General features: G+C 40.1%; 1 protein-coding gene across 2 annotated transcripts; it reads right to left on the bottom strand.

The window, feature by feature from the left end:
* Window positions 1-18,416: 18,416 nt before the first annotated feature.
* On the bottom strand, window positions 18,417-69,091 carry LOC139474476 (alpha-mannosidase 2C1-like). 2 transcript variants are annotated; one of them, XM_071257512.1, is made up of 30 exons: window positions 68,994-69,091; window positions 67,663-67,788; window positions 67,368-67,491; window positions 64,998-65,065; window positions 62,416-62,593; window positions 61,174-61,271; window positions 60,475-60,566; window positions 58,528-58,634; window positions 57,041-57,151; window positions 56,365-56,457; window positions 55,319-55,435; window positions 41,305-41,400; window positions 39,547-39,638; window positions 38,739-38,792; window positions 37,479-37,608; window positions 36,488-36,676; window positions 35,475-35,505; window positions 35,118-35,179; window positions 33,667-33,817; window positions 31,721-31,800; window positions 31,288-31,379; window positions 29,420-29,524; window positions 27,825-27,894; window positions 26,968-27,054; window positions 25,695-25,838; window positions 24,357-24,466; window positions 23,548-23,627; window positions 21,819-21,970; window positions 20,560-20,663; window positions 18,417-19,561 (listed from the first exon to the last, which is right to left on the bottom strand). In XM_071257512.1, exons 1-30 carry the CDS (start codon window positions 69,089-69,091, stop codon window positions 19,438-19,440), a joined length of 3,165 nt encoding a protein of 1,054 aa, XP_071113613.1. In that variant the 3' UTR covers window positions 18,417-19,437. The 2 variants fall into 2 exon arrangements, with proteins under 2 accessions (XP_071113613.1, XP_071113614.1); XM_071257513.1 differs by lacking the exon at window positions 41,305-41,400 and adding an exon at window positions 41,147-41,242.
* Window positions 69,092-70,232: the final 1,141 nt, after the last annotated feature.

Genomic DNA, 70,232 nt, shown 5'->3' with positions numbered 1-70,232 from the left:
AGAGCGACATCACCGTGAGAGACAATATGTCTGTAACACTTATTTGTTAATGATCATTTCAAATCTTCCATGTCAAGGGGCCATATCATGCAAGTCACTGTGTTGTAGCCATGGACAAGGTTATTGACTCCGCCTTTGGAAGGATGGACATGGATGCCATCTTTGCTGAAGATATGACCTAAGTAGGCGAATTGTTATGTCGCGAATTTACATTTGCTTGGTTTAAGAATGAGTCCAGCTTCTTTGATCCTTGCTTTGAAATGTGGCATAAAAAATCTGAGCTCTCTTTTGAAAGGAAAAACATCTCAGCCCTCCAAAATGAAGGAAAAAAACTTGACTGTACCAAAAATAAACACTGGTGCCATAGACTGTACATAATATCTGCAGTTTGCATATACTGAAGCCATAGACTGTACATAATATCTGCAGTTCGCATACACTGATGCCATAGACTGTACATAATATCTGCAGTTCGCATACACTGATGCCATAGACTGTAAATAATATCTGCAGTTCGCATTCACTGATGACATAGACTGAACATAATATCTGCAGTTTCCATACACTGATGCCATAGACTGTACATAATATCTGCAGTTCGCATACACTGAGGCCATAGACTGTACATGACATCTGCAGTTCGCATACACTGATGCCATAGACTGTACATGACATCTGCAGTTCGCATACACTGATGCTATAGACTGTACATAATATCTGCAGTTCGCATACACTGATGCAATAGACTGTACATGATATCTGCAGTTTGCATACACTGATGCCATAGACTGTACATAATATCTGCAGTTCGCATACACTGATGCCATAGACTGTAAATAATATCTGCAGTTCGCATTCACTGATGCCATAGACTGAACATAATATCTGCAGTTTCCATACACTGATGCCATAGACTGTACATAATATCTGCAGTTCGCATACACTGATGCTATAGACTGTACATGACATCTGCAGTTCGCATACACTGATGCCATAGACTGTACATGACATCTGCAGTTTGCATACACTGATCCTATAGACTGTACATAATATCTTCAGTTCGCATACACTGATGCCATAGACTGTACATGACATCTGCAGTTCGCATACACTGATGCTATAGACTGTACATAATATCTACAGTTCGCATACACTGATGCCATAGACTGAACATAATATCTTCAGTTCGCATTCACTGATGCCATAGACTATACATGACATCTGCAGTTCGCATACACTGATGCTACAGACTGTACATAATATCTGCAGTTCGCATACGATGTGCACCAAAACCTTGGGGTTGGAAACATCAAGCGCCACTTTATTGATTTCGTTTCTGTTTTCCTTTTGCCAGGCATTAAATTTTGCAAAACCCCTTCCTTCCGGTTTGGCGTGGTACACCCTATTTATTAACCCCTGTACAAAACAGACCGAAAGTTGCCGGTTGCAACACCTGTTTGCTCAAAGTATAGTTTTTCACAACTCGTTTATCGCCAGATTCAGGTAAAATAATACTATTTCAGGATTACCAACATATTCATAAATGTAAATTGTAACATTTGGGTTTCCAATAACACACTTATATGTGACTAATAACATAAACGTATCATGACATCTCTGTATTTTATAGAAATCGTGTGATTAAAAGTCACCTGTCGGATCGCTTTAGAATATGCATATTTGTAACAGTTCAGTTATCCTTAATAATGAAGTTGAATGTTTTCGTGCACAGAAGTAAATTGTATGTATATTCCACGAATTAAAAAGAAACGGACTGTACTAGACTGACATCTAGTCTCTGAAATGAACATATCGTACAGAAAAAAACAGTTGTTCAGTTATCTTAATAAAAATATAATAAAAGGGAGCCCAGTGACTCTCTTCATTTTCAGATACTGCAGTAATCTAGACTTGCCAAACATTATAGACTTGCATGGGCTGTATTTGATATATATTTGTATCAGGGTCTGTAAGACAGACTAAGACTGTACGTTTAATAAGAATTAAATGATGTGTCAAAAGCTTTAATATTCGCAACTCTCATTTCAGACTCACACAACTCCCATTCACCGGCACAGTCTCATTTATGTCACAACCCGTGAAGATCCGGGGTAGAATAGGTCTTCAGCAACCCATGCTTCCCGTAAAAGGCGACTATGCTTGTAGTAAGAGGCGACTAATCATAATGGGATCGGGTAGCCAGGTTCGCTGACCTGGTTGATGCGTGATCATTGTGTCACAACTGCGTAGATCGATGCTAAATGATATCAATCACTGGATTGTCTGGTCCAGACTATTCACAGACCTCCGTCATATAGCTGGAATATTGCTGAGTGCGGCGTTAATCACCAAACAAACAAACATTTCTGTCGTAACCCATTCATTTTGTAATGAAATGAAAGGTGACTATTCGACGGATTTGTTTTCATCTTGTTCTTAACTGTTTGGTAATATAATCACAACATTCACTTACATGCGCAGATATGTCCTAAAGACGCAGACATTTAATGATACAATGGTACCACTAAAATGTTGTGACACAGTCGTTTCCGTGTTCAATGAGCAGCAAATGAGTTTAAAGAAATGTTATTTGCTGAATTTAAAATACAGTAAATTGTATTAATTACTTAAGACATACATGTATACTCAACAACAAAAGTTCCTGTGACACCAATATTTTGGTGTATTTTTCAAACAAGTAAAGTTTGGTTTTCAATATTGTAGTACATGTATGAAATCAAGTCACAAAAACGCAACTGCTACAGAAAAGCATGCATTCCATGCAAAAGTTTACTTATATGCAAGCCCCATGCATTTCACAACCCAAGAATGTGTATAGAAACATGTGCGTTAACGGGATTCCATATTCATTGTTTAGCATCGTGCTGACAACAACCACTCAGAAAAACAACAAAACTACGCAATTATGCAACATTCAACCATGACATTGATGAATGCTGATTCTGATTGGTTAAAAAGAGGTTTCCTTTTTGCCACAGAAACCCCTTTCAAATACATCAGGCCTTTTCACTAAAAACTTGCGTATGAATACATAGATAGCCTACATATCGATTCATAGAAAATGGCTGCCGAACGATCACCCAATATGAACTGTAAAACGTATCTATATGTCCTCTAATACACGCTGGGTCTCTAATACCAGCCAGGTCTCTTATACACGCCGAGGCAAGGGCTCTCGCGAAATTTACAGACGGCATAGCGTCAAATAGAGGAAATACGGTAGTTTGATATCGGATGTTTTGGGCGTTGGCTAGGCCGCAACCCTGACTGCTTCGATGATGGCATTAAAAGATTTAATGAAGGCATATCTTTTGCATACAGATGAAATGTTTATGAAACTGTTAGGGAAATGTTCATTGTTGACCAGAATCGGAACAATTTAAGCTATTTCCACATTGAAACAACCAACAATGAAAGTAGAATATAACATTTAAAACTTGTTTGAAAAAAATTTATTCATCAAAACCTGTTCTTTACAAACCTTTTTGTGATCGATATTCGTCGCTATCTCCGTCAACCACCATCATAAGGATTTGACATAAGAGGATTTGAAATTCCCTCACTCAGAAAACACTCGTCCATTCGAAAATCCACGAAAACAATGTCCCTACATCATTGAAGTCAAACTTGATGAAATTCATTTCAGAAAACGCACAATTAAGAAAATCAAACACGACCCCCTATGTCTGGACCACGAATGTCTCATTTCATTCACACGCTGGCTTTGGAATCCATGAAATCTTGAAATGGATAGGTAACACCATGCGGATACTGAGATAGGCCCAACTTCGTGTAACAAATGTCTGACTTGTCGGCAGGCTAAAAGCAGCTGTTCAGTCATACTCACTTCCATTGGTAATCATATTGTACCAGCAGGCTTGATCATTCCCAATAAATCTACAGGTTAATGTTGAACCACATCATAGTTCGGGGTGGTCATCTTGCTAACACAATATATGTAAACACAAGATTGTCAGTCATTGACAGCTGCGAGGTGTGAGTAACCGTGATGTAGGTCAAATTCTGCCACATCCAAGTCCGGTGTAGAGAGGCATTTATGTGGATGTTATTATTGTTTACTGGGGGTAATTGCTAACTACCTAATAACGCTTACACATGTTAAATGTGTGATAGAATGTTAGTTCAAAAAGTTTGTTGTAGAAATATATTCGTTTAGCATTTTAAAACCTTTTTCTACAACCTGTCACCCCTAATAGAAATCATGGCATGTTTGATTTCCAAGAAATGACCTCTCTCGTAACTTCCAAGAATTGACAGTCAGTCCACAGTGTACAACAGTGCACAACAAGTTGGTAGAAATTAAAACATCTTTCTTTGGACTAAGTTTAGAGTGTTTTTTTGTCAACTTCCTTTGAAAAACAATGTGTTTTGAACACTTATTTTGAACTACTCACGACTACAGTGTTTTTAATCTTGAACTTTAGTAATAATTGTTACGTATATACCACCTGTGACCACTTTTCGCAATGTTCTAAGATTGTGTGTGCCTGTGTTATTACGCGTTGCAAGAGAGCGCCGTTTTCAAAGCTTTAGCGCGAGGTTCCAAATTATAATATAGAGGTATCTATTGTACATAGCGACTACATCAAATTTCAAAACACAGAAGGTTTATCTCCTAATTACGAAATGCAACGTTTGTCCAAAAATGAACGTCTGCGAGCTATTGGTATGCTTGAAGCAGGATCGAGTCAAACGTGATGTTGCAAGACAATTTAATGTCCACAGAAACATCATGTGGTGCTTTGGCAACGTTGGCAACAGACGAATGCAGTCAGAGACCATCCTCGGAGTGGCAGGCCACGTGTAACCAATAATCGACAGGACAACTGGATTCGAACAACACATCTACGAAATCGATTCCAGCCAGCATTCTCTAAATTATCAAATACTTCCATCAATGTCATGTGATTTAAATTCGTATTTAGTAATATTTAATTTATTTTGCAATCTTAATAAGAATAAAATTTGTATTAAAACAAATATATCATGGGATTTTTTCTCAATCTTAAATTATATAAAAGGACGACCAAAAGAACCTTTACCACTTTAAAAATGAAATTACAAAAAATTATAAAACACAGGTACAAACTGAACATAACAATGCTCTATGCAGAAAGTGAAACACAGCACGTTTCTTTTTTTTAGAAAATGCGAAAAAATGAAAACCACTTGCCGCTTGGGCAGCCGAAACTACACGTGCAATATGGGTATATAAATGATAAGGACGGCATGTCAAAAACTCACACCAATAAAAACACGACAGAAATGCAACCTGTGACACCCGAACAACGCGGACCCTCTGTATGATACAGATGGAAGTCAACAATGTCCACATTGCTAGAACGTTTGGTTGTACATGTGTTGCTGTAACTTACCTGATGCAACGTCACAGAAAGAGCGGGCAGACACCAGACACGTCAAGAACAGTCAGATCCAGGGTAACTACGCCCAATGAAGACCTGTTTCACTGACTGACAGAGGGTCGTTTCACTGATGAAAACCGGTTCTGTCTGTTCAGTGCTGATGGAAGACAACGGTTTTACCGCCAAAGGGGGGAACGAACGGCGGCATGTTGCGTTCAGGAGGTCGTGCCGTATGGTGGATGCGGTGTTATGGCGTGGGAAGGAACTTGTGGGCGGGAGAGAACACCGCTGTTCATTGTTAACGGAAATGTGACAGCTCAGCGTTACATGAATGACATTTTTCGTCCAATTGTCCTTCCATTTCAACAACAGCTGCCACGTTATGTCAATCAGCATGACAACGCCAGACCCATTACTGCCCGAATCGTACAGTAGTTCATTGCAGCCAGCATTAGTTACATTTATCTACGAACATTATCTGTTACATTTTCAAACATTACTTCACATAACCTATCACGTACGTCTTTTAATGTACATGTATATACCAAGGTGTAAAATGTTAATAGTACAATTTTAAATTCGAATATATAAAAAAAAGTGAAAGAACAAGTTGTATTTCATGGACTAGTACTAGCCAAAACAAATATATTTGGAGAAAAGGAGTAAGTTATGCAGCTTATAGCGAAATAGGTGAGGTGAAATGGGGTTTAACGTCGCGTCCAAGATTATTGCACTTATATAGCGACGTGCATGTACGTGTGTGTGTTTGTGTGGCTGCTTGTACTAGTCCGGACTGGTGCCGATTTATAGTGCTAGCTCACTGAGATACCATGCCGCAGTTTAACATGAATACCCCACTCAGACGCAGTATACTGACTCCGAGCCGACCAGTCCTTGTTTTAGCCCCCTTAATGCCGAGCGCCAGACAGGGTAACAACAAGTACCACCTTTTAACGTCTTTTGGTATGACGCGGGTCGGGGATCGAACCCCGGACCTTCCGCTTTCCGGGCGGACGCTCTACCACTAGACCACGAAGGCGGTCTTATAGCGAAATACAAGGTGATACGAGGATGTATGTTTTCTGGTGGTTATAAGAGGTGGGCGGTAATACCGATATACCGCGTAAACTATGATTTGAAATATTAATGAATACGCATCTCATGCATGCCTTGTGTCAGTATAAAAAAAAAGTTATAAATGGAGGACGACTATGTATGTTCAGGGAAAGTCCAAAATCGAGTCGTTTCCAAAGTCATGGTAGATTACTCATTAACACCCGAAATTTAAATACACATACTTTCTCCTACTTATAGACCAAATGGGTGGATTGATACTCATCTCATCAATCACTGGTTTGTCTGCCCCAGGCTTGATTGTTTACAGGTTAATGTGATGTTGCTTGAATAGTGGTGACTGAATCGCAAAATCTAAGTCACTTGAGTCCTAGTGCTCGAGTGCTACTGGGCCATCTGTTGTAACACATAGGATACCACATACCTGTTAAGCTATACAAATTCAATATTCCTGTAAGCGACTAACGGGATCGGGTAGTCAGGCTCGCTGACTTGGTTGATGCATGTCATCGTATCCCAATTGTGTGGATCGATCCTAATGATATCAATCCCTGGATAGTCTGGTCCAGACTCGATTATTTACAGACCGCCGTCATATAGCTGGAATATTGCTGAGTGCTGCGTAAAACAACAAATCAACCAACCAAACCAAACCAGTTCAGACTCACGACAACTCCCATACACCTGCACAGTCTCATTTATATCGTAATTCATTCGTTTTGTACTGAAATGAAAGGTGACTACACGCGGATTTGTTTTTCATTCATATTCTTAACTGTTTGGTAACATTATCACAACATTCACTTACATGCGCAGAAATGTCCTAAACACGCAGACATTTAACGCATTGGTCACCACTCGCCTCTTTCCGTAACCTGCTCGACTCGTCCCCCTATCGATGAATGTTATGTGCGAAAACACGACAAACCAATCAGAATGAGCGTATGATTTCAAGTTCTTCGTCAAAGAATCCGTCAGAAATAATATTTGATTTTACATATGTCTTGCATCTAAAAATATACCCAAGACACAGTTAAATGTGTTCAATCATACTGTATAATTCTGCATGTGCAAATATGCTTTAAACTGCATCTGAAATATGTATAATATATGGGGAAATATATGTGAACCATAATGCGACGAGTTGACACTTATTTTAGGTATGTCCGTTTGCGCTAAAACGGAACCCGGTCGCAAAAATGGCCATGAGAGGGGCACGAGTCGCTTTTCGGCTTGTTCCGGAATAACACGAGTTGGTAACGAATGGAGTTGGTCACGAATGATATTTAACGATTAAGTTAACACTAAAATGTTGTCCTTTCCGTGTTCAATTAGCAGCAAGTAGCTAAAAAGAATATGTGATTGTTGCGGTACAATTAGTCCAAAGATGTAGCATGCCGAATTTGAAATACATGAATTTGTATAGTCCACACAAGAAATATATAAGACTTACCTGTAGCTATGGCAACACGATGCAATCTGAACTGAACTCGGAGGAGCAAGAGTTGTGATCGGCAGCTTCCGGTTTCTTGATCGTGCAAGGGTTCTTACGGCGATACAACTGAGCATAGCCCGAGTAATTACAGCTTTAATATGCTTTGTCACGCGTTCGTATTCATAGCAGATTAATGCAATGAATAAATAGCACCAGCTGTTCATAGCAGCTGCCACATGCTGTGACGGTAGATTCTTTCATCTCAGGCATAGGGTAAAAACATTATATTACCTGCTTGTCATGCTCACAGCAGGAACAATACAATGAATGACTTGAACAGCACGCCATTTTGGAATATTACATGAAAAAAATAACATTTCGTTACATTCATGATTTTGGGTTAATAAGTCAGTGAGTGTGTCATATTATTCGCCTGGTTTTTTTGCAATCTTGTATCAATATTGTAGCAGGTATTTATTTGTATTTAAGCTTTTTGTAAGTATTTTCTTTTTCAGCTTTTGTTTCTGTTGAATTATATTCAACAGAGGCTTGTTGGCATTTCAGGGTGGCAATATATGTTGTTGTCCAACAAGTAGCTTTTATCCCTACATTTTACGTCCAGCCCTCTAGTGACCAATCTCATCCTAAGCTATCATAATATTTATGTCCAGGCAAATCACATCCCAAGGTATCCGGTGATTGGCCAAATTCAAACACTACCGTATTGCTCTGGCTAACTCCATATTGCCACTTTTACTATGCGCTACATCAGGAGCATTTGGGGATCATCACCAGAGATTTGTTTATAAGATTATTTTTTTCTCTCGATAGGATTAGATAGTTAACAAAAGTTAGGCATTATAAATAAGCATCTCAGCAGTAATTATCATATTTACATTAAATCATATATTTGTATGAATGTTGACGTTTTGAATGAATGTATTTTAGAAGTTGAACTTTAAATTAAGCAAGTAAAGTTCAATGGTGTATTTTAATATTATCTTGCATATATGCTGAGGTATATCTGGAATTATGGAAGTGCACAAACTGTGCATTTTGATATTTATTTTATTGCCTTTGGTTTGCATAGTAATCTGTCAGTGCACTTGGTAATGCTATTTTCTTATATTCTATTAGACCGCCTCCGTGGTCTAGTGGTTGAGCGTCCGCCCGGAGTGCGGAAGGTCCGGGGTTCGATCCCCGGCCGCGTCATACCAAAAGACGTTAAAAGATGGTACTTGTTGTAACCCTCTATGGCGCTCGGCATTAAGGTGCTAAAACAAGGACTGGTCGGCTCGGAGTCAGTATACTGTGTCTGAGTGGGGTGTTCATGTTAAACTGCGGCATGGTATCTCAGTGAGCTAGCACTATGCATCGGCATCAGTCCTGACTAGAACAAGCAGCCACACAAACACACACACGTACATGCACGTCGCTATATAAGTGCAATAATCATGGACGCGACGTTAAACCCCATTTCACCTCACCTTATAGTCTATTATACGTATTTATTCCTGCTCGTTCTTGTGCAGGACCTATATAATAAGCAGTGACGGCTGAAGCGTGTCACGTTTCACACCTTGTGCCACTAATAGGGTAGTGTGCATTGTATATAATTTTATTATCTATGATACATTCAGAAGTATGTAACTATTTTATCCTATACAGGGTGTCTATCCTGCTCATTAACGAATAAATAAAAGCCTCACACCCGTAGCTGATGGTGTCATCTGAGTATATGTTGTAGTGATTGGTGCTTCCATACTCGCACATTCGGTAATATCGGATTGGCCACCCGCATTCGTCACCAGTCGCCTCTTTCCGTAACCTGCAAGAATCGCTACATTCGTGACCAACTCGTGCTATTCTGGGACAAGCCTTTCTTCTTTCAGGTTACGGAAAGGGGCGAGTGGTGACGAATGGAATCGCTATTCGGCTTGTCCCGGAATAACACGAGTTGGTCACGAATGTGGCCACCCGATGTACTCGTATGTTTCCGGTTGTGATCGAGGCACGTGATTCACTTACCCGCCTAATCTGACAGGTGACAAGTGACAGATTGAGACTGGACACTGAACAGAACAGAATACAACCACCGAAATTACTCCACCTCGATCTCCCGATCATCTAGCTTACGCTGTAAAGTAAGCACCTTCCTTATCACTAGGCTTTCACAACAATGTTATGGATAATGCCACAGAAAACCCGGTTACAATACCACGGTGAGGGACACCAGAAACTGGCTTCACGCGTTGTGTGGACGTGGGAATCGAACCCGGGCCTTCGGCGTAAGAAGCGAACGCCATAGCAACTAGGCTTCCTTCCCGCCCTAATACATGAGTAGCTTGGATAACGTTACAGTTGGAAACTTCATGTGGGAGGAAAGCCCGAAGTAATGAGTGAGTGAGTCGTGTTTAACGCCGCTTTTTACCGTATTCCAGTTATATCGATATCACGGCGTGTCAGCTTAATGAGGGAGGAAAGCACGAAGTGATGCAGGTCTCAGACGTTTACGACTTCGGTGAAACCCACGAGCACGGGCATGGTGCTGACAAACCTAGAAACATAATCGGGGTGAACAGGGATTCGAACCCACGATCATAGAACACATCTCTGCACGGCGAATTGCGGACTCTCATACAACTTGGCCACCCGTGCTCTCTCTTAACCGTACCATGAATGCAGTGCATCTATGTGTTTACTCACTTTTCACTTACCTGGGGCTTAATTGACTATGAAAGTCCAGTTTACATCCTTGCTGAACTTGGCTGCAACTTCGGAGTTATGTTTAGGCTTGGGTAACGAGTCTACGCTTAGTCCAATCAAAATCGCGTTACGAAGTAGACATACTGTTCGTAAACAACATAGGTTTCTGGCGTGTCCAGGGGACGCAACTCTGCACAGAGTATCGCGGCGCCTTAGACGACAGGGCCACCCGTGCCCCCCGAAGTAATGAAGGTATTAGACGTTTACCACTTTGCTGAGTTCCACGATGACGGATTTTAGTGCTGACAAACCTAAAAACAATCTCAGGTTTCGGGCACGATCGTCTTATAACTGAGATCCATTTGTGGAACAGCGCCAAGATAAAACAAATTCTGAACTAATCTTAGAATTACAGTACGATCGTCTTATAGATGAGATCCATTTGTGGAACAGCGCCAAGATAAAACAAATTCTGAACTAATCTTAGAATTACAGTACGATGGTCTTATAGCTGAGATCCATTTGTGGAACAGCGCCCAGATAAAACAAATTCTGCACTAATCTTATAATTACAGTATGGTGACATCTTATAATTACAGTATGGTGACGTCTAATTTCCCCACAAGATACTCATGCACTGTTCACTACAGTACGATAGCTGAGATCCATTTGTGGAACAGCGCCCAGATAAAACAAATTCTGCACTTATCTTAGAATTACAGTACGATCGTCTTATAGCTGAGATCCATTTGTGGAACAGCGCCCAGATAAAACAAATTCTGCACTTATCTTAGAATTACAGTACGATCGTCTTATAGCTGAGGTCCATTTGTGGAACAGCGCCCAGATAAAACAAATTCTGCACTAATCTTAGAATTACAGTACGATCGTCTTATAGCTGAGATCCATTTGTGGACTAGCGACCGATGGATGACCGCGAAAGGCAAGTAAACACAATTATTGTTTTGCGTATATGTTGCTTTGCTTATTGGCTACTGTCACTGTCCGACTGACACATCACTTACCCTGTGACGTAAAAAGTATTAATGCGCGCATTCCAGGAAAACTCACAATGTTTCGGTAATATTTTTGAGAGAGGGAAAGCGATTTCCAAGCACAGTACTAAAGAATGACATTATATGATAAAGAGGGTATCACGCTTGTGTGTTTGGGGATGGTAAATATCCTGTGTTAGGAATAAACAATATCTATTCCTAATGCAGGATACTTACCATTCCCAAACACTCGCGTGATAACCTCTATTGAAACACCTAGACATTTTTGATAACAGACAAATTATATGTTAAAATGATAACCAAATGATAATATAACCAAAACCGACCCCTGGCAAATATATTTTGACCATCTTATATTATTTATCGGAACAAATATGGCAGAAAAAGGGGGAAATGATGTCTTCCTGGAGGCCTTATTCAGGATGTCTTTAAACACACAATGGGGATTATTTGCCATATTTGGTGAAAAAAATACAGATTAGGATGATAGAAAATGGAATTGGGATTAATTTTTAAGAAAATTAACAATTAGCAAGGTGATATGTGGCAAGGCCATACTTGAGTTGTCTCCCTTTAAACATACTTGCATCAACTGTCAAAATGTTGGTCTTCATTTCTACTAGAATGTTTGCAGCAACTTTATGAATGAAGTAAATATTTAGAAGCATCAAAACGTCCATTCAAAATTAAGTCAGGGTGACATATCCATATTAGTCAGGTAGACATACTCCCATAATCGATTTTTGGGTAATGACATGAGAACATGAGAATACCTTTGGCACATATATTCATAGCTCCAGATAAGCTTTTGATGTTGTGGGCATTTACCATAGCTCTAGATAAGCTTTTGGTGTTGTGGGTATTTTACCCATGCATTTTAAAATCATTGGGTATCAGTAATTCTATCTGGGTATTCAAATTTCTGTTACCCACTAGTTTTTACACATGTGGATATTTAAGTTAAATATTTAAAACACTATTCATCAAGTCCCTGCAAACTGGTGTCGTTTGGGTTCGAGAGCTTTATAGGACTCAAAAATACCACGATACTTCCACAAGAAAGTGTGATGGCAAATGATCATGATGTAACTGTCATCGTGGAGTTTGGCAAGTTTGACGGAATGCCCGTTTATAATTTCAAAATAAGTTGCTGATTTGCTAATCGAATATGCAGGGTTACTTCACAATATTTTGATGATACGCACAAGTATTATTTTTGTAGCGTATCTGTAATGTTCGTTGCGTATTTGATACGCTTGGATTTTATTTTACTGCGTATTTCTGCATTTCTGATGCGTATTTCACGCAGATACGCAGCTTATCTGGAGCTCTGTTATATTGTCTGTTATCGAAAATGTTTAGGTGTAATTAAATAAGGAGACTGTCCTACTGGCTGAAATGTTGGTGTCGGCAGTCGAAATCAGCGCATTTGTCGTAAAAGGAGCTCAACATGATTAACACATAATGGGTAATACAGAAATAATTACATTCGCATATGTGTCAAACTGTACTTCGGTCTCGCTCGGAAAATACTAGAATTGTAACACCCGTTGACACTAGAGCTGGGACGGGTAAGTCGGGTACTCGGGTCGGGTGGTTCCTGAGTTGGAGTCGGATACCCACAGGACTACCCGGACCCGTGGTTAGTTACGTGGTATATTGTTTAATGGCAAAAATTATCTAGAACTTCCACGGTAACACAATAAGTGCCTAATGTTCACATATCTTTCTGACTATGCACGCATTCCTTCTGACTTTATAAGTTTAAATAGAGATAAAACTTCAGTCAACTTCAGTGATGCATGACCAGTATATATGAGAGTATTTATACGAGTATTTAAATATATTTTGCCACGGCTAAGGTCAGACTATTCCCAGTCGGATTTTTGGAATATTCTCTCGAGACCTTCAGCGGGTGCCCACCCGGGTAGTGTCGGGAGAGGTGAAATTGGATTTAACGTCGCGTACAAGATTATTGTACTCATATAACGACATGCATGCACGTGTGTGTGTGCGGCTTGCTTGTACTAGTCCGGACTGATGCCGATTTATAGTGCTAGCTCACTGAGATACCATGCCGCAGTTTAACATGAATACCCCACTCAGACACGGTATATTGACTCTGAGCCGACCAGTCCTTGTTTTAGCCCCTTAATGCCGAGCGCCAGACAGGGTAACAACAAGTACCATCTTTAACGTCTTTTGGTATGACGCAGCCCCTTCTGCTCTCCGGGCGGACGCTCTACCACAAGACCACGGAGGCGGTCCTTGAATCAAGATTCCGTGAAGAACAATCTCATTAAAATCAGACCTTAGTCACGTCAGAACGACCTTTCATCCGACTAATCAGAGCTTCGCTTACCAGATTATGAAAAAGATAGTCGGAATGTGATTTCTAATCATGCAACCTCGAAAACTTTAACTCGGGGTATTCTGAACGATAGTTACGGGTTAAACGACATAATCCATACAGTCTAGTACAACTATTAGCCATTCCAGAACGTTCTTTTGTTCAGGCTTCAAATTTGTATTCGAGAATTTGTCAAAATACAAATGTATGTTTCGAAGCGAAGTCGCCAATTTGAAATTAGTGCCGTAAAGCTCGAGAAAGCTGCCTTCTGATTGGTCAATCCATTGGCCGGTCAAAGTTCGCGCAAGGTCGGTCTGACGTGACCAGTAATGGGATGTCCACAGATTTTGTTTAGCTGAAGCGAGAACTAAGATTTGACTTTAATGAAATTGCCGTGAAGAGACGCTTTGAGACCCCGTGTTCCAGCTGAAAGCTTCCAACACAACCGAGTGAACCGAGTGAACACCATTATTTTTTAGATTGCTGATTGTGTAGTGCTGAGGCCATGCCCATGAGTTCGGCCGTGAATATGGATTGGTTGTTTGGGAGTCGGTAAGATTGGGTGTGTTTGGTTGGTTGTGCGATGTGGACTCCGAAACCTGTGTGTTTTGTATATGTGACACCAATTTGGCCAATTTTCGTGTATGTATGCTAGTGTGGTGGTTTTAGCGATGTTAGGATCGGTCTGTTTATTTAGTGTATCGGCTAGTGTTGTGTCTATTTTTGGTATTTTAAGTTTTGGAGTGAAGATATTGGATGATTTATTGTTTTGTTTAAGATTATTTATTTTGTGTTCATTTAGGTAATTGGTTATTCTTTAGGAAATTGGAGTAAGTAGTGGATTTTCCGGGCTAGGGCTAATGTTGTTTTTTATTAAGTTTTCGATTAGAGAGTTTGATTGGAACGCGGTCCAGAAGTTTAAGGTAAGTTGTTCCCTACGTAGTTTAATAGTTTAAGTGGCATTTCTCCTGTTAAGGCCTGGAGTGAAGTGGAGGATTGGCCATGTTGAGTTCGTGTGATTAGTTTTAGGGCCTGATACGAGAGAGAGAGAGAGAGAGAGAGAGAGAGAGAGAGAGAGAGAGAGAGAGAGAGAGAGAGAGAGAGAGAGAGAGAGAGAGAGAGAGAGAGAGAGAGAGAGAGAGAGAGAGAGTAATGTTTATTATAGTGTCACATGTTATATACACTTCATACTAAAACATGTACACGAACAGTAAAATATAACATCCGACCAGGTATGGCCTACGAGACACTTAGACATAAAAGCAAATTATAACGTCATCGCACGCACACGCACTCACTCACGCACATTGAGTCTAGTGTTTTAATGAGAGAGTTGTTAAGGGTGTCGTAAATGGCACTGCCATGGTCTAGTATGGATCTAATTAGTGATGTATAGAGTGAGAGGAGGGTGTTTTTAGAGGCTCCCCAGTTGGAGCCGGTTGGGCATCTCAACGTGTTTAGGTCTTTGCTGCATCTGGTAACTAGGTTTTTAATGTGAGCATCCCAGGTGAGATGTTTAGGGAGAAGCCCCATTTGTCAGCCCATTTTTGTATTTTATTTAGAGATTTTTGTAGTAAGTTTTGGGCCACTTTAATGCTTTTAGTGCGGATCCAGAGGGCTCCATCATCTGCGAATTTTGATGTGTTTACTTTGGGGGATATTCCCTCGAATAGATCGTTAATCATAATATTGAGGAGTGTGGTGCCGAGGATATTGCCCTGGGGAGTGCCATTTTCTAGGGGACATTGGTCCGATAGCGTTTGGTCTATGCTCACGGTGATTTTGCGGTTTGTTAGGAAACTTTGGATGTAGTTAATTATTTGACCTTTAAGACCTATTTTTCGTAGTTTTTCTATTAGCCCGTTATGCAAAAGCATGTCGAATGCATTGGAGAAGTCTAGAAAGATGCCTGTAGTATATTGTTTGTTAAGTTGGCCTGTTTTAATGTCCTGCTCTAGTCGAGCGAGGTGTTCTAAGGTTGAGCGTCCAGGAGTGAAACCGCTTTGGTCTGGATTTATTATGTTGTTTTGTTCTAAGTAGTGTTATAGCCTGTTTCTTGCCGTTGATTCCATTACTTTGCATGAATTAGAAGTTAGAACTTTTAATTTCTGATTTTGACTTCTGACACTCGCACCAACAAGGATTTTTATTACATGATGTTGAGCGTTAATCACAATGTTCAATACAAACCTTGAACAATATCCATTCAGACATAATCCTTAGTGAAGGAGTTGAACTGAAGAGCTGACGTTTGAACGATAAAGACGACTTCAAGATACAACTTCAAACTATGTTTACATTCTAAGGCGTTATAATGAGGCAATTTCAGTCTCGTTATTAGACTACCATCTTTGTTTACATTTGTTTACATTGAATACGTTGGTGGGTGAGGTTCAGAAAACTAAAATAGAAAGAAAATACAATCCTTACTATAGGCTGAACCAAATAAATAGTCAAAATTACCAATCTTAAAGAATAACAAACAACTTTCTGACAAAATACTCAAAATTGCTTACAACTGTCAAATGATTACTGAATTAAAGTTATAAATGCATTGAACACTTGAGAGATAAAATAATATTAACTTTGACAAATATGAGTTTACTTACATTTGTGTTGCTTTATACTTTGGAAAATATAACTGTGGTCCCAACAAGATGGAGATTTGACTGATTGTGTGGGGAACATGTGCTTTTTAGATCATGTGACTTGAAATGAAATTGAGGCTGTAAACAAGTTATTAATTTATCTACAAAAGTTTATTGAGAAATAGGGATTTGAACTCAAAATTTCTAGGTTTCAAAGGTCATGTGACATACACTTTCTCCACTAAGCCAGAGTGAGGAGGTTCAAATGAAGAAGATTTTAAGTGGACCAAATATTTAACAAAGAAAAACTTTGTTTTTTAAAAATAAATGAAACTTAAACCTTTACCAAAATATAGAAAATGAACTTTAAACAAAACTCTAGAAACAGATGAAAAACACCATTACTGCATTTACAGACGCTGCCATCATTGGAAGGCTTCCATATTGGCGTATGAACACGAGAACTACTTAAAACGAGAAGGATAACTCTTATTCTACCCGCGTCTTGGTAAAATTCATGTAACTTTAATTGTTCACAGTACTTTTACACTCAAGACAATGGTTTTTACTGCTGACTAAGGCTTAAAAAAATAAAAGAATTGGTTCTCAGGCAATGTTTTTTGAAAATATTGTGCGGGTGGGTGGTGTCCTTTTATTTTAAATTTTGGTTGCCCACACTAGTATGTATAAACCAATAAACAGTCGTATAATCAATAAACAAAGCTGCAATTGTGTACAATCAACACGGGAAAGGGCCTCACTACATAAATGTATTCCTTGATAGTAAAATACTGGAATACAGTATTTGACCACCATTGGACTTGAAGTATTTGAGGATTTTTAATAAAAAAAAAATGGAAATAAAAACGAAATGTGATAAAAACTTTATGATGATGCGGGCGGTGCCTGAGAACCTAGACTATGTTTTTTCTAGCCTAATGCAGAACAGGAAGCATCCTTGTTCAAACATACAATTTAGAAAAATAATTGAATAACACAAGTTCAAGCCAGCTAAGTGATTTTATTATATAATGCATGTACATGTAGTATATAACATAGATTATATTGACAATACAAGTGTAGATCTTTCTCCCAATAAAGGCTTCAGGTGATTATGTATCTTGATATAAAATATGGGGGGCACCGGTGGGCCCAGTGATCTAAGGCCCCGCGATTTGCTGTGCAGAGTTGCCTCCCTTGGACGCGCCAGAAACCTATGATTGTGGGTTCGAATCCCCATTCGCCCCGATTATGTTTCTAGGTTTGTCAGCACTATACCAGTGCTCATGGGTTTCACCGAAGTGGTAAATGTCTGAGACCTGCATCACTTCGGGCTTTCCTCCCACATTAAGCTGACACACCGTGATATAACTGGAATACTGTTAAAAGCGGCGTTAACCCCAACTCACTCACTTACTCACTGATATAAAATATAAACAACATTGCACTGTCAACAGCAAATACTCAAAAAGATAAGTATATGAGAAGAACTTCAAAATAATTTCCCATTTCAGTTTGTTTTTGTATTCAATGTGTATAGACCACAAGCCTTTGTGAGCAGAATATAATAATACAGTCAGGCTGTTAAATATGGAAAATGTTTCTTTCAACATAAGCATTATAAAGGTAACTAGCTAAATTAACTTCAAAATAAAAAGCACTATATGGTCTGTTTTTTGCAATCTAGTCTGTCAGTTCTCAAATGTCACAAGACAATTAAAATTTTTTGGCGGGGTTGAACAGAGATTAATAAAAAAATGCTCAGGAAAATTCTTCAACAAAAAACAAACTTAAAGACATTTTAACAAAAACCTCAAAAACATTTCAAAATATTATTGTTTATTGTTTTACTTATAACTAGAATGTGTTTTTACTCATAAAAACATACGTCTACAGCATCCTTTTTTGGATACATTAGTTCAAGTTGTTCTGACAAATGTGTTTGCAAACCAGAAAAACAAAAATAGCAAAAAATACTGGTACAGATTCCGATTAAAGCATTTATGCCAACATAATAAAAAGTCTGGCAGCAATATCTATTGACAAGTATTTGAGAATGGACACAATTCCAAAGATGCATAGTTATCACATATAGTGATAGGGTAGTATCTAATACTTGTCTTCTGAATCCAATCACACTACAAATCCGAAAAACCTAGAGTTGTTTGAGACTTGTCCAAATTGTTTCCATGAAAATGTAACAAAATAAAATTTAGAAAATTTCAAAATAGCAAAAGGCACGAGTTAAGCTGATGAGCAATACATATACCAAGTTTTATTGAAACATGTTGAAAGGTTTTCAAGTTATGATCCCGAAGCACTAGATTGAGTCGAAATTGTGCTCCTGAAAACGTAAAAAAAAAATTTAGAAAAAAATCACAATGGCAAAAGGCAGCTAATGAGCAATTCATATGAATAATTTCCTTGGAAAAACATTGAACAGTTTTCAAGTTATGGCTTGGAATAGGATGGGAACGCCAACGCCAACACCAACGCCATCAGGAACCGAGCCAAAAACGATACGTTTTTTGAGGGATGTGTTGGGGGGGACATAATGAAGTCATAATAAACTCTCCATAAAACAAGAAACCAATTGAAATGTCCTAACTACAATGAAAATACATAATGAAAACTTAACGTACTGTTTAAATATGAGGCAACATTCCTATTTCCTCCACAGCATACAAACGCTATACATCAATAACCTCTGCGGAATGCATGATTAACAGTAGCATCTGGTTGTACATGGGCCTCATTCCCGTGGCATCACTCCCCGTGTTGCCAGGCAACGTAGAGCCACAGAGTGGAGCCGACAACACTTCCTGAGACCAGAAGGTCCATTCCTGTTATTTTCATGAAGCCACTAAAACTTCACAATCAGACTGACAATCTGGAAGGCTGTGAATGAGACGGTGACTGTTGAGACATCTCCCTTAGTAAACTCAACATCATCCCCATCCTCTTCAACTTCCTCCAGGCCATTGCATCTGAAAGGACATGAATGGGATGCTTGAATTTGTAAGCTGTCCCTTAGATAACCCCTAAATTCAAAACAATAATTTATTGAAACAAGTTGATACTTTTAATGTATCGAATCACATACACTATTTTCTAGAATGAACAATGTTTCTCCACTAATTGTGGATAAGTTCACTTTTTATATGTGAACTCAGTTCTTATGTTGTTTAATAACAACGTTTCTATCCTAAATTCCCGTCTTGGGACTAAACTTTTGCACAACTGAACTCAAAACCAGTTGCGTAACATGTTAAGTGCCTCTTGCACGTGAAACACAACATTTTCATGTCCATTGAATGTTCATTTGGTAGCGTTTTGGCACACTGTTTTTACTGCTGCATTTTCGTGCACAGTCCTTCTGTCCAGTCACTCTTGTTTATAAGAATGTTGACATAAATGTTCCTCAGTGTCAAAGGTTGGTGATTGTATTTTTGGAATTTACTGTCTGTTGAGGCCTGAAAGTAGCTCTTTTCCCTATCTTGTATATAGTGTGTAGTAACATTGTTAGGATCCACCAGGACCCTATGACAAAAAACGTTGAATGCCAAGAGCAAGTTTTGCTCTCAAATCACCATTTAAAAAAACAAGCATAGTGGTATTACTGTCCAAAAAGAATTTAGCACTGAGATCACCATTCCAAAAAGCAACCTGGGCACTTACATCACCATTCCCAAAGAAAACTTGAATTATTCCCAGAGTGAATGAGTTGGGTTTAATGCTGCTGTGGACAGTATTACAGTTGTATCGCGGCATGTCAACTTAATGTCTGACGAAAGCCCGAAGTGATGCAGGTGTCAGACGTTTGCCACTCTGGTGAAACCCACGAACACGGGTATGGTGCTGACAAACTGGGATTCGAACCCATGATCTTATGATTCTGGCGCGCACAAGGGATGCAACTCTGCACAGAAAATTGTGGTGCCAAAAAATTATTCCCAGAACTTCTCTGTAAGAGGTTTCCCCCTACCTGTTGACGGTCTTGATGGGCAGAGATGTCGACAAGGTAGCACTGGTCTTGCCACCAAATGCTTCATACAGCCTCAGAATCATAGCTCCATCATCGTCTTCAGACTGGTGGAAGAAACAAAACAATCCATTCAAATTGTAGACTCCGGATTTCAATATTTGTCCTAATTGTGGGACAACTTGAACCAAAGTCAGACAGGTTAGTAATTGCTTTGTTTTATTTGTTTATTTGTTTTGCTTTGTTTACTATTTGTAATAATTAAATTAATTCCGGACACTCCATTTCATGTTTGAAAACTTTAAAAAATGGTTAATATAGGATTCAAAACACACAATAAGCACATCCTGGCACAACAAAGGGACAGAACTCTGTACAGTGAAACATATGTCTCAAACGAGTGTGCCACCCCTGCTATCAGATTACTGGGATGTATTCTAGATGAGGATTTTTTTCAGTTATTTGACAATGTGTAATCTTATGAAAGCAAGTCATGCAAGTCTAACATGTTCACCAAATGTTGTGAGAGGTGTGTGTGTGATAGTCTTGACCGATGTCGGTTCTATAGTACCGTCCCACTGACATACCGTGCCACAGGACCTGTGAATTCATCAGCCTATGCTTGCCGCAAGAGGTGACTAACAGGATCGGGTTGTCAGGTTTACTGACTTGGTTGATGCATGTCATCGTATCCCAATTGCGTAATGTACATCTATGTTCATGATGTCAATCACAGGAATTTTTTATCCAGACTCAATTATTTACAGACCACCGTCATATAGCTGGAATATTGCTGAGTACGGCATTAAACAATAAACAAACAAACAAACCATGCCGCAGTTTAACATGAAATACCCCACTTAGTCGACCAGTCCTTATTTTATCCTTGTAACGCCAAGTTTGTATGGTTTGGTTTGTTTGTTGTTTTAAGCCGCACTCAGCAATATTCCAGCCATATGACGGCAGTCTGTAAATGATTTAGTCTGAACCAGACAATCAAGCGATTGATATCCTGAGCATAGATCTATCCAATTTGGATCGATGACATGCATCAACCAAGTCAGCGAGACAGCCCACCGATCCTGTTAGTTGCCTCTTACGACAAGCCTAGTCCTAGGCAGGGTGACAACCAGGGATTCAAACCAACGTTGAGTGAAAACTGGGACAACCAAGGGACACAACTCTGAACAACACAATAAAGGGTCAGCTGAGACATTGGCGCCACAGTACGACTAATGACAGGGACAAACTGAGTTACTGACCAGCTTGACCGCCTCCAGTATCACTTGTGGTGTGTTGAGGGTGAAGTAGGAGGCGCCCCCTAGTGGTAGGGCGGAGACCGGGGCGTTGTACACCTGTAGAGGGCTGTTCAGGTTGTAGGCCTCCTGGATGACACCTGCTGTCTGGAAGCTGCCTGCATCAACAACCACACACACCTGGTGCCATCACCTCATCATCAAAACACCTCCATCACACAGTACTTCAGCTTAGGCCACACCTTTTAATTTTATGTTTCACAGATTCATTCCAGCTTTTCCACACAAGGTTGGTTGAAATAAAAATAAATAGCTATGTCAATCATTTATTTATTACCATGATTACTATGAAAGTCATTCAGTTAAAACTGGAGCTGGCTTTTTGAATCACTGATAGTGATGTAGACATGGAATTTATGTATGACAGTTTTTATTTACTAGTGGGAGACACAACAAAAATAAATATTTATCTTTTTTCCAGATGCTTTTCAGCACGGAAAATAAAACATGTATGGCCTTAAGGATGTCCACTGGATTGTATTGATACTTTATAGTTAGATATCAAATCCTTTTGTTTGATGCATCAAAAAAATGTTGCATTTGTTGTAAATATAGATATGACCATGCTTTAAATATGATGGAGGACTTAATTAAGATGGAGATTTATTGAATTGTACTCCAAAAAAACATATATATCTCTAAAGTCTCAAGTGGTTCACTCATGAATCAAGGTTCAACCTTCTCACACCAACGGCTACATCAGAGTTCGGAGATGACGCAATGAGCGTTACGGTAGCTGCGGTGTCCTACAGGCCGACTTGTGGGGAAGAGGAATCATCATGGTGTAGAGAGGGTTCAGTTACCACTACAGGACCCCTCTACACATGTTCGGGCAGTCGGGTAGCCTAGCGCTCGTCACGCCAAAGACCCGGGTTCAATTCCCGACATGAGTACAATGTGTGAAGCCCATTTCTGGTGTCCCCCGCCTTGATATTGCTGGAATATTGCTAAAGGCAGTGTAAAATCAAAATCAATCACTCACTCACTCTAACCCATGTCCCACGAGCATGTGACTGCTGTCGTGCACAGGGACGATGTTCTTCGTAATCACATCAGACCTCTCTTGCTGGGTCTACCTCAACTCCAGGTCTTTCAGCAGGACAAGGTCGTCCCCATACAGCACGGGTCTATATGGACCTTCTCAGGATGAATAACATTCCTGTAATGCCCTTGCCGTCTTGGTCACCAGACATGGCGCCAATTGAGCATGTCTGGGACAAGATGGGGAGACGTCTTCAGGCTGCAAGGCAGTGACATATACTTCAGGAACTGGAAGCCTTTTTGGTGCGGGAATGGAACAGGATTCCTCAAGCCATCTTCAAAAGATTTGTTGTTGCAATGAGGTGGCGACTTGTGGCCTGTATCACACCAACGGAGGAGGCCACACACGCTATTGTTGGACATGACTGACGCTTGTCATTTTTCTGTTTGGGGGTTACGGTACACGGTTTTCGAGGGAATTTGTCAATAAACATGGATGGTTGTCATCAAACAATCTAGGCTTATTGTTATCGGAAGTTTTCTCTGCTATCGTTTCTTAATATTATCCACATATCTTTTATGGTCTTGACCTTATTCGCATTTTGCGTTTCTTTTTCGGTTGAGTATATGTTTGAGTACAAAACAAAGATGAACTGTCGTGGGACCAATCACAAAAAACAGATTGTCGACACACCTGTGTGTGGCATGAGGGCGTAGGTGAAGGTGTGGTCGCCCATGTCAGCATTGGCATCAGGCGCCTTGGTGGATCGCAGCCTGGAGAGATAATGGTATGTGATCAGTGAAGAGTATTTCAGTATGTCTGCTTGATGCAGGTCTTATAGATGTTTACTAATTTGCCAACCCCCACAGGAACATTTCCCAGTGAAGTATGGCAGCTGTAATAACGGTTGAAAAATTAAAATATTTGTCATATTCATTTGCCAGTTGTAAGAAAAAGAGCTTCAAAACTCCATATTAGGTTGGTTGGTTGGTTTGTTGTTTTTCGCCGCACTCAGCAATATTCCAGCTATATGACGGCAGTCTGTAAATAATCAAGTCTGGACCAGACAATCCAGTGACTGACATCATGAGCATCGATCCATGCAATTGGGATCTATGACATGTATCAACCAAGCCAGCGAGCCTGACCACCTGATCCCGTTAGTCGCCTTTTACGACATGCATAATCGCCTTTTACGGCAAGCATGGATTACTGAAGACCTATTCTACCTCGGATCTTCACGTGTCCTACCATATTAGGACAAAGCAACTCAGAATCCTTGGCAGACATGGGCTCTGCCTTTACTCATACTGAAAAGAATGGACCTACAAAATCTACCAATCGACTCTCGTGTCACAATTTTCTGCAAGAAGCCATCGTGTTGCCATGGCATCAATACAGATATGAACACCTACATTACGGCATGTCTGTCCCAAATCTAAATTATAATTTGTTGTGAAAACTATTATACAATAAATTTCCAAGAATATTTTCATCCTCACAGCGAAAGTCTCATGATGTTGTCCACTGTGGAAAATCCATATTTGCAGTCGTTGATGACCGCCACACCGTAGCCATACTCGGAGATGTCAGCCCACTTGTGGCTGCAGACCTAGAAGTATAAGTGTCATCAGTTCATTGGTATATCACTGCTGTTATTACGCTACTGCCAGTCAGATGCATCAAAATACATCATTTTCCCATTAAAACACTATTATGTCATTTAATTGTACCATTGAACTGTGTTTTTGATGAAATTAATGGTTGAGACAAGTGGGGTTTGGAAATGGGGTTTAACATCACATCCAAGATTATTGCACTTATATAGGGACATGCATGGGGCGGGGTGCGGCTTGTACTAGTCCGGACTGATGCTGATTTATGGTACTAGCTCACTGAGATACCATGGCACAGTTTAACTTGTATACCCCACTCAGACACAGTACTGACTCCGAGCCGACCAGTCCTTGTTTTAGCCCCTTAATGCCGAGCGCCAGACAGGGTAACAAAAAGTACCATCTTTAACGTCTTTTGGTATGACGCGGCCCCTTCTGCTCTCCGGGCGGACTCTCTACCACAAGACCGTGGAGGCGGTCCTTGAATCAAGATTCCGTGAAGAGCAATCTCATTAAAATCAGACCTTAGTCACGTCAGAACGTCTTCAGAATCTTTTAACGTCTTTTGGTATGACACGGTCGGGGATCGAACCCCGGACCTTCCGCTCTACGGGCTGACACTCTACCACTAGACTACGGAGGGGGTCCTCTATGTGAATGGAATAAGGGACATTTAATAACAACTTACTAAACCTCAGATTATTTGAATACGCACGCATGCACGGACGCACGCATGTTGCTATATAAATGCAATAATCTTGGACACAACGTTAAACCCCGTTTCACCTCACCTCATTACAAGTTCCTGTTTTTCTGGTTATTTTTGTTATACTTATTCAATTTTAAAATTCAATCTAATTTATATGAGGCACCTAATGAGATGAGGAGGTCATGCTTGCTGACTTGTATCGTATCCCTGTATGTTAATATTAATGGTCAAAATATCATCTGGTCAAGACTCAATAATTTACAGACAGCCATCATATAGCTGGAATATTGCTGAGTGAAGCGTTAAACAACAAATGAACAAGGTAAGTTAGTTGATCATCTTTCGCTACAATCACAAGTTCACACATGGCACTCTACACAATGTCTAGCTTATGCTGGAAATGGCCTCGTAGCCATGGAGTATATTATCTGTGCTCAAAATATCCAATAACCAATCAGAACTTGTAACCAAGAACTCCAACCAACAATAACAATGAACTGAGCATCTCTGCTTACCTCGAACCTAGCGGAGTCCCAGGAAGTGTTGTAGTGTGTGGGTCTCTGTAGATGGCCAAACTGGATCTCATACGTGGCCTGGGATGATGTCATGCTGGTGGGGAACTCGACCTTCAGGAACTTGTGGCTCTCGTGCCAGCTCACCTTGGATAGGGGTAAGAATAGTTGTAACATGTATACAGATATTGGTACATTGATGTACACCTCTAGGGGGACTTGTGGCTCTCGTGCCAGCTCACCTTGGATAGGGGTAAGAATAGTTATAACATGTATACAGATATTGGTACATTGATGTACACCTCTAGAGGGACTTGTGGCTCTCGTGCCAGCTCACGTTGGACAGGGGTAAGAATAGTTATAACATGTTTACAGATAGTTGCACAGTGCTGTGCACCTCTAGGGGGACTTGTGGCTCTCGTGCCAGCTCACCTTGGATAGGGGTAAGAATAGTTATAACATGTATACAGATAGTGGTACATTGATGTACACCTCTATAAGAACTTGTGGCTCTCGTGCCAGCTCACCTTGGATAGGGGTAAGAATAGTTATAACATGTATACAGATAGTGGTACATTGATGTACACCTCTATAAGAACTTGTGGCTCTCGTGCCAGCTCACCTTGGATAGGGGTAAGAATAGTTATAACATGTATACAGATAGTGGTACATTGATGTACACCTCTATAAGAACTTGTGGCTCTCGGGTCAGCTCACCTTGGATAGGGGTAAGAATAGTTATAACATGTATACAGATAGTGGTACATTGATGTACACCTCTATAAGAACTTGTGGCTCTCGGGCCAGCTCACCTTGGATAGGGGTAAGAATAGTTATAACATGTATACAGATAGTGGTACATTGATGTACACCTCTAGGGGGACTTGTGGCTCTCGGGTCAGCTCACCTTGGATAGAGGTAAGAATACTTATAACATGTATATAGATAGCGGTGCAATGATGTTGCCATCTTCAGGAACTTGTGGTGTCACTGAGTCTGGGGTAAAGGTAGGGTCTTGGCCTAAGAGTCTAGGACCATTTGCAGCTTGTCTAGAGGCTGGCAAAACGTATTTCAGTTAAATAAGCACAGCTGATAGTCCATTTGTTCAGGTAAAAAATACTGAACAAGGGCTACATCACTTGCATAGTCAAATGCAGTCTTCAACTTCAGGGCCCTGGAACCTGAATGATTAGTTTTCAGTATATGTCCTGAACTACAAATGGTTCAGCAGACCTGGTGGTACCAGAGAACCAAGATTGTTTCATAGATTTCTTACCTCCGTTTCAAACCTGACATAGGGGCAGCCAGCATCCAGGATGATCCTCTGCTTCAGTGAACTGGATGTGCCCACACTGAAGGAAACCTACACCGAGAAACACTGAATCTTTACCACTTACAAGACAACTTGTGGGGTATATAGTCATCAGTCTATATAAGATCTACGTTGTTCAGCACTATCCATCACTTCATGGTTTATTTCACCATAAAACATTGTTCTATCATGACGTCATTTCTGGAGATTCGAACATGCACTCGCAAATTGATGACGCAATGGTCAAATGATCAGATCCCAAACTGGGAGAGATATGACAATCGGTATACTATTGTTATAGTTAACACTGTTTAACTTTGATGGTTGTAACATTTTTATGGCCATTGTCATCCCTTCGATTTCAGCTTTCAGCAAATTACACTGTTTGAACTATAATGTGAAAATTGAATATTTTAATATCTTTAACAGAACAAATAACAATAAAGCTTCAACAACACTGTCACCATGCTTTTCATTCGGTATATTCAGAGGGGAAAAGGTTTATAAAGTAAAATTGCATTTTGAGACAATCTGTAATCTCATTAAAATCAGATCTTAGTTCTCGCTACGAACTACGAACAGAAGTGATTGGCCCCTTTGAGTTTGTTATATCCGTAGTTTACTGTATTTGATCTCTTATTGCTGGAAGGTATTGCAACACAAAGCCTTCCAACTGTGAGTGTTCTTTAACTTGTTTTGAGTAGTATATTTCCCCCCTCAAACTGTTTACCCTCAAAACTGTGTGTTGAACAAATTACTAAAGTGTATATATATAATCCATGAGAAAATATTGTCAGAAACCAAAGAAAGCCTGACATTACCTCAATGGTTGCCCGCAGAGGTCCTTGATCAACAAGCCTAGCTTCCTGGGTGACACTTGTGATCGGTTTTCTAAATAACAGAAATATTTATTTGTTAGTTTCTGAATAATAGGGCATCAGTTTGTCAATGCAGTCTAGTATGTCTCATTAAGAAGGGACTGTCAAGAGTAACTCTGTAAATGTACAAGGAGACATCGTCATACAACAACCGGCTTACCTTGTTTCTAGGTGGTACTCCGTGACGCCCCAGGCGCCCCAGTACAGGGAGACATCATCATACAACAACTGGCTTACCTTGTTTCTAGGTGATAGTCCATCACACCCCAGTACAAGGGGACATCATCATACAACAACTGGCTTACCTTGTTTCTAGGTGATAGTCCATCACGCCCCAGTACAACGGGACATCGTCATACAACGACTGGCTTACCTTGTTTCTAGATGGTACTCCATCACGCCCCAGTACAAGGGGACATCATCATACAACAACTGGCTTACCTTGTTTCTAGGTGATAGTCCATCACGCCCCAGTACAACGGGACATCGTCATACAACGACTGGCTTACCTTGTTTCTAGGTGGTACTCCATCACGCCCCAGTACAAGGAGACATCCTCATACAATGACTGGCTTACCTTGTTTCTAGATGGTACTCCATCACGCCCAAGCACAAGGAGACATCGTCATACAACAACTGGCTTACCTTGTTTCTAGGTGATAGTCCATCACACCCCAGTACAAGGGGACATGGTCATACAACAACTGGTTTACCTTGTTTCTAGGTGGTACTCCATCACACCCCAGTACAAGGAGACATCCTCATACAACAACTGGCTTACCTTGTTTCTAGGTGGTAGTCCATCACGCCCCAGTACAAGGGGACATCAACATACAACAACTGGCTTACCTTGTTTCTAGGTGGTAGTCTATCACATCTCAGTACAAGGAGACATATTCATACAACGACTGGCTTACCTTGTTTCTAGGTGGTAGTCTATCACATCTCAGTACAAGGAGACATCGTCATACAACAACTGGCTTACCTTGTTTCTAGGTGATAGTCCATCACGCCCCAGTACAAGGAGACATCGTCATACAACAACTGGCTTACCTTGTTTCTAGGTGATAGTCCATCACGCCCCAGTACAAGGGGACATCGTCATACAACAACTGGCTTACCTTGTTTCTAGGTGGTACTCCATCACGCCCCAGTACAAGGGGACATCGTCATACAACAACTGGCTTACCTTGTTTCTAGGTGGTACTCCATCACGCCAAAGCACAAGGAGACATCGTCATACAACAACTGGCTTACCTTGTTTCTAGGTGATAGTCCATCACGCCCCAGTACAAGGGGACATCGTCATACAACGACTGACTTACCTTGTTTCTAGGGGGTACTCCATAACACCCCAGTACAAGGAGACATCCTCATACAATGACTGGCTTACCTTGTTTCTAGATGGTACTCCATCACGCCCAAGCATAAGGAGACATCGTCATACATCAACTGGCTTACCTTGTTTCTAGGTGGTACTCCATGATGCCCCAGGGGCCCCAGTACAAGGGGACATCGTCATACAACAACTGGCTTACCTTGTTTCTAGGTGGTAGTCCATGACGTCCCAGGCGTCCCAGTACAGGGGGACATCGTCATACAACAACAACTGGTTGGCAGGATGGTCCTCACTCAGGACATTCCTAAATTCAAGGAAGCTATTGTCAAACACAGTCAAAGCAGTTAAGTTACACATCATCACAATAAAATGACAATTATCATACCAGTATATGTTTATCAGAGAAACCCCTACATGATTCTGAGCCAGTGGACCCTTGGAGATTCCGGGGTAGAATAGATCTTCAGCAACCAATGCTTGCCGTAAAAGGTGACTATGCTTGTAATAAAAGGCGAGTAACGGGATCAGGTGGTCAGGCTCGCTGACTTGGTTGATGCATGTCATCGATTCCAATTGCGTGGTTAATAATCACTAGACTGTCTGGTCCAGACTCAATTATTTACAGGCCACCGTCATATAGCTGGAATTTTGCTGAGTGTGGCGTTAAACAACAAACCAACCAATCTGAGCCAGTGTAGGTCCTGGTACCTCATGCTTGTCGAAAGAGTCAACCTGGCTGGCAAGTGTATGGTCAGCCTCTGTGGATTATTGCTCATGTCCAGAATCAATGATAATTCACTGTTATCCATACCATAACTGGAGTGAGTGAGTGAGTCATTATGATTTTACGTAGTTTTTAGCAAGATTCCAGTGATATCACAGTGAGGGACACAGAAAATCGGCATCACACATTGTACTGGGGGCTGGGACGGCTATCCTGCGTACTCGGATCGGCCGGGTACTGAGTAGGACGTGGGTACCCACAGGACTACACGGATACGTGGTTAGTCACATGAAATATAGTTCAATGACAAAAATTATCTAGAACTCTGTTTAAACTACAAGTCACTAATGTTTGCAGTTATTTCTGAATATGCACCATTCCTTCTGACTTTTATATGTTTGAATATAGATAAAACTATAGCGGGTACCTAGGTAAGGTTAGGTAATGGGGGGGGGTGCCCAGGTAGTAAATTTGGACTCGTCCAAGCCCTACATTGTACACATGTAGGGAAACAAAACCCAGGTCTGCAGCAGGACTAGCAAACACTTTAACCACTAGGCTACCCTATTTCCCAACTTTAACTGGAATATTGCTGCCTGGTTTTTGACAATGAGTGAACAAGTGAATGTTGTCTAAGCACATCTTGTCAAGCAAGAAGTCACAATTTGATTATGTGGAGAACAGACCCATGAAGTCCGGGGTAGAACAGGTCTTCAGCAACCCATGCTTGCCCTAAAAGGTGACTATGCTTGTCGCAAAAGGCGACTAACGGGATCGGGTGGTCAGGCTCGCTGACTTGGTTGATTCATGTCATCTATCCCAATTGCATGGATCGATGCTCATGATATTAATCACTTGATTGCCTGGTCCAGACTCGATTATTTACAGACCGCCGTCATATTGCTGGAACATTGCTGAGTGCGGCGTTAAACAACAAGCCAACCAACCAACATGTTCATGCAAAGCTGTGGTACGGCCTTATGAAAAAAAGGCATGCTTCGCCTCTCATTTTGCGTCTGGTGGCAGTGCCTTTGAATACCAATAACATACTAACACTCATCCTCTAGTACTTCAAGAGTGACTGTGTATGGTTTAAAGCCACTTTGAACAGTATTTCAGGCATATCGTGGAGCAAAGCCCGGAGTGATACAGGTCTCAGATGTTTACCACTTTGGTAAACCCACGAGCACAGGTATGGTACTGACAAACCTAGAAACATAATCAGTGTGAATCTGGCTTCTGGCATGTCTAAAGGATGCAACTAAGGGATGCAAATTGCGGCACTTCAGACAAGAGGCCACCTGTGTGCATATCACTTGAGGATAACAGATGCATAAAATTACCTCTGTGAATCTTGTACCATCAAAGATGTAACTCGTCCATGGCTATCCACAGTAGCGGTCAGGAGCCCGTTAGAAATATTAATCACCTTACCCTGTGGAGCATTACAAAACTTAGTATTTCTTAGTAAAACAAGATCATAAAACAGTAAAACCAGACTGTTTCGTACTTTGGTTTATTAATTATTTTGTGAAACAGTTTTTGTTATTGTTATTCAAAATATTATCTGAATGAGTCGTCATCGGAACAGTTTAAGTTAATAAAGTCTTGTCGGACTTGCTTTTCACGATATTTTTTTTTCAACTTTGTTTCAAAGGAATCAATTAATCAATTTTGTTTTTAAAAGTCTCATCAATGTGATGAACAGTGTTTGGAGAAAAGATTTTAGATATGTTTGATACATCTGAAGATGGCACAGCGCGAAAACTTGTTTACCTTCTTCGATGCAGTAACAGGTTTGTAGTCAGGGACACGCTCTAAACGAGACACACCACAGCTCACGGCCTTCACAAGAGCTGAGAAAGAACAACAATTTTTATATCTTTGGTTTGTTTTACACCAGTCAACGATAATTACAAATTCTAAGCTTCATGACAGTGGCCTATAAGCAATGTCGTCAGTCAAACCAGTGGTCGATATCATGAGCAAAGTACCATCTTGGTACAATGACATGCAAGTTACTGAGTCATGTTAGTCAACTCTTACAAGAAGCATATTTTGTGGGGATCAAATCCATCTTAGATTCACCATGGTGCTCATCTTCCTGAGGCAAGGGCATTAACTGACTATAAAAGTCTAGTTTCCACCTTTGCCATAAATAGGCTGGAATTTCCAGGCTTTATCATAGCGTCACAAGTGGCTGTTACGAGTTATGTTCCTTCGGTGTCAAAATCAGATTCCAACTAACATATCACTTGCATTTGCTTCAAACAAAATGGCGGTGCCCAGTCAAGACGATCTGATCGATAATCAAGATCAAGATTGTTATAAACAGGTCTTACCTCTTGCTGAGTTTAAGCCCGTGTAGCACCGTAATTTCCGGACACCTTTTTCTTGTTTACCTCAGCAGCGAAGCTCAGAGCTGAGGTTTAATGGTTGTTTTAAAATAAGTATGAAGTAAGGCGACCACCGATGAACACTATTGTGTAGCCTATGGTTTGTTTAGCAAGTGCCAATAGGTTGAATTCCAATTAAGTTACATTCATATTTCATGCGATATCGAGCTGTAATTCAAACCGAGTGCGAAATCTTGAATAAGGACCAAGATGGGTGTCACTCCTTGTCTATATGTATGAGGGTGTGATTTTTTTTCGATACGAATATTTTATACTTTACACGCTATCATTGAGTTGCTGTGGTTGGCGGTACACATGCTTTGCAAATCCTTTAGCCTACCGAAATCTGCATGTTGAAATCCATTTTGTTTTCAAACTGGATGACTATTTCGTACGTGATTTTGATAGGACTATGCATAGACTCGTTAGTCCAGCCAAAATGTAATTCCGGAATTCCAGCCTAATTTGGCAAGGGTGGAAGCTGGACTTTTATAGTCAGTCTACACCCTTGCTTTGAGAAGATGTGGGTTGTTTGAATAAGGAAGCTTAATACTCATAATGTTTTAGGTGTATCGGATAAATACACCAATACATATACGGCTAATGTCAGAGGAAACCTGTAGTGACACAGATTGTAGACGTCTCCCACTTTTATGGAACCCACAAGCGGGGACGGTGATAACAAGAGGTCATCACAGGGCAAATTTTGGACATCACCGTTGACCAGTGGATTTCACCAGCTCGTTATGCAACCTAGCATAAATAACAACACATTGATAAAAACCCATGCAAGAGGACTGCTGTTGGATGTATTGACCAGACAACTGGGCCTACCATCACCAGCCCTGCACCTAGTCTACTTGGCTTTCCATAATGTCAAGAGCAGTTATCCAAACAGGTTCTTTATACAGAGCTCCAGATAAGCTTTGGATGTTGTGGGTATTTTACCCATTGCTGATTTGCTAATCGAATACGCGGGGTTACTTCACAATATTTTGATGATACACACAAGTTTTATTTTTGTAGCGTATCTGTAATGTTCGTTGCATATTTTGATACGCTTGGATTTTATTTTACTGCGTATTTCTGCATTTCTGATGCATATTTTACGCAGATACGCAGCTTATCTGGAGCTATATTTATAAACGCATTATTATTATATCTGTGCTAACAGAGCAAGGTTCATCATCAAGGTCATTTTGGATTTCGAATCATCAATCAGTTGATCCTACACAATGAGAGTCTATCACTCAGATCATTACGCCACCTGTGACTCCTATTTTCCAAAGGTATTCCTCTACATTTGTAACCTAAACATGCTTCTACCTAATGTGTTGCCCTCCTTGTCGACCTGCTGTGTGTCTGTGCCAGTGGACTTCTTCTTCTTGGCAGGGCTTGCGGTGGCCTCGGCCACCCTGACCACTCCCTGCCGCTCCCAGGCCTGGGTGTTCACCACCACCGCCTCACCCTTGTCCAGCTGCAACAGAGAGAGGGTGGGGCATGTCACGGGTCCCATGTGTCAGTATGTTCCGATGCGGCATATAGACTGGTAGAAGGAGAGGTCAAAGTTGGTGCACAGACTTTCAGCTCAAAATATCTTGTACGTCCTGCTTTGGACATATGTAACAAATTTATCATCACAAGTCCACAAGTCACAATTCTTTTTTCTTAATAGAAATCTAATTTTCAGACAAAATGTTCAGCATAGACAACCAATTTGACACATTCTAATGCAAAGGACTGTCCACACATTGATACAAGATTCAAGTATTTTCCACATTAATTCCAGATTCAAGTATTGTCCACATTGATTCCAGATTCCAGTATTCTCCACAAATTGATACAAGATTCAAGTATTGCCCTCATTGATTCAAGATTCCAGTATTCTCTACAAATTGATACAAGATTGAAGTATTGCCCACATTGATTCAAGATTCCAGTATTCTCCACAAATTGATACAAGATTGAAGTATTGCCCACATTGATTCCAGATTCGAGTATTCTCTACAAATTGATACAAGATTGAAGTATTGCCCACATTGATTCCAGATTCCAGTATTCTCCGCATATTGATACAAGATTCAAGTATTGCCCACATTGATTCAAGATTCAAGGATTGTCCACATATTGATTCAAGATTCCAGTATTCTCCACAAATTGATACAAGATTCAAGTATTGCCCACATTGATTCAAGATTCCAGTATTCTCTACAAATTGATACAAGATTCAAGTATTGGCCACATTGATTCAAGATTCCAGTATTCTCCACATATTGATTCAAGATTCAAGTATTGCCAACCATTGATTCCAGATTCAAGGATTGTCCACATATTGATTCAAGATTCTAGTATTCTCCAGTAGATGTAAAAATCAGTGTCGTAAATATTCTGAATTTTTTTTTAATTCACTGACAAGATCGCTTCAAATGGAATCACATCCCATACATTCTCTTGTTTTCTTGTCATCATAAGATTCACCTGGTAAGATTCATTTGATGGCGTCAAGCCCAAAGGACAATGTCAAATTACACACAACACTGGAAATAGTGATGTAGTATGGTTGACAACACGTACTGAGTTCAAAGATTGATGTTGTGTAAAAAGAATATTCTTAGAAGGTCAGTCACAAATTTGTAAACTTTTTGACATGCACTGGGTACATGTAGAGATAAATAATAGGTTGCATTGCTCAATACTAGTGCATGTTGTATATGGTTTAATCAAGCCCTGCAAGCTATATGACATATTCCTCTGAGAAGCGACGCTCTGCTACATACCTCCTGCCTGACAATGGCTGACACCGCCTCTCTCAGCAGCTTCCGTCCCGACGTGTCTACATCTGTGAACATCACAATGGAAATTAACATCAAGGGGACAGAACCAATGACAACATGGAACACACACTGAGAGAACGTATGATTGAAGACACAGAGTTATTGTAAATTGGGATGCTTCATCATTAGACACGTGAAGATCCGGGGTAGAATAGGTCTAACAACAAGCACCATCTTTAAACGTCTTTGGATATGGCGCAGCCAGGAATCGAACACCGCTCTCTGAGCAGAGGCTCTACCACTAGACCACAGAGGTGGTCACTACAGAAAGGAAAACAAGTATGTACAGCTAAAGCTCACCTTTGTAATACCTGTGTGCATCATCATACACCTGGAACACATATAATTCAGGTTAACAGAAGACTGTCAGTGTTCGTCTGTAAATTATCATGGAATTTTGTAATCAGTGTCATTTTATATCCATAGCCATGAAGTACAGACAATATATAGCCATGCAGTGTCAACAGTATATAGCCATGAAGTGTAGACCTACGATATATATAGCCATGAAGTACAGACAATATATAGCCATGAAGTGTCTACAGTATATAGCCATGAAGTGCCTACAATACATAGCCATGAAGTGCCTACAATATATAGCCATGAAGTGTCTACAGTATACAGCCATGAAGTACCGACAATATATAGCCATGAAGTGCCTACAATCTATAGCCATGAAGTGCCTACAATACATAGCCATGAAGTGCCAACAAAATATAGCCATGAAGTGTCTACAGTAGATAGCCATGAAGTGTCTACAATATATAGCCATGAAGTGCCTACAATATATAGCCATGAAGTGCCTACAATCTATAGCCATGAAGTGTCTACAGTAGAAAGCCATGAAGTGTCTACAATATATAGCCATGAAGTGCCTACAATATATAGCCATGAAGTGTCTACAATATATAGCCATGAAGTGTCTACAGTAGATAGCCATGAAATGTCTACAATATATAGCCATGAAGTGTCTACAGTAGATAGCGATGAAGCGCCTACAATATATAGCCATGAAGTGCCCACAATATATAGCCATGAAGTGCCTACAATATATAGCCATAAAGTACCGACAATATATAGTCATGAAATCCCAACAATATATAGCCATGAAGTGCCTACAATATATAGCAATGAAGTGCCTACAATATATAGCCATGAAGTGCCTACAATATGAAGTGCCTACAATATATAGCAATGAAGCGCCTTCAATATATAGCAATGAAGTGCCCACAATATATAGCCATGAAGTGTCCACAATACATAGCCATGAAGTGCCCACAATACATATATCTATATAGCCCAGAAGTGCCTACAATTTCAATGGAGGAGCCCGGCAGCACATCGTGGAACTGGTTGAGGAGAAACAGCTTCCAGATTCTCTCCAGTTCTACACTGGGGTATTTGTAGCCTTTCCCACTGGCGGATGCCAGGATGGTTGCTATGGTACCCATCAGTTCCACATCATGGAGCAGGAACTCACACTTGCGGTTACTCTTCTTCACCTGAAGATGCAGAGACAAACATCACGATCTTCGACATGTCCAATACTGCACAGTTTATGTTAGTTACATAGTTTTCTTTATTTCTGTAATCAGCACTTTAAAGCGTCTTGGACTCTTTATTCAATCGGGGGCACGGGTGGCCCAGTTGTCTAAGGCGCCGCTATTTCCTGTGCAGAGTTGCGTCCCTTGGGCACGCCAGAAACCTATGATTGTGGGTTCGAATCCCGGTTCACCCTGATTATGTTTCTAGGTTTGTCAGCACCATACCCATGCTCGTGGGTTTCAATGAAGTGGTAAATGTCTGAGACCTGCATCCCTTTGGGCTTTCCTCCCACATTAAGCTGACACGCCGTGATATAACTGGAATACTGTTAAAAGTGGTGTTAAACCCAACTCACTCACTTTATTCAATCCATCTGTAATTTCAAGTGAGAACAATCATGACTCATATCCCCTACCAACATGACATGACCGGTTGTGTGCAAGGCAAGAAATATTGTATAGTTTTCAAGATCTGCTTCGGAAAGGAGCACTACCATCATTTTCAGTCAAAGGCGAAATCGTTGCCATGGAAACTCGAAAATTTTTTTTTTTAAAATTCCAAACTATCAGTTCACCACCAGACCTATCTATGTGCCAAGTTTGGTTAAGATATCTAACATAGTTTTAGAGTTCTAAACAAGATGTGATGGACAGATGGACGGAGGAATGGAAATACTGATGTACAGCACCCAATCCTATATCACCCTTCCACTTCGTGCCAGGGGATAAAAATGGGAACCATGTTGGTTGTTCCGCTGACCTGAGCATGTGTTGTGTAGGTGCCGTTGTGCATCTCCAGGTACAGCTCGCCCCTCCATGTGCACAGCTTGTCCCGGCCACTCTCCTTCTCTACCAGCGTGAAGAAGTCGTCCGGTGTACTCATCTCTACCCTGGAATAGACACAACCAGGGCCCCCTTGCATAAAGTGATCTTAATGCTAAGACTATCGTAAGCCAATGTTCAAGTATGGGAGTTACAATAATCTTAGCGCTAAGATCACTTTGTGCAAGTGGGTCCAGGTGTCCAGGGGAGGTTTAAGGACATTTATCTATTATTTTGGGTATTGATAGTTTTCGTTGGGTATTCAATATTTCTTTATTCCCAGTCTATTGCAAATTAATTAAACTTTACATTGACCAACATTTTTACCCCGATACATCTACATTGATCTATGACATTTGTTACTCCCCTACTTTCAAGATGATCAATGACATTCGTAACTCGCATTCTCTAACACTGACCTTCCACATATGCAACTCTCATACTTAAAAATTCTGCTATTTACAGGCTGTGACAACACAGCTGGAATCTTGCTGCCTGTGGCATAAACACCAATCATTCACCCATCATAAATAATTTAGCAGCTTTTTTAGTATGGTACGCTTTATTATTGCGGTAGTTAATTTATAATGGATAGTATGGTGAACACAAACCTATTAAATATTTCATACGTTGTTTCTTGTTCTTTGTTCAACTTTTACGATACATCAATTAGATTGATCGATGCTGTTTTTACTTACGAGTTCGGTAAACAAAGTACCTGTCATTAGCGACTCAAGGGCAGGCAACTCTATATTACCATGGTATCACTATTTTATGGTGTGATATGTGTGGATTATGTGGGTTACATCACTTCCTGTGTTGGATTATGCATAATCAGTATGCATACGACCTACATGTAGGTTGGGTCAAGGGACCTCGTCCAAACAAATGAGGTTTTTTCTAACCAATTTCAAATGGGGGTAGGGGTCATTCCACTTAAAAAACATTCCAGAAACTATCATATAAAAGTTAACATGTATATTAACAAGCCATGGCAAACAACAAGTCCTGTTTTGATCAAGCGATGAAATATCGTGCTTAATTTTGAATAAGTAAACATAAAGTAAAGCATAATTAAAGCAAAACAATCAATCCTATTTCCTTGGGATTCTTTGGGATTCCATGCTAGAATAGTGACTGAACTTGTGTTGGTTGTACAAGGCAACTACATGGATAATGCGATTACATGTCTACAAACCTTGGTAGCCCATCAACATCCTTCACCCTCTGCAGCTTCTCAAGCATCTCCTCTCTGACATGGAAAAACAAAAAGGTGAAATTAGTGAACAAAAAAGTACTTAAAACGAGTGAGGTAGGTTGCTTAGCAGCATATTTCAGTACTGTCACTGATGTAAGCTGGAAGAATTCAGGTTGTAATTGATTACCATTTGTCAGGCATAGACATTTGTGTGGTTGAATACGGACAAACCCTCGATCAGCAGATCCTGCCACAAGAAAGGAACATAACCATGTACACCAAGAACAATAGAGGTAGGTTCAAGTGATACTGTTGTAATTGATTACCACTTGTCAGACATAGACATTTGTGTGGTTGAATACGGACAAACCCTCGATCAGCAGATCCTGCCACAAGAAAGGAACATAACCATGTACACCAAGAACAATAGAGGTAGGTTCAAGTGATTCAGCTTATAATTGTTTACCATTTGTCAGGGCATGGAGATGGTGTTGACAGACCAAGAACATTTATGTGGTTGAATACCCTACAGGTTTCAAACCCTCAATCAGCAGATCCTGCCACAAGAAAGGAACATAACTGTGTACACCAAATTGCGATGCCTTACACCCCTTTCACAAGAAAATTTGTTTTTTTCTCTACAAACCCGAGCTTATTTGATAGCACAAAAATCTGTAAAACATCAGTAAATCTGTAAAATCGGTAAATGAAAAAGAACTTTGGTCCTAGAATCATGAGACTACTCTGTAACAACAGAGTCATCACAAAATGAACAGATTATAAAGAGGCAACTGATGAGGTGACTAACGTTGGACCATGCCCTCCGTCTCCGTAGCCAAACAGGTAGCATGTGCGTCCAGACCGGCCCTTGTCCTGGAAGTTGTCCACTGTGTACAGGAGCTGGCAACACACGACACCAACGTGGCCATTATTTGTCATATATTGGATATATAACTACCGTATTCACCATAATAAGCACCCAGGGCCCTCTCAAAATTAGAAATAGGGGCCTCTTATTAGAATATTATTTTGGTACAAAAAACAGAGTTGAAAGATAAATTTCATGGTTATGCTGACAGACTGAAATGTTTATGTACGACAGATATAATTTTCCAGAATTTAATTGCCCATAATTAAGGGTGCATATAGCACACGAGTGCGTATTATACGCAAATAAATTAGTCTTGTGTACAATGATCAATCGGAAGGGGTGCTGATTGGGATTGTTCACCAGCCAATATATCAGCAAATGTCACCGTGGGCGCTTATTAGAGCGGAGCGCTTATTACGTCGAATACGGTATGTATCATGCTTGCCAAAGCAGCGTTAGAAATTGGCACTAGTCCTGTAGTCCTTGTAAAACTGCCCCGTAGTTAAGGTAACATAAGGACAAGTAGATATTTGGCATTTTTAAGGGTTTGCTATATGTTATCATTATAAGGTCCAGTGAACTAATGATGTTAGTTTCTACCGCTGCAAATGGTGGCAAAATACAATTATTATTTCTAATACATGTAGATGATATTTATGATGTGGAACTGTTGAATAATCATCATCACTGATTGTCTCCCCTGAACAGTCCCATCTCATCCCTTCTTAATAGTGAGGTTTTAATATAGTTGTATAATAACCATGATAATACTAATGACGCACACATATATGTAAATTGTAAATTCTGTTTTCTAAGGGAGTGGAAAATGAGTAAAATTTTCCTTTTCTTTTATTATAAAGTATGGCTTCTAAACCTTAACTGGTGTTTTTTAGCATTAATTTAAACTGCACTTTTTAAACCAGTATGATCACACAAATATTTTATCTCATATAACTTACATATTTTCATTTTTCAACATAATTCATAAAATTGTTTTCACTTATATCTATAACATGCATAAGTCCGGACCAATTTGAGTTTTGTTGTACAGAACATCTTGGTCCACCTTGTCTACATTCAAATAGAGTAACAAGATATCAAAAGCATGTAGGCTTAGGGTTGATTTGAGCAAAAAAACATTTTTCAAATAAAACACAACATTTTTACTTTTGCAAAACAATTATGTTAGACTCATCATTAAAAAAAAGAATACTAAGGTTAAAAAAAATAATGGTCTTGGTTCTCAGACGTTTCGTTTTTTACTTCAATTTTTTTTTTTTTTAAAGTCATTGCCTGAGAACCAATTCTTTTATTGTTTCAAACCTAACTGGGTCTGACCATTGACACAAAAGATGAAATACAAGAGAAACAGAAGGGGGTAGGGAGGGAGAGAGTGAGGGAGGATTGGGTAAGGATAGCAGCAAGAGGCAGATCATGAGAAAGAAGGTGATTTAGAGATCTTGGATGAGTTATAAGGTAGGGTATGCATACAAACAAGCCCTGACACCATAAGCAATACTGGACAGCTTTTGTTCACCTCTTTCACATTAACCATCATATGATATGTGTCCCCCGGTGGGAAGTGAGTCAGGACTTGAGTGCCGTTGATGCCTTCCCACCAGAACGTGTGGTTCTGTAACATGCACAAACAAGAAAGTCACGTAAACATTAAAGAACAGGGGAGGTAACTCTTACCTCCTTGACGTTAGCCTGCATACCATAATTGTCCCCCGGTGGGAAGTGAGTGAGAACACTGGTGCCATCGATGCCTGCCCAGAGGAATGTATGATGCTGAAATGGCAATCAGTCCATGGCCAGGTTTTCAAGGAACGGCTTATTCTTGGAAGAGCGACATTCAATCCAAAACAGTGAGTGAGTGAGTGAGTGAGTTGTGTTTAACGCCGCTTTTAACAGTATTCCAGTTATATCACGGCGTGTCAGCTTAATGTGGGAGGAAAGCCCGAAGTGATGCAGGTCTAAGACGTTTACCACTTCGGTGAAACCCACGAGCACGGGTATGGTGCTGACAAACCTAGAAACATAATTGGGGCGAACCTGGTTTCGAACCCACAATCATAGGTTTCTGGCGTACCCAAGGGACGCAACTCTGCACAGCGAATTGCGGCGCCTTAGACGACTGGGCCACCCGTGCCCCCCAATCCAAAACAGAGATTTTTCAGCTGAGCCGATGTCGCTCGTGCGAGAAAGTACCGAGACAATCTATACTGGATTATCTATAACAACAGTCTTCTGTCATCACTAACAATAAGTGCTGATTAAAAAGAAAGACATATTAACGATTATCGATATGAAATTGTCATCGATGATAACTTACATAAACTATTCTGATGAAATAAATTTTAGATTTACCAAAACAGACTTGTTAATGTCAATAATGTCAATTGTCAAAGACAATAAGCAGCTGTCTTTGTTATATCTCAAATGTCCACAAAGTAATCTATGCATAAATCTGTCACTGCTCTTGCATATTTGCTTAAAGTTACTTATTTAGTGATGATCGATTATCAATAGCCAGTGAGACCGCCTCCGTGGTCTAGTGGTAGTGGTTCTAGTGGTTCGATCCCCGACCGCGTCATACCAAACACTGCAAACACGAAAACGTCGTTTTTTTCCGTATATGGTCATTGGACGGAAAAACGACGTTATTTGGACGTTTTCAAACCATCGTTTTTCCGTCCAAATAACGTCGTTATTTGACATCGGAATTTACTGGGAGAGGACGATAGCGTTAAGCTCCTCCCTTTCTTGATTGACATTGTCAATCAAGCAACAGCGTCTACCGGTATTTCTACTTCTCAGTTTTCATTGGTCAGTCCCCGCGTGTTAGATTACAGGCCCGCGTTTGACGCTGCACTCGAAGCGCCTAGCGGAAGTACTGAAATCAATCGTTCTGCGCATGCGAATTACTTAATGCCTTGACCAAATTTTCCGTTCTGTGCATGCGCGATTTCGCGTATTGTTTCCTAGATTTAATGTCACCACTATTTGACAATGGTTCATAAACACAGACACGTGAAGATTCGGAATCGTAACGAGTAACTCCATTTAAATTGAAGAGTATCCCCAGTGATATGGGAGATTCCAAGATGAAACTATTCTATGGCTATCTAGGCTGCCACCCAAACCGATCTAAACGGGACCCGATAGCTTATTGTATGCTATATAGTCATATGGAAGTGGACAAGAACTATAAATTGTATTCCGGCCGATTGTTCTTGCATTTACTTATAAGTCAGGAAAATGGACTTAAAACGGGAGTTGTTGAATGTAATTATTATCAAAGTTTAATCAACAATATCAAGAGCAGCGATTTAAACCACTGAAACACCCAAACACAAGGACCACCTCCGTGGTCTAGAGGTAGAGCGTCCGCCCGGAGAGCGGAAGGTCCAGGGCTCGATCCCGGGCCGCGTCATACAAGAAGACGTTAAAAGATTGTACTTGTTGTTACCCTGTCTGGCGCTCGGCATTAAGGGGCTAAAACAAGGACTGGTCGGCTCGGAGTCAGTATACTGTGTCTGAGTGGGGTATTCATGTTAAACTGCAGCATGGTATCTCAGTGAGCTAGCACTATAAATCGGCATCAGTCCGGACTAGTACAAGCAGCCACACACACACATACACGTGCATGCACGTCGCTATATAAGTGCAATAATCTTGGACGCGACGTTAAACCCAATTTCACCTCACCTCACACCAAACACAAGGCTGTTATCAAGCGCTAGTGCAGACGTGATGCATCGTAAAAACTGTATCGTGATGTCTTCAGAAATACAATTATACTACGAGATAGTACGGCTAACGCTGACTCACCGGTGGAACAATGACAATATCGCTAATACAGATATAACGTATTTGAATGTTAATACTAAAGACAAACGATCATTATTTTTGCAGTGGCGATATAACACGTATACACGTTTATTGTTAACTTTCATCAGTTTTGCTCTTCATTTTAATAACTTTGTTTTCACATATATATGTAGCAATACCCGACAAGCATGTCATACATAATTATGGGGCAGTTTTCAATCTTGTACTGACTTACTCTGGTGTTAATGAGCGAAGTTTATTGGCTTGTGTGTAAAACCCCGTTTTTTCTGGTAATCCTATTATGACTTAGTTTATTTCTATCTAATGACACCCTGTACTCTGGATCATGGCTCCGTGACTATCAATAACAATTAAGATGAACATTCAGTTCAAGTAAATGAATGAGTTTGTTTTGACGCTACAGTCAGTCAAAAAACCAATGCTGTGAGGTTTGATAACACACTTCTACCAGGTCGAACATCGTGGATCCTCATTTTCTGCCTAAAGAGAATCATAGTTCATATGCTAATCCATCTGCGAATACCCTCCCACTCAAGATGACCTTACTTGTTGCTATATCTATCATCTATCCCCCCAATCTCTTTTTGATTACCCAATAAAGTCAATTCATAGTTACACGGTTGTGAAGAAGCTTACAACTTTATAAGACTTATTCATCTCATTCCAAAAAAGCTACTCGCGCTCACATAAAGTTGTAGTTATTATGTCACTGTTTTATTTCTTTAAAAATATATTACATGTTCAACAATAACAATTAAGATGAACATTCAATTCCCGATATAAGTAAATGAATAAGTGTGTTTTTACGCCACAATCAGTCAAAGACCAACGTTGTCCGGTCTGATGACACACAATCTACCAGGTAACACATTGTGTACACCCTATCCCAACTGAAGTCTCCACTGTGGGTATTCCTGGGGACGAAAAGGCCCCATGTACCTAGGAATTTCATCAATACATTCATGCGCGGCATTCTCTGCCTAAAGAAGATCATATAGTTAACATGCTAATCCAACTCGAACTACCATCCCGCTCAAGATGAATGTTTTATGTAACATCCAACAGGCCCACTTTTACGCACGCACGCGCACACACATATTTTGCTTTACCAATCCCTGAATTGAGAAGACGTGCGTTTCGAAGCTCCTCCAAGTCATCATCAATATCCGTATATGTCTGTGATATCATTACCCATCCAAAGCCGAATATACCTTTATTGTGTTTTCTTGACAACAAATGTTATAATTGGGATAACACTTTCTGAGTAAAGTACAGATTCTCGTACTTTCTTGGGTTGAGTCCCGTCCGGGATTTGAACCAACACTGTGAGTGAGGCACCCAATCGCCGGAACACAAAGTTGGCGATCTAACCCAGCCACCGAACCAAAAATGTTAGTCCAGATGACGTATACTTTGTGTACTCCTCTGACAAGAGAAAAATGGCACGGCTTCTATGACCAAAAACTTTGAACCAACAATGCCTTTAAGAAAGTGGTCAACAGTAACACACATTATATTTGGCTACCACTTTCTCAGTAAACTACATATTTTTAGGGTGGAGATAATAGACGTTGATGGTTGATTATCAATGGACAAATTAAAGCCAAAACTTAACTTATGAATGATTGGTAATGGGAAATGGACAATGGGCAAACGGGAGGCGGGGTAATCAGCGCCATGCCAGTTATCTGTTGGCTTCCCTTGTTGCGTTCCCTTCTTTGCTATCTTTTTACTTTTGTTGTTCTTACAGGTACAAATATATGTTCTCTGCCTCATAGCATTTAATAATATGCACCTGATGAAGGAGAAAGTATATATTCCGAAACGCAGTGTTCCTGCGTTGACATCCATAAATATTTTTCCTTGTGTGTATCAGTTCTTAATGCCCTTCAAAGACTCAACCAGCTTTGTTTTTAAATGTGGTGATATTTGCGTAGAATATAATATGGTCATGCCTATATACATTTGGGTCTTTGTCTACATAAGCATTTAGACATACAATTTAAAGCTAAGGACATTGCTAATTCTGCAGGCATGAAGTACACGTCATAGCAAGCTGTGATCTTTATTCATACTTTAGATATTCGTAATGGAGATCTGTAACTGAAGTTTACCGTAATCTTCCGCAACTCTCACCTCCTGACCAGTTGAACGTCTTAGTGCATTCAGATGCCATTGTAAAATCCCCTTTTTCTGGGATGTTTTGACGGATGAAATCTATTGCGTTATAATAATCTCTCTTTGCTGATATATAATATGTACATGTTGTAAAATATTTACGATATTTTAAACTTGTAATTCGATGCATATGCAATGCAATGTGAACATAAGTGCGGATGCACGAAGGCGGTTATAGTCATAGTTATACTGCGATGGATGTAGGGGAATGGTAGGGGGGTGTATGTATGTATGTATGTATGTATGAAAGCACGAATACCGATACATGAGGGCGGATATAGTTATAGTTCGATGGATGTTGGGGAATGGTGGGAGGATGGATTATGTATGAAAGCATGCGCATGGATCCATGATGGCTGACGTAGACATAATGCTGGGGAAAGAAGAAAGTTGTTTGTGTGTGTGTGTGTGTGCGTGCGTGCGTGCTTGCGTGCGTGCGTGCGTGCGTGCGTGCGTGCGTGCGTGCATGCGTTGTGATACGAGGGTTGGCGAACATGTTGTCAGATGATTGTGTGAGTAAGTTAAGTGGTTGAGGATGTGGCAGGTATGAGTGTTGGTACATGCAGACTTGGGGTTGGGGGACTGGGTGTGCCTGTACTGAGGTTTTTTGTTTCACTAACTTATAGTGTTTTCTTTCACTCAAATACTGTTTTACGCATTTTAATGACTGAAACTGTAGTGACTCAAAGGACATACTGGCCGGGCATTCAACATATCTACCCCCACTACATACGTAGCCATTTTTATGGTGTACAAATCTTCTTCTACCTCTCTCACACACACACACACACACACACACACACACACACACACACACACACACACACACACACACACGCGCGCGCATTAATTGTTTTATTAAATGTATCTTCGAGAGTCAGTAAGAAACTAGAAATAACTGCCTTTGTTCTGTAAACCTCACCAAGTTTCAGCTTTCGCCTCTTCCTTTGTGGACTGAGGTTTCACATTTGTAAAATGATCTCTCTTATCTGTCTGTACCATCAACTTAACTGCCCTCACCCCCTGCAGTTTTCCCGTCCCATATTGCCAAGCAGGTGACCCATAAGGAGGAATACCGCCCTCCCTCAGTCCAGTGATACTGTGCCTAGGACAATATGTTGGGGATACGTAGCCTTGCTGTGGGCAAACATTTTGTAACAATTTGGCAAACTTTGATATGTAAACAGCAAATATTATTCAGTTTTATTTCAACAAAAACGGAAAAAAATCGGATCCTACTTATTTTGTGGATACCATAACAATAAATCAAGCCAATAGATCGTTTGAGCTGGCATGAATATAAAAAATAATTAGCAAGTCAATAGTCATAATTCCCTCTGTTGGTCCCACGTGAAATGTTCTTCATGAATAGAATAGATGGCTGATAGACGTTCGACCGAATAATATCATTTGCTAACTTCAACTGTTCATCTCATTTCCATGAATGTATGTTACATAGTTCATATGTTCATGGGCTTCTTCACTGAATGTATAGTGTGGAGGACTACTTCACTTGAGGATAAGTAACATAAATAATGATGATAATTATGATAGTATTGCCATTATTATTCCTTCAGATTATTAAAAAAAAGTTATTATGTTTTCATAGAGAGAGAGAGGTATGGAGATTGTGAGATTATTTTTAGCATCGGAATTGTTAACATAATTCTTAAAGATATTATGTTTTGTTTGTTTGTTGTTAAACCAACTGCACCATTGCGACAACATCAGGAGCATGTTTCATGATTCATCATAATAAATGATATCATTGGATGCTCGCAAAAACGCGAGCTCATTCCGATCCACTAGTGGCACCCGCCACAAACACATCCAAAGGCAAGCCAATTGTTCACCCGAAAAGGCAGAGAATTGCATCTGACATCATTTTTGTCATTGATACGTCAAACCTGGAAATGCCGTCAACACGTCCAACACAAAGCCCAAGCCAGGACCCAAATCCTTCAAACCCGGCCAAAGTTCTGTTAATTACATACATTTCCCCCTAACCTTAAATAATCTATACTAGTTCTGAAGTAAATCGTATTTACCCGTATGAATCGTCTTATGTTATTTATTGCCGATAAACAGAATATGGACACTTTCTGAAAGTACTGTGTGATAAGTCACGCACCAAACCTATACTCTCGATATACATGCTGCTCTTACTTAAAAAAGAATATTGGGTTAACAAGATACGTATATTAAAGTACCATGCTTTCCTGATGTGCTCTCATTCTAATTTGAAATAATGGCATAAATAGCTACCACTCATCTTTCAATATTTTTCAAGGTTGGGTTAATCACGAACATATTTGAATATGTACAACATCTATACTTACTTATCTTTATACTTAAAGGCATCAGGTTTGTCTGTCATAAGACCCCGAAACAAATATGTCCAACACAGCCCAATATTTGGCTCTTGGCTCCTTGTTCTTATATTTTATAAGAATTGTTTAAACAACTGTTTTTTTCTTTAAAATATGTTCATTTCAGAAATTAGATGTTATTCTAGCATCAGGTCTGTTGTACGTTTACTGCATCAGCATTACATTAAAACGATATTACATTATATAAATCCACACAGAGGAAATGCTTAACATTTATCTTTTAAGGAAGAGTGCAGGACGACTTGCTTTATACATATAAATGTGGACATATATGTATGGACATTTGGATGATACAGATATACCTCCTTAAAGATAGTGTTCGTAGATGACTGTAGAAAATGGAATAATTATGTGAGTAATCGGGTTAATACCACGTTCAGCAATATTTAGCCATATTGCGATATTGGTTTCCAACATACAAGACGGACCATGAAATTTTGACTTGAATTTGGACCTGGCTTTCTGGTGTGATGTAACACCCCAGAATCTCCGGTAGAAAAAGGGCTCAAAGCACGAATTAAGATCACGAGATGATACTGATGTATGCATCTGGACATATATTTGCGTAGTATTACTACCTTAATTCATCAGTATATATGTATTTTGCATAAAAGGATATTATAGGATCGACGCTGACATGCGCATATAACCTATTCACCAGTGCTGTAATATTTCATTTCTTCTGACACATATCGACCCGAGAAATTATATTTAAATTTAAAAGGAGCCCAAGTGGGATAGAAATTTGAGTCTGAACCTGTTGAACAAGGCTTGTTTCATTTTGGGCTATAGCATTGCCGCAAGGCCTGGGCGGAAGGGAACACCTATTTGCACCCATCAGATACCAAACACAACTTCTCCAAACGAAAACAAAATACGAAAAATGTCGGATGTGTATCCTTCTAATTTTCTATTTAGATACATGTTTTAATTTTAAAGTAATTATATGTATCTCATGTATTATTGGTATCTGTGATGCTGGTACCGTTTTGTTGCCATTGTGTAGCTTTTGTGGAGTTATTATGAATATCAAATACATGCCTTGAAATATGGACTTGTGAAAGAACTCATCATTGAATCATTTGCATTTAAATTAATGCATATACCATTAACTTGGCGTGTATGGACATATTATCCATCTACTTATACACACTTATTATGGACATATACAGAATTTCATTGTACCTTATTATTTAAAAAAATACCCGTGAAGATCCGGGTTAGAATAGGAATTCAACAACCCATGCTTGTACGAAGGCGACTTGGCTCGCTGACTTGGTTGATGCATGTCATCGTATCCCAAAATGCGTAGATCGGTGCTCTTGATGATAATGACTAAATTGTTTGGTCCGGACTGGATTATTTACGAACCACCGTCATATAGCTGGTATATTGCTGAGTGCGGCGTTAAACAACAAACAATCAAACAAAATCTATATAATTATTAAACACCTTCCAACAATGAGAAATTAAACTTATATTTTCTAAATATTCTGTTATATTTATAACATAATTTGATTCATAATTTAATTATTGCGATGCTTTCTTCCCGGTCATTCCATGTGCATGTTCATTTTTCATAAATGGCTACGTTAGTGCGTTGCCTAGATCTCTCGTTACCTATTCACAAGAATAGATTAAAATAATTTGTTTTACTATCATATTTCTGTTTATCTAATTCATAATACGAAATTGTTAATTCATTTATAATAGTATAGATCATATTCGTGTATATCACTATCTGATGCTAAGGTTTTATTTCAGAAAATATAATTAATTCAAAATGTAGAAAGATACACAATTTGCCATTATTTGACTTTTAAACTGTACAAAGTATGATATAATGATCAAAATGCCTGTAACGGGTAGTATTTAAGAAAGAAATATTTGTCGAGAAGTCCCATTTTTCAGATATGCCCTTCAGTAGTTTTATTACATATCTCCAGAGAGAGGTTTACATTGTAGTTCTCATTATTTGTGGATAATTCAAAAAGCAACATAGAAAATATATATGCTATCATGACGAAAGAATACAGAGTATACATAACTCGCAATTCTATATATTCAGCAAACAGCCCAAAACCGAAACTCCACAACATATCCGATTACACTGATTAAGGCTGTCCCAGTTCTCCATGCGATACCGACGCCCGTTCGTCTCCCAGACCATACAGAATAATACATTTAAAAGGAATCCAGCTCAAGTCGAGAACGATTTGGCAAGCCTAGATTGCCTTAATTCTATCCATGAAAGTAAGCATTAATAAAAAAATATTGTTCTTGTCTGCTTCAGATTATATTTTGTAGATACTTATATAACTAGGAAAATTGTACTGACACCGGCGCTGTCCCCTATTGAAGCTATCCACAAGAATTTCGAATTGCCGCCCATTGTTCGATGTCAATACATCGATGACAAGTGAGGATATCATAAAGTAATCGTTGATGCCGCGCTACACTTTGATAAAAATTATAATCAAGTTGACCGGTGTGTACATTACTACAGTGAACATGTACATGATCATGCCCTAAAAATCAAATGCCGTAATGTCAAATACTAATTTATTATTGTGTGATGAATTTAACTGGATCAGTGGTAACATGTGATATTAATATTCCATCAATTTCTTTCCTGGTTGGTCCATCCATGTCTACAAAATGAACATAATACAATTAAAATGGAGCCTAGAACAATTCTTAGTTTCAGGCTAGGGCTGTGGAAATCTAGACTTTCCCAATCATTATAGACTTGAGTTGGTCTCATGTTTTACATTATTCTCTTGGGTCAACGTCACAGCTCATACCATACACTAACAAGACCAGCTTGCCCCCCGCCGGAGCTCCCGGATTTTGGTTATATCATCTAACATGGCCAACTCTGCTCTTAAGTAAACAAGAACCTAATCAGCGAGGGGTCCTTTATCATCCCTATGTGGCTGCTTATAAAAATCTGATATCTTTTCCCAAAGACCTGGTTAATAATATATTTTCTGCTGAATATTCGAAACAAATAGAGTGAGTTGGTACTACATGTACATATGTATACGGTTCTATTTTAAATGACTGCAGCGCTCCATTATGAAAACAATTTGTTTTAACGCCGCTCTCAGCAGTATTCCAGTGATATATGACGGCGGTCTGTTGTATATGAAATATATGCAAATTGAATCTTGAATCTTGTAAGTTGCAAATAAGTATCACATGCAGTATACAGTATATCAACTGCAATATACTGTATACATCAGTAAACAGTGTGTCGCGAGCTCTGCGCGGGGCTGGAGCACACATTTCCTACACCTCTCCCTTCGGCAAACACATCACGAGGGTTGCAACGAGGTCACAGGTCAGGCGTGCACTCGTCAGTTGTCTAATACGGTCAAGAGTAAGATCTTCCGGAAGACCACTGGACTGGAGGTATGTGGATTATTGAGGAGGTACTACGTGTTTGGAACTGGGAGTTGAACACTAAGCACTTTTAGAGAAGAGCTCACAATAAAACGTTATGGACTCGCGGACGGACTTGTGTTTTCATTTCAAGACGTACATTTATCAGGTTGAACTTCCTAACTGTAACAATAACTGAACTTTACGCCTTTTATACACATTTGTGATGGGGCGACAATGCGACAACGAGACATATTTTGACCTTGAAAATGTCGCGTTACGGCATCGTCGCCCTTTTGTAAAATGAAGAAAAGGATTATCAAAGAGCGACAATGCGAACACGCGACAATGCGACAAATGGCCAATTGTCGCGCTTTTGTTAATTTTATCATGTTTTGCTTGTTTTTGTAAAGGCGTCAATGCGACAACGAGACAATGTCCCTTCCATAGTAATCCGTGCAAATAAAACTGAGTAATGAAATAGAAGTCTGACATGCCAGTTAAAAGATAGAGTGTTGCAGCTTCTGATTTCATAGATCTTCAAGAAGGGTTATCAATAATGGGATGGGTGATGAGTTCAACTGCATACGCTGTGATTAACAATAATGGTCCGAGTCAATACATTTTGTCAAATGTATGACATGTATTACGTGAATGAACATATTGTTTATACTCGTCCATGTTTTTGACGGACAAAATAATTTACATGCTCGGTAAAACTGAGGACGGGCATCATTATGTGTTTCCGTGCTTTGTTCAGGTGAACAATTGACTTGTCCTTGCATGTGTTTGTGACGGGTGCCACTTGTGTGGCAGGATACGCTCACCTTTTCCCGAACACCCATTGGATGACCTGAACCACTTCGGATTTTTATCCCACATCAGTCTGATACACCATGATATAACTGAAATACTGAAATACTGTACAGTTGAAAATGATGTTTAATGCGATTACCGTAGTGTGTTACTGCAACTGTTCATATTTTGTGCAGTGATGTTATGTAATATGTAAAAGAAAGCATATTCAATTATCCAATTGATTTGAATAGAATATACTTGCGTCAGTGTATTTTATTAACGCCCCAAATCGTAATTTAAACACATAAAATAACAGATCACGCATGGTGCCTTGACTTACTACTAGATTTAATGGGCCACCCCGGAATAAAATAGTTCCCCCCAAAGCGAGGAACATATGTTTTAGTATGTTTACAAGACATATATTCCAAACAATATCCTCATTAGATGAGAAGATCGTTTACAGAATTACCTCAGTAAGTCAATTACAATGACAGAGCGTCGTAATACATTTACATCAAGTACAATACGTCAAAATGGCCGACACGATAAACGTAACGGGAGATATTTTCGAAGTTGTTAATTAACCTGTGGCTATTTCAAGCCTTTGGCATCACTGATCAATTGGCCGATCATTGAAAGGTGATTGTGAAGATGTGTCAAATAGATACTAAGGTAAATTCATAGATTTCTGTAAATTGTCACTGCGACAGTTTGGATTTTTTTTCGTATTTTTTCTCTCTGGGATGGGTTGTAGCGAGGGTATCCTTAAATGGGCTTGCAACCACGCTTCTGTATGAATTCGTACCAGGGAATTCCAAGGGTTTTCCCCAGGAATGTGGACGTAGTCAGTGTTTACGCCTTTTCAAGAATACAGTCACGTGAAGAACGTCATGTGACCGACCTCGCGTCCAAGTCGTATATCTTGTAAACTTCACATTAAAAAATTAGTTATTGTTATAACCAAATGAAACACAACCCATTATCCGATAGGGGTAACTGTACATAGCCGTTACCACAATAAACTTAGTAACATTGTTTGGTTTGACTTCTTGGCGCGTGTCTGAATTCCATTAACATGTAACATATCCTAAAACTAGCTTATCAGCAAATCTCGCTGCACTGCGCGCGACAGATACTAGAGCAAGGCATGCCAAAAATACGAAACCTAAAGCTTCCGAAAGGAAGCCTTGGACATCACGTGCGTCGGGGGACCAGCGCCATCTGATTGGCCGTTAACAGTTGTACAAGGCGGAGCAAAAAGCATCGTTTTTCCGTCCATTTTACGCTTGAAAAACTCGACCCTTTTCTGGACACTTTCTAGACGCTGACCAATTAATCAATTTTAATGAATTTTTAGTCGTTTTTCCGTCCAATGACCATATACGGAAAAAAACGACGTTTTCGTGTTTGCAGTGAAAAGACGTTAAAAGATGGTACTTGTTGTTACCCTGTCAGGCGCTCGGCATTAAGGGGCTAAAACAAGGACTGGTCGGCTCGGAGTCAGTATACTGTGTCTGAATGGGGTATTCATGTTAAACTGCGGCATGGTATCTCACTGAGCTAGCACTATAAATCGGCATCAGTTCGGACTAGTACAAGCAGCCACACAAACACACACACATACATGCATGTCGCTATATAAGTGCTACTGACAATACCATTTTTTCTTGTGTATAGTGCACACTTTTTGGCAAACAATACATCTGTTAAATGTGTGGTGCACATCCCACACACACATGCAACGTGTTCTGTTTATCATTTGCACCTTAAAGACATTACTGTGAGCCATAACACTGGATATAGCTTGTCAACTAATCTGAAATACACAAGCTAGTCCTGTCATTACGTTGCCTGGTTATAAAATATTTTTTTACACATATGTTTGTAATCTATTTTATTAAACATATTCAAAATTTCATTCAATATTGTACGCATTATATTCAAGTGCGCACTATACACACAAGTATATTGTAATGAAATGATCTTCCACATACCGTATTCGACATAATAAGCGCCCAGGGCGCTCTCAAAATTAGAAATAGGGGGCTCTTATTAGAATGTTATTTTGGTGGAAAAACAGAGTTGAAATATAAATTTCGTGGTTTATGCTGACGGCCTGACTGTTTATATGCGACAGATATAATTTTCCAGAATTTTATTGCCCATAATTAAGGGTGCATATAACACAGGAGTGCGTATTATACATGAATAAATAACTCTTGTGTACATTGATCAATCGGAAGGGGTGCTAATGGGGATTGGTCACTTGCCAATGTATTAGCAAATATCGCCGTGGGCGCTTATTAGAGCGGGGCACTTATTACATCGAATACGGTAATTTCCTACACTCATAAGTCAGTCTGTATCCAGGGGCAGCGGTGGCCCTGTTGTATGGGTTTGTGTCTGTGCTTGTGGGTTTCACCAAAGGATGAACCATCTAAGATTTGCATGACTTTGGTTTTCCTCCCACATCAAGATGATACGAGGGCTGGTCAAAAAGTTCTAAGCCTAAGAAACAAAGTCAACAATTGTGAAAGTGTTTTTAATTTTGTTTTTCTCCTTGCTTTTCAATACACATCTCATATCAATAGTGAAGCTTTTCAATTCCAGTCAGGAAGACGTTTCCAAAGCGATCCTGAAAAACATATTCATGGCAGCTTTGAGGTCATCGTTGTCGTCATAGCAGTTTCCACGAATTTGTTCTTTGAGTTTAGGAAACAGGTGGAAATCACTTAGTGCCAAGGCTGGTGAGTACAGAGGGTGAGGAAGCTCTTTGAACACAAATTGCCGAACAGCAGCCTTTGCAAGTAGAGTGGTGTGAGAAGAGGCATTGCCATGAAAATGTAGAAATCCAGTAGTCAGCATTCCTTGCCACTAGATATAATCTCTCAGGCGATGAAGCAAATCAGCATAGAGGCACCAATAATCGTCTTTTGACTTTTTAAGTAATCAACAAGGACCACACCCTTTGCATCCCAGAACACAGTGGCCATAACTTTCTTCACTAATTCTGAAGTTAGTCTGGCTTAGAACATTTTGATCAACCCTGGTAAAACTGAAATACTGTTCAAAGTGGCTAATAATAATCTGTATGTACTGACCGGGAACTTGTTGACGAGGTTCCAGCTTAGTTTCTGTGTGAGGAAGCGTGTCATCCCACACATCTTGATCAGCTGCGGCAACTGGGCTGCATACCCAAATGTGTCCGGCAGCCAGAACTGAAAGACAGTATGGATACAAGGCTCCACTGTGATCACACTTTGTGGTACTAGTCTTGGATCCACTTGCACTAAAGGATCTTATTGCTGAGATGATCATTACTCCCATACTTTAACATAGGCCTACAATAGTCTTAGCGCTAAGATTGCAAGTGGGCCCTTGTATGTAGGGCTGGGACAAGTCCAAATTTACTACCCGGGTATCCAACACCCTATTACCCTACCTTACCTGGGTAGGTCTAAAGAGATGGCTACAAAATGTACGATAGAGAATTGTTTGACCACAGCCTGGTCGAAAATGTATTTAGATACACGTATGAAATATCAGAAGGAATGCCTACATAGTCAGAAAGAAATGTGAACATTAGTGACTTGTAGTGTAACCATGGAGTTACAGATAATTTTTGTCATTTGTCATTCGGTCATACTGTGGGTACCCAGGTCCTACTCAGCACCCACCCAACCCGAGTACCCTTGTTACCTGTCCCAGCCAACAAGTATGTGTCAGTCAGCATCTATATACAACACAAGCTCTCTTTGAGGCGGGGGCATGGATGGCCCAGTCGTCTAAGACGCTGCAATTCGTGGGGCAGAGTTGCGTCCCTTGGGCACGCCAGAAACCTATGATTGTGGGTTCGAATCCCGGTTTGCCCTGATTATGTTTCTTGGTTTGTCAGCTCCATACCCATACCAAAATGGTAAACGTCTAAGACCTGCATCCCTTTAGGCATTCCTCCCAAATCAGCGTTAAACCCAACTCACTCACTCTCTGAGGCAGTAAGTCTGAAATGGGAATTGTTTGTTTGAAGCAATATGTCAGCCGTATCATGGCAGCCTGCCATCCTCGAAATTCTAAATCTATTGTTAATACGCATATAGAAAAAAATGGTCTCGTCTCCATGACTTAAAATGTCATTGACATCGCCCACCTCTGAGCAGGTGACACCAAACTCCTTCTGGAAGTACCGCTGACCGTAGAGGAACTGACGAATAAAAGCCTCCCCACTAGGAATAAGGCCATCCTGAAAGAGTAATTGTACTTGTACGGGTTCATACAAAACCAAATTTTAAAGCCTTTAAAAGGTCTTTTAATACATATTTAGGGCCTATTTAAGGCTTTTTGGCAATTATCACACTCGTCAAGGCAAAGAATAAAACCAAAGAGTCCTTCTAAAACATATTTATTAAGTTAATGTTATTTTCTTTCATTAACAAAATAGTTACACAAATAAAATATTGATGTCTCCATATCAGTGTTTCCATATTGTTTATTGCCCAAGCTACAGGTTAATCTTTTGCTAAATGATATCATCTAACATTGGGAGAAAATTAAATATTTATTGAACAGCAAACTTAACCATAATTGTCAAATTTAAGGCATTTTCAATGTTGGGATGATAAATATAAGGCCATTTTAAGGACAGACTCCTAAATCCAAGTCCATTTTAAGGCATTTTATCAAATTTTAGGCATTTTCAAGACCGGATTGCTCAATTCAAGGCCACATCAAGGCTTTTTCAAAGCTGGAATGATAAATTTTAGGCCATTTCAAGTCCGGACTGTTAAATTCAAGGCATCACAAGGCTGTGAGACCTAGTGACTCACCATCTCTACCCAGGAGCCTCCGACGGGTATGAACCTGCCTGCCTTGACGAAGTGTTGTATCTTGCTGTACAGGCTGGGGTAGTGGTCCTTCACCCACTGGAACTGCTGGGCCTGCCACACGGGAGGGCAGAATGTGCCTTTAAATACCACACACACTTCCACAAGACTATAACACTAACATTAGGTTTTATTAGCTGCTGCCCATTTGATATTCTGGGGGTGGGCCAAAATAATTGGTTCCAGAAAACATGGAGAGAAAAAATTGTCATCAGGTTTTACCGCTGAAAGATAAATTAATTGTTGGACATACTGAAATGTCCTGCAAAAAAAACTATATTCAACAAATGTTATATCTGGGATAACACTTTCTTAGTAAAATACAAATTCTTGTACTTTTTGGGGTTGTGTCCCATTTGTGAATTATTTCCCTACCTGAGAACATGTAAATGTAAACTATTTCCCTACTTGAGAACATGTAAATGTAAACTATTTCCCTACTTGAGAACATGTAAATGTAAACTCTTCGCTACTTGAGAACATGTAAATGTGAACTATTTCCCTACCCGAGAACATGTAAATGTGAACTATTTCGCTACTTGAAAACATGTAAATGTGAACTATTTCCCTACCTAAGAACATGTAAATGTAAACTATTTCCCTACTTGAGAACATGTAAATGTAAACTATTTCCCTACTTGAGAACATGTAAATTCTGAACTATTTCCCTACCTGAGAACATGTAAATGTAAACTATTTCCTTACCTGAGAACATGTAAATGTGAACTATTTCCCTACCTAAGAACATGTAAATGTAAACTATTTCCCTACTTGAGAACATGTAAATGTAAACTATTTCCCTACTTGAGAACATGTAAATGTGAACTATTTCCCTACCTGAGAACATGTAAATGTAAACTATTTCCCTACCTGAGAACATGTAAATGTGAACTATTTCCCTACTTGAGAACATGTAAATGTAAACTATATCCCTACCTGAGAACATGTAAATGTGAACTATTTCCCTACTTGAGAACATGTAAATGTAAACTATTTCCCTACCCGAGAACATCTAAATGTTAACTATTTCCCTATCTGAGAACATGTAAATGTGAACTATTTCCCTACCTAAGAACATGTAAATGTGAACTATTTCCCTACTTGAGAACATGTAAATGTAAACTATTTCCCTACCCGAGAACATGTAAATGTTAACTATTTCCCTATCTGAGAACATGTAAATGTGAACTATTTCCCTACTTGAGAACATGTAAATTTGAACTATTACCCTACTTGAGAACATGTAAATGTGAACTATTTCCCTACTTGAGAACATGTAAATGTGAACTATTTCCCTACTTGAGAACATGTAAATGTGAACTATTTCCCTACTTGAGAACATGTAAATATGAACTCTTCCCTACCTGAGAACATGTAAATGTGAACTATTTCCCTACCTGAGAACATATAAATGTGAACTATTTCCCTACCTGAGAACATGTAAATGTAAACCAATCATATTCCTCCATCAGCTTGACCGTGCAGCTCCAGCTGCGAGCGCACTTCCTGACAGTCTCAGCGTACGGCCACAACCAAGCTACACAGTGAGAGGCACCATCCACACCAAACGTCATGCATATGTACAACATTAGATCAAAACAATGTACAGCAATGCCATCTGAACCAATATCATGTTCAGAATCCTGTATTTTGATTGGTCTGCCAGTGATATCGAATCTATGTTACATCATGATTTGGCTGATGACTACATTAGCAGAAAATCTAATCTAAAAATGCATACATTTGAAAGCACTTCTTTCACACAACCGACCATTAGCTAATTTAAATATATGTCCTTACTCGATAAACATGGAAATATATTGTGTTGATGAAATTTACAGGTATCAAATCTACATTAGTAACCTCTACATAGAATATATACAGTTTTTATCTGCTAGTATGAATAATGATATAATATACGATAAGCAGTTATAGGGCCTTTTACTTTTTTTATTATCGGGTTTACAGTTTTAATCCAAAATTAAATGTAGATGGTAAACATTCTATCAAATACTTTATCTATTGAATGAAAAAAATGTTCCATCTTCTAAGAACAAACTATTGACCGTAAGTATTGCTAGTCTATGGTTCACAAATATTTGCAGAAAAAGTCAAGGAGATCGAACATCAACCTGTGTGTTGAAAGGGGTCTTCCTACTTGTGTAGCTTCAGGAGCCACGACAGTTTGTGAATAATTATATGTGCATTTCTATTGCGCCTAATTCCATTTACAAGTACCAAGTAAATGTTCATTGCACAATACCATTATTACCCATCAATGGATCAGTGTGCACTCTATTTTCATTCGCAGCTTCCTGGGAGATACCCAACCCACGCTGCCTGTGCGGCACAAAGAAGGTAACAGGGGCACTAATCTCTGGCTTCTTCTCGGCTGTCTGACACTGGCCGCTAGGGCTCACTAGCTGCCGTGAGTCGATTTGCTTGCTAACGCAACTGAGCGTGAAAAGAGACTGGACTACTGTCTGTAAGGACAGCGTAAATAAACTTCGAGGCAATATCTCTTTTACGCATTTTTTAACACTGATTGGTTACCCGTGATGTATGAAGATTTCGAAAAAGGGTGATGTTAATTAATTTCTTCAGCCTAAATAATCAGACAAAAAGAACGGTGGAAGCTCATCGGATGTCGTCATTTGGAAATACCACTGATGTCCTCCAACAACCATAAATCATAGCACTTTGCAGTACAAATTTGTGGAACAATACCTGCTTGCGAACCTGGTCTGCCCCCCTATATTTTCCAAAGTCATTTTATATTTTTTGCTTTTATCTGTTTATGTTGGTCGGTTTTGGAAACAACTAGTAAAAAATAGGCGGCCTGACAATAACACATCACAAGTCAGAAATACTAACAGTATTATCCTCTATGTTTGGATTGGTAGGCGAGTACTAATTTCTTTTAAATGTTCTACATACTTTGAATGTGATTAAGCAATAATATGTTTTTACACACATGCAGCTAGTCTATCATGAATATCCAAAGGTGTCCACAAAGATAATTACTGTATTCGCCGTAATAAGCACCCTTGGCACAAAGAAAATTGACCAAAGGTGATGCTAGCTAAAACCATAGACATTGGGCAACTGGGAACAAACTTAGACCAACTTAGATGAAAATGAAACATTTTTGATAACAGATACTGGGCAGTTATATAACCCTACTGCTGAATTCAGTTAGAAATGTGCAATATACACAAGAATATATGGACAGTCACGTATATTGTCGGTCTTATTAGTTATATGGGGGCGCTTATAAAAAGTACTAATAGATTGGTCTCGACTAGAAGTTGGTCAGGATGCCTATTGGGGCAGGGGGCTTAATATGGCCAATACGGTATTTGACACTGTCATCTCACCTGAGTCAATGTGAGCATGTCCCATGGCGTGAATGACATGTTGGCTCTCTCCATTTCTCTGCTTCAAGAACGCTTGGGCAACCTCCCTGCATCTAAACACACACTTCAGCATGACTCAAGTACTCTGACATGACCATTGCTTAGACGTTGCAGTGATGTGCAGATCTAACTAAGTTACTTTAGAGATGATGTCATGTGAAATGAGCCGACTCCGTGGTCTAGTGGTAGAGCGTCCGCCATGAGAGCGGAAGGTCCGGGATTCGATCCCCAGCCGTGTCATACCAAAAGACGTTAAAAGATGGTACTTTTTGTTACCCTGTCTGGCGCTCGGCGTCGCTATATAAGTGCAATAATCTTGGACGTTAAACCCAATTTCACCTCACCTCACCTCATGTGAAATGAATTAAAACCAGATACATTTTATATGTTTTTTTAATTGTTGACAGTTGGGACTGACAAAAATGAGGAGGGGACTGGTAACTCTTAGTGTTGCCAATCCAAAAGCCAGCGGTAACACTGTCATATTAGTAGGCATACTTTCATCCAGGAACCAAGTCACTTGCTTGATAAAGACAGTATAGCATCTGCACCGAAACATAACATTCAATTAATACAGAGGATGTATTCTGTAAGTCCATCTTTCCTTTATTAATGGAAACATCTTTACAACAGATCTTCACAACGCTTGAAGCAACCTACTTTTTGTATGTGGATCTGTTAGTGGTGTCACACATGTTGATGATGCTGTTGACGGTGTATAGCGCCTGGTAACTACGCTCCCTCTTCTCAGGGATCTCCTTCAGGTAAAACACAGATTCAAAAGGGAATGAGTTGTATTTTTCAAGATGGCTGCTGTGGCTGCCATCTTGAAATCAGTCAGGAATATGCTGTCAAAGATGTGCACAAGGCTTTCAAAAGTGTTGTGGTTCCGACTACCCGACCTACCCTGACTTTTTTCTGTACATGATAAAACAAATAGCACACTTGAAAATACATCGAAAATACTTCTAAAAATACAAACAATCAAAACTTGTTACCTAGACTGTTTAAAATAAAACATACCATATTAGACGTAATTAGCGCAAAGGGCGGTCTCAAAATAAGAAATAGGGAGCTCTTATTAGAATTTTATTTGGGTGAAAAAAAAACAGAGTTGAAAGATTGTAAATTTCGTGTCTTATGCTGACACCCAGAAATGTTTATAAACGAAAGATATATTTTTCCAGAATTTAATTGCCCATAATTAAGGGTGCATATAACACACGTGTGAGTATTACACACGAATAAATAAGTCTTGTGTACATTGATCAATCGGAAGGAGTGCAAATTGGGATTGTTCACTAGCTAATATATTAGCAAATATCGCCATGGGTGCTATCAGAGCGGGGCGCTTTTTACGTCGAATATGGTAATCGGAACCACTTTAATTATTTTGGGGCCTAATACGAGATAAGGCCTACTAAAAGGAGACAACTGATGCCTGACAAAGTGCTCAGCTTAAGGTCAGATGCACTATGCCCCTGTCGGACCCTAGTCAGAATCCTAGCTGAGATAGGAAAATTAGGGTTGGCCCCTAGAAATTCCCAATCCACCACAACCTCATTATCATTTTTTCTAAAGACATGTTTCACCTCTGTGTGAATGCAGATTATTTGTCAAGATGTTATGTTTTCCATTCAGGGTTAGAAATAAAGACTAGCCCGCTAGCCCAGGGCAAGTACAAATTTATTTGGGCAGGTATAAATTTCCTGTTTTCCCCATTGGTTTAACATTACATGAGAATTTTTCTTTTTGCCAAGCTAGTAAAGCTTTTGAGTTTAGTTCTAACCCTTTGCACTGGGGGTATATAAAATTAGTGGTTTTCAGATTACTCAGGGTGTTTTGGCGTTAAAACATTTTATCAGAAAGACATGAAGTCCTGTATCCACAATGACGTTTTACCTTAGCCATCTCGTAAAGGATCTTAATGTCCAGTAGGAGGTCATAGACCTGGCGGTCAAACACTGCGATCTCTGCTGTGGACAATGTGAAGGTCCTGTTGGGGTCAGTAGGCTGGATCATACCTCCGCACCCAACACCCAGGATGCCATTACAGGCCATTTCGATGTACACGGTGTACCTGCAACACAATATAGTAGAAAACAGTTGGATCCAGGTACCACACTCGTCACTCAGGATGCCATTACAGGCCATCTCGATGTACACGGTGTACCTGCAACACAATATAGTAGAAAACAGTTGGATGCAGGTACCACACTCGTCACCCAGGATGCCATTACAGGCCATCTCGATGTACACGGTGTACCTGCAACACAATATAGTAGAAAACAGAGGGATCCAAGTACCACACTTGTCACCCAGGATACCATTACAGGCCATCTCGACGTAAACTGTGTACCTGCAACACAATATAGTAAATAACAGTTGGATCCAGGTACCATACTCGTCACCCAGGATGCCATTACAGGCCATCTCGATGTACACGGTGTACCTGCAACACAATATAGTAGAAAACAGAGGGATTCAGGTACAACACTCGTCACCCAGGATGCCATCACAGGCCATCTCGATGTACACGGTGTACCTGCAACACAATATAGTAAATAACAGTTGGATCCAGGTACCATACTCGTCACCCAGGATGCCATTACAGGCCATCTCGATGTACACGGTGTACCCGCAACACAATATAGTAGAAAACAGAGGGATCCAGGTACCACACTCGTCACCCAGGATGCCATTACAGGCCATCTCGACGTAAACTGTGTACCTGCAACACAATATAGTAGAAAACAGTTGGATGCAGGTACCACACTCGTCACCCAGGATGCCATCACAGGCCATCTCGATGTACACTGTGTACCCGCAACACAATATAGTAGAAAACAGAGGGATGCAGGTACCACACTCGTCACCCAGGATGCCATTACAGGCCATCTCGATGTACACTGTGTACCTGCAACACAATATAGTAGAAAACAGTTGGATCCAGGTACCACACTCGTCACCCAGGATGCCATCACAGGCCATCTCGATGTACACTGTGTACCCGCAACACAATATAGTAGAAAACAGAGGGATGCAGGTACCACACTCGTCACCTAGGATGCCATTACAGGCCATCTCGATGTACACTGTATACCTGCAACACAATATAGTAGAAAACAGAGGGATCCAGGTACTACACTCGTCACCCAGGATGCCATTACAGGCCATCTCGATGTACACTGTGTACCTGCAACACAATATATCAGAAACAGCGGAAGCCTTCAAAACATGTTATAACGAGTTTGTGTAAAGTAACATGTAACATTCTCCTGGATGTGTAACAAAGACAGACAGATGGTGGCCAGAGAGACTGATTAACTGATCAATTAAGATGTGAGGTGAGGTGAAATTGGGTTTAACGTCGCGTCCAAGATTATTGCACTTATATAGCGACGTGCATGCATGTGTATGTGTGTGTGTGGCTGCTTGTACTAGTCCGGGCTGATGCCGATTTATAGTGCTAGCTCACTGAGATACCATGCCGCAGTTTAACATGAATACCCCACTCAGACACAGTATACTGACTCCGAGCCGACCAGTCCTTGTTTTAGCCCCTTAATGCCGAGCGCCAGACAGGGTAACAACAAGTACAATCTTTTAACGTCTTTTTGTATGACGCGGCCCGGGATCGAACCCTGGACCTTCCGCTCTCCGGGCGGACGCTCTACCACAGGACCACGGAGGCGGTCGATCAATTAAGAAAATGTACCAATATTTACAAGTCGTGAGTCAGGAAGGCCAAGTTTTGTTTGAGACAAATTATTATTTCAGTCAGAGAAATAACAAATAAACAATTGTTTCTTTATAACGAGGACCAACACAACAGAACTTTTCAAGATATCCATATATATATGTACAGTGAACGGTCATGTGTTTCTTTAAAAACCTTAGGACAAGTTTTTCTAGCATTTTAGCAACAGATTAGTTTTATTTTGTTAGTTTTCAAATAGTCCCCCAGTACAGGAACAAATATACAAGCCACCTGGTAGAGCTGGGACGGGTAACACGGGTACTCAGGTCGGGTGGGTATTGAGTAGGACCTGGGTACCCACAGGACTACCCGGGCTGTGGTCAGTCAAGTGATTGTTGCTTAATGGCAAAAATGATCTAGAATTCAATGGTTACACTATAAGTGACAAATGTCTTTCTGACAATGCACACATTCCTTCTGACTTTTCAGGTTTCCATTAAGACAAAAAACTTTAGTCAATTTCAGTGTATGCATGATCAGATCGTTTTATACATGGTCTGTATCAAAATTCATTTTGACAGGAGTACGTTCAAACTATTCCCAATCGGACATTTTGTACCTATCTCTTGAGACCTTAAGTGGGTACCCGGGTAGGGTCGGGTAATAGTGGGGGGTAGGAGATTTTGACTCGTCCCAGCCCTACTACTACTTGGACATACGCTACCTTCACTAACTTGTCTGTATCTCTGTATCATTATGCTCGTAACGTAACTGAAACACTCACTTGTTGTGTTTCTTCTTCATCTTCCGAGTCAGGATGTAGTCATGTCGGTTTGTTTCTCCACTCAAGCCCTGTGGATGATCATCATCTTGTCATGGCAACTTGGTATTTGAGGATCATAATGTCAAGTAAAAGTCTAACATGCACAAAACATGCACCCTACATTCATCTAACAACAGTCAAACAACAAATCGAACAACAATCGAACAACTGAGTTTCAAAGGGCAAAATTGGCTGTCATCATCATTTGGGATTTCACATCTCTCAAAACCCGTGAAGATATTGGGGTAGAATAGGTCTTCAGCAACCCATGCTTGCTGTTAAAGACGACTCTGCTTGTCTTAAGAGGCGACTAACAGGATCGGGTGGTCAGGCTCGCTGACTTGGATGATGCATGTCATCAATCCCAATTGCGTGGATCAATGTGTATGTGGTCCAGACTTGATAATTTACAGACCGCCGTGGTATAGCTGGAATATTGCTGAGTGCGGCGTTAAACAACAAATAACAAACAAACAAACAAAACACATCTCTCAAAACAGGACCTAACAGGCTTCTTTCAGGTCTTTCTTTCAAATTAATATTAAAACAATTTTTTTCAAAGTCAAGTTCTGCCATGAAATGTTTGTATTCTTTCATCAGTTAAAAAGAGGTGTCTGTTGTGTATTTCAGCAAAACGTGCCATGGGAGAAATATGCAAGAAAAAAAATAATTGAAATGTGACATTCCTTGTGATCCCATACGAGAGTCTCTATTCTCACCTGAACAGGTGTGCCATCCACCCACACAAGAGCCTCCTCGGTGTGGGAGTCATGTCTTTATTCTCACCTGTACTGGTTTGCCATCCACCCACACAAGATCCTCATTCTGGGAGTCATGTCTCTATTCTCACCTGTACTGGTTTGCCATCTACACACACAAGAGCCTCCTCGGTGTGGGAGTCATGTCTCTATTCTCACCTGTACTGGTTTGCCATCCACCCACACAAGATCCTCATTCTGGGAGTCATGTCTTTATTCTCACCTGTACTGGTTTGCCATCCACCCACACAAGATCCTCATTCTGGGAGTCATGTCTCTATTCTCACCTGTACTGGTTTGCCATCTACACACACAAGATCCTCATTCTGGGAGTCATGTCTCTATTCTCACCTGTACTGGTTTGCCATCCACCCACACAAGAGCCTCGGTGTGGGAGTCATGTCTCTATTCTCACCTGTACTGGTTTGCCATCCACCCACACAAGAGCCTCGGTGTGGGAGTCATGTCTCTATTCTCACCTGTACTGGTTTGCCATCCACCCACACAAGAGCCTCATTCTGGGAGTCATGTCTCTATTCTCACCTGTACTGGTTTGCCATCCACCCACACAAGAGCCTCGGTGTGGGAGTCCTGTCTCTATTCTCCCCTGTACTGGTTTGCCATCCACAAACACAAGAGCCTCCTCATTCTGGGAGTCAAGTCTCTATTCTCACCTGTACTGGTTTGCCATCCACCCACACAAGATCCTCATTCTGGGAGTCATGTCTCTATTCTCCCCTGTACTGGTTTGCCATCCACCCACACAAGAGCCTCCTCGGTGTGGGAGTCATGTCTCTATTCTCACCTGTACTGGTTTGCCATCCACCCACACAAGAGTCTCGATGTGGGAGTCATGTCTCTATTCTCACCTGTACTGGTTTGCCATCCACCCACACAAGAGTCTCGATGTGGGAGTCATGTCTCTATTCTCACCTGTACTGGTTTGCCATCCACCCACACAAGATCCTCGGTGTGGGAGTCATGTCTCTATTCTCACCTGTACTGGTTTGCCATCCACCCACACAAGATCCTCATTCTGGGAGTCATGTCTCTATTCTCACCTGTACTGGTTTGCCATCCACCCACACAAGAGCCTCGGTGTGGGAGTCATGTCTCTATTCTCCCCTGTACTGGTTTGCCATCCACCCACACAAGATCCTCATTCTGGGAGTCATGTCTCTATTCTCACCTGTACTGGTTTGCCATCCACCCACACAAGATCCTCATTCTGGGAGTCATGTCTCTATTCTCACCTGTACTGGTTTGCCATCCACCCACACAAGAGCCTCGGTGTGGGAGTCATGTCTCTATTCTCACCTGTACTGGTTTGCCATCCACCCACACAAGATCCTCATTCTGGGAGTCATGTCTCTATTCTCACCTGTACTGGTTTGCCATCCACCCACACAAGAGTCTCGATGTGGGAGTCATGTCTCTATTCTCACCTGTACTGGTTTGCCATCCACCCACACAAGATCCTCATTCTGGGAGTCATGTCTCTATTCTCACCTGTACTGGTTTGCCATCCACCCACACAAGAGTCTCGATGTGGGAGTCATGTCTCTATTCTCACCTGTACTGGTTTGCCATCCACCCACACAAGAGCCTCGGTGTGGGAGTTCCACACAAGCCTCACTTCCTCCCCCTCCCACTCTGTCGGAGCCTCGATCTCCAGGCGGAACCAGTGTGTTGACCATCTGCACACAACATACAGTGTATGTGTTCATTATCCCTTAACAGTAGAGAGTGATGTTCAGAACACTGACAAACAGGAGTCCTTATTAAAACCACAGGCAGCAAGTTAAATTTAGATCTAGCAGTAAAGATGCTTAATACGCGAATACAGTTGGTGTTATTTCAGGACTTACGTTGGTCCAAATGATTCTCCAACTTTTGCTGGCGTGTACTTTTCTTTAACAGCCTTTTCATAAGGAATCCTTTCAGCCGTAGCATAGTGGAGGATCTTTGTCAGTGGTGCTTTCTTGGGGTACAGTCTGGAATTGGAGGAAATAATTATATATTTTGTTTTGTTCATGATCTTCAAACGATCTGCTAATACCCAGTATGCTTACCATCACCTAATTGCTAAATCCCTATGTCCATCTAATTAATCCACTGGCTTCCATCATCTCGACGGTCTACTTGTTTACTCTGTGTTCATTAGTCATCTACTGGCTTTTAATTATCTTAATCAGCTCTCTGTGTCCATCAATCAATTTACTGTATAAACTTTGATGTCAATAAGTATATATACCTATGTTGTTTAGCACTATCCATCACTTGCTTGATAAAGGTGTTAAGATCTACACCGAAACGTCACACTAATTGTAATAAAGAAGTTGTTCATCCATAGAACTCGTCTTACTCAATCACACCAACTTCTAAATGCCACTGAAAGAAGTCATACCGAGTACTTTGTTTTGTTTGTTTGTTTGTTGTTTAACACCGCACTCAGCAATATTCCAGCTATATGACAGCGGTCTGTAAATAATCCAGTGATTGACATCATGAACATCAATCCATGCCATTGGGATCGATGACATGCATCAACCAAGTCAGTGAGCCTGAAAACCAGATCCCATTAGTCGCCTCTTACGACAAGCATCTCAGTGCTTTGTACTCATCACAGACCAAGGTCATCTACATTACTTTGTATGAGTGAGTGAGTATGGTTTTACGACATTTTTAGTAATATTCCAGCAATAGCATGGCGGGACTTCAGAAATGGGCTTCACAACATTATACCCATGTGGGGAATTGGCCCCAGGTCTTCAGCGTGATGAAGGAACCCCTTAATCACTTGGCTACCCCACCGCCCCTATAACTTTGTTTGCTTCTCAAGACCAAGCTCAGCAGAAAACAAAAATTGAAAATAAAATAATCTAGTCTGAATACAACAGATAAATTGTCTGTTCTATAACATGAAAACAAAAAACAAGTCCATCCCTGCATTTTCAATATAGTTGCCATCACGGCTATGACAGCATTCCATTACCGGGTATCATCTTAAACAACTACAGTTCCATTATTAGATCTTTGTATTTGTATCTTCTTATTTTTCAAATCCATCAAGAAGTTTGTGGTCAGGGAAATAAAAAGAATATAAAAAACTGTGACTATTTCATTTTTCTGACTGTGTCTTTTGGTTCTGGTCACTCAATTCATAAACCTGTAAGGGAAAATAAATCACCCTACTCACTTTCCCCTCAGGTTGACATCAGTGAAGTAGGTAGGAGATATGAACTTCTCCGCTCTCTCCAGAGTAGTCCTCCGATGCTTGAACACTGCATGTTCCATTCTGGAACACAGCGACAGACAGGCGAATGTGAAACTTCAATTTTCATATATCTAACAACTGAACCTGAATAGGCAGTTTTTGTATTCCACCCTCCCAGAATTCTGCAATTCCGCGATCGCAGAAAGATTTGCAGAAAATGTGACTTATCGCAGAATTGTAGAAGAATTGCGGCATTTGCCTCTTTTTATCACTGAATACACTAATTTTAATTATTTTCAAGCTTATCTATTGAATTTTGCACACAAATGATCCCAAACATATAACATGTCATTCAAACAAACTAAATATGAATCTAACAATAAATCAAAATTTGAAATAAATAATTCTCACTTTGAAATGTTGTTGGGGTATTATCAGCTGAATGTTGAGATGTCAAACCTGAAACGTGTAAATGCAAGAGGTTAAAATCCTTTTAAAGAAATAAAATCAGTTTTTATAAATGTTTGAGGGGGAAATGGTTATGTTTATACCACAGAACTTTGCAATTTTAGCTGCAGAATCTTGATAATTTTACTGACATGTTTTTTGTAATTTGTTGATTTATTTGTTAATTTTATTTTAAGTTGATTCTCATGTAAGGCGTGTACCTTAAATTTGTGAGACACAATATTGATATTCATCATGTTCAGAAATTCGCTTCAATTTGTTTGCATTTATGGAGGCTTTAAGTCATAAAAAATGGTCTGCATGTTGTGTAATGCAATGCAACACAAGCCCACCCTTTCTATTATCAGCCAATCAGGTAACAGTAGTTCAGTCATGTGCATGGTCAATTCATTTTTAAAAAGGGAAAAAGACACAAAAACAAATTGCTTGGGGAGTGATTTAAACTCCACGGAACAAGTTAACATTTCACAAGGAACATGTCAGAATGGAACATTTCACAAGGAACGTGTCAGTCTGGAACATTTTACTAGGAACATGTCAGTCCAGTATATTTCACAAGGAACATGTCAGTCAGGAACATTTCACTAGGAACATGTCAGACCGGAACATTTCACAAAGAACATGTCAGTTGGGAAAATTTTACAAGGAACATGTCAGTCAGGAACACTTCACAAGGAACATATCAGTCAGGAACATTTCACAAGGAACATTTCACAAGGAACATGTCAGTCTGGAACATTTCACAAGGAACAT

This window comes from Haliotis cracherodii, unplaced genomic scaffold (assembly GCF_022045235.1).
Source record: "Haliotis cracherodii isolate W230 unplaced genomic scaffold, xgHalCrac1.p SCAF_3, whole genome shotgun sequence".
NCBI lineage: Eukaryota > Metazoa > Mollusca > Gastropoda > Lepetellida > Haliotidae > Haliotis > Haliotis cracherodii.
The sequence above is the reverse complement of the archived record's forward strand: the minus strand, read 5'-3'. Positions and strand labels throughout refer to the sequence as shown.

Bases quoted from the DNA above. Each gene is read 5' to 3' on its own strand.
- LOC139474476 (XM_071257512.1), bottom strand. From the start codon at position 69,091: ATGGAACATGCAGTGTTCAAGCATCGGAGGACTACTCTGGAGAGAGCG. The intron at 60,567-61,173 runs GTAGGTTGCTTC...GTGTGTGTTTAG, and splicing joins AACAGATCCACATACAAAAA to ATGCAGGGAGGTTGCCCAAG. The intron at 35,180-35,474 runs GTGAGCTTTAGC...TGATGTTCACAG, and splicing joins TGCACACAGGTATTACAAAG to ATGTAGACACGTCGGGACGG.